Genomic DNA, 72,089 nt, shown 5'->3' with positions numbered 1-72,089 from the left:
GGACAAAGGAAGGAAGGAAGGAAGGAAGGAAGGAAGGAAGGAAGGAAGGAAGGAAGGAAAAGACAGCTCACAAACTATTTCAGAGGAGCAAGTCTCAGCACAGAAACAAAAGTACTATGAGAAGCCACAACAGCATGCTTCATAAGAAAAACTACTAATCCATCCCATATCTGTTTTTTAATAGGCACCAAAAAGCCACCACACTCAACAGGGACACAAGTAAACTACCAGAATCCTCTTTTCTCTCTTCCATCCTTGTCTTTCTAGGGGTGTCCCTAGTCATACCTCCACCAGTGTCCCAGCACATTTACATTCCTCTGTGATGTGCTATCATCTCCAGGGCCAGTTCCTGCCAGGACCCCATAACCATGTCACCAAACATGGTAAGTGTCTAGATACAATACCTGTACTGTCCAACCTCTCCCCATTCTACTACAGATGATCTTGTCATATCCAACGTCCAGGCTTTGCCCAGAAATCATATCCTCTGTCCAGATGCAGTTCAGTGAAATCCTACTGAACTTTCTTAACCCTGATATGCCTGTATCCCCACCTCATACCCAGACCTAGGCCACATTGTACTCTGAAGAACACAGAAATCAAAGAAATAATCATAAACTTCACCAAAGAATTCAAGGAATTTAAAGAAGACACACACACACACACACACACACACACACACACACACACAAAAAAAAAAAAAAAAAAAAACAGTTCAATGAACTTTACAAGAATAGTAACAAGCACCAAAGCGATGCCCAAGCAAACACAAATATACAGGTAAGTGACATGATGAAAAAACTTAAAGGTTTGAAAGCTGAATTCAATATACATGCAGAAATACCAAAGAGAATGTCAGTTGAAATGAATGGAATCAATGATAAAAGATTAAAGAGCAGAAGAAGCATAGCCAAATGACTCTATAAATGAAGCAAACAAAGCTCTACTTACTAAAAAAAGACTAAGAATGCAAACCAAAACAACAATAGCAACAAGAACATAAATGCAATCAATGCATACTTCTCAATAATAACTCTAAATATCAATGGCCTCAACTCTCCAATCAAAAGGCACAGGTTAGCAAATGCCTTAAGAAACAAAAATCGTATTTCTACTATCATGGATACTATTTTTTTTATTGAGCTGAGGATCAAACCCAGGGCCTTGCACTTGCTAGGCGACTGCTCTACCACTGAGCTAAATCCCCAACCCATGGATACTCTTATTTAAACATAATCTTCCTTGTTCCATTTGCGTGAAATCCTTTTTTCTATCCTTTCATTTAAAGGGATATTTATATATAAATATAGGAAGAAAGCAGGTATATTTTGTAGAATATTAGTTAAAGATACATTACTTTTTTTGTGCTGTGGAATATTTGCTTAATGATACACAGATGTGTTGCATTCTTCTATGCTGCATTTGTTTAACTCTATGTAGCTGTGTTACTCTGCCTGTCTAAAACACCTGCTTGGTCTAATAAAAAGCTGAATAGTTAGGCAGGAGAAAAGATAGACAGGGCTGCCAGGCAGACAGAATAAATAGAAGGAGAGAGAACAGGGAGGAGCAAGAAGGAAAAGGAGAAAGGACACCTGGGGGTCCACCACCCAGATACACAACAAGCCAAGGAGTAAGAAGTATAGAAAGATAAAAGCCCAGAGGCAAATGGTAGATGGGATAACTTTTAAAAAGCTGGCTAGAAATAAGCCAAGCTAAGGCTGAGCACTCATAAGTAAGAAGAAGCCTCTGTGTATTTATTTGGGAGCTGGGTGGTGGGCCCCCAAAGAACAAAGCAGAAAAAAAAAAACTACAGGCATTGTATACTGATAACTGACAGGACAGATGTCAACAATAGCAACAACAAAATGAGTGCAGTTAAAACTAATCAGAAGAGATAAATAATGACATTTCATTATAATGAAGGTAAAAATTAACCTATAAGAAATTACAATTTCTAAACATAAATGCACCAAACTCTAATTTACTTGATAACACAAAAATGCAATCCCAATAAAAAATTCCCATCTCAGAACTGCCATCTGGACCAGACCCTGCAATCTCCACACCCTGCCCCACACCCATCTGCCCGAGACCCCAGCCACTTCCTGAGACTCAGAGACCAGCTCCCAACTCCCATCCCCCCTGGAACTGCCATCTGGACCAGAGGTGAGTGCCTGGGGTTATAGTCAGACAGGCAACCACCCCTGAGTCCCACATCTAGGCACCATCCTGGGAGGACCTGCCCAACTTGTCCCCAGTTTCCGGCCAATTAGCAGGCCCTGTGGGAAGGCTCCCCTTTTCCAAGACTGCAGACAGACAATGAAGTCTCCACACTCTGCCCCCACACACATTTGCCCGAGACCCCAGCCACTTCCTGATACTCAGAGACCAGCCCTCAGCTCCCATCCACCCCGGAACTCCCATCTGGACCAGAGAGAGACCCTCCAGTGGACACTACAACCTCAATGCCTTGACCCACACCCATCTGCTGGAGACCCCTGCCACTTCCGGAGACGTAGAGACCAGTGTCCAGCATTCCATCCTGCCCCGGAGCTCCCATCTGGACCAGAGAGACCCCAGCTCCCATCCGCCCCACAACTCCTCTTTGGACCACAGCTTCCATCTTGTCCCGGAACTCCCATCTGGACAAGAGGAGCTCCCATTTGACCAAGATAAGGAGACCCCAGAGACTTCCTGAGACTCATAGTCCAGCCCAAAGCTCCTATCTGGCCAGCACTCTCATCTGGACCAGAGCTCCCATCTGGCCCAGAGCTTCCATATAGACCAGAGAGAGGCTCACTAAATCTGTCTGGACCAAGTACACTGATAAGACCAAGAACGAACCCACAAGGAGATGGGCAGAAGTACATACAACAAAATAAAGAGCAATATAGCATCACCAAAACCTAGCCCTTCTCCAAAGCTAGACCTGAATATCACAGAATGGAAGAAGAAGAAGAAAACAACCTTATAAGTAACATCATGAAGAGGCTATAGCCTTATATGGAAGAAATAAAAAATAAAGTGGAGGAACAGACAAACAAAAAATGGGAAGAATGCTATAAAAAACTAGAGGAAAGGACAATTAAAGCAGAAGAAAACAATAAATCCCTGAAAGAAAATCATGAAAAAGCAAGGGAAACAGTCCAAGACCTGAAGTGGGAAATAGAAAAAAATGAAAAAGACATTAGCAGAAGGAATGCTGGAAATGGAAAATCTGAGTAAACAAACAGGAACTTCAGATGCAAGTATAACCAACAGAATGCAAGAGATGGAAGAGAGGATCTCTGGTGTTGAAGATACGTTAGAACAAGTAGATTCGTCAGTCAAAGAAAACACTAAAACCAACAAAGTCATGACCCAAAATGTCCAAGAAATTTGGGACACCAGGAAAAGACCAAACCTACGAATAATAGAGATAGAGGAAGGAGAATACCAACTCAAAGGCATAGAAAGTATATTTAACAAGGTCATAGAAGAAAACTTTCCCAACTTAAAGAAGGAAATGCCTATGAAGACACAAGAAGCATAACAACAAACAATGAGGAACATATGTCATGGGGACATAACAACAGACAATTAGGAAATCCAGAGAATCATCAGGTCATACTTCAAAAACCTCTACTCCACAAAACTGGAATTTCTAAAAGAAATGGATAATTTTCTGGATAGGTACCACATACCTAAGTTAAATCAAGATCAGAGAAATCATTTAAATAGTCCAATAACACCTAAGGAAATAGAATCAGTCATTAAAAGTCTCCCAACAAAAAAAAAGCCTAGGACCAGATGGTTTCACTGCAAAATTCTACCACATCTTCAAAGAAGACTTAATACCAATAATCTTCAAATTTTCCACACAATAGAAGCAGAAGAAATATTATCAAACTCCTTCTATGAGGCTACAATTACCCTGATTCCTAAACCAAATGAAGATGCAACAAAGAAAGAAAACTACAGACCGATCTCGCTCATGAAGATTGATGCAAAAATACTCAATAAAATACTGGCGAACAGACTCCAAGAACACATCAAAACAATTATCCACCATGATCAAGTTGGCTTCATCCCAGGGATGCAAGGCTGGTTCAACATACGAAAGTCCATCAACGTAATACACCATATAAACAAACTCAAAGAAAAAAACCACGTGATCATCTCACTAGAAGCAGAACAGGCATTTGACAAAATCCAACACCCCTTCATGATAAAGGTCTTGGAGCGATCAGGAATATAGGGAACATACCTAAACATAATAAAGGCAATCTACAGCAAGCCAACAGCCAACATCAAATTAAATGGAGAGAAACTCAAAGCAATACCACTAAAATCAGGAACAAGGCAAGGCTGTCCCCTCTTCCATACTTATTCAATATAGTAATTGAAGTTCTAGCCAGAGCTATAAGACAACATAAGGAGATTAAGGGGATACAAATTGGAAAGGAAGAAGTCAAACTTTCCCTATTTGCAGCTGACATGATAGTATACATGAGTGACCCCAAAAATTCAACCAAGGAATTGATACAGCTAATAAAAACCTTCGGCAACATAGCAGGATACAAGATCAACTCAAAAAAATTAGTAGCCCTCCTATATACAATAGACAAACAGGCTGAGAAGGAAATCGGAGATCCATCTCCATTTACAATAGCCACAAAAGATATAAAACACCTTGGGTAATGCAAACTAAGCATGTGAAGGACCTATATGACAAGAACTTTAAGTCCCTGAAAAAAGAAATTGAAGAAGATGTCAGAAAATGGAAAGACCTCCCATGCTCATGGATAGGCAGCATTAACATAGTAAAAATGGTGATCTTACCAAAAGCAATCTACAGATTCAATGCAATCCCCATCAAATTACCAACACAATTCTTCACAGATCTGGAAAGAATAATACTCAACTTCATGTGGAAAAAACAAAAAACCCAGGATAAGCAAAAGAATCCTGTACAATAAAACAAACTCTGGAGGCATCACAATCCCCGACCTTAAGCTCTACTATAGGGTTACCATAATAAAAACAGTTTGGTACTGGCATAAAAACCGACATGTGGACCAATGGAATGGAATTGAAGACCCTGACATTAACCCGCACACCTATGAACATATGATTTTTGACAAAGAAGCCAAAAATGTACAATGGAAAAAAGAAAGCATCTTCAACAAATGGTGCTGGCATAACTGGATGTCAATGTGTAGAAGGCTGCAAATAGATCCATATCTGTCACCGTGCACAAAACTTAAGTCCAAGTGGATCAAAGACCTCAACATAAATTCAGTTACTCTGATCCTGATAGAAGAGGAAGTAGGAAGTAGTCTTGAACACATTGGCACTGGAGATCACTTTCTAAATATAACACCAGTAGCACAGACACTGAGAGAAACAATCAATCAATGGGACCTGCTGAAACTGAGAAGCTTTTGTAGAGCAAAGGACACGGTCAACAAGACAAAGCAACAGCCTATAGACTGGGAAAAGTTCTTCACCAACACTACATCTGACAGAGGGCTGATATCCATAATATATAAAGAATTCAAGAAATTAGACATCAAAATGCCCAACAGTCCGATTAAGAAATGGGCTATAGAACTAAACAGAGAATTCTCAACAGAGGAAGTTCAAATGGCTGAAACACATTTAAGGAATTGCTCAACATCCCTAATTATCTGGGAAATGCAAATCAAAACGAATCTGAGATACCACCTTACACCTGTCAGAATGGCTAAGATCAAAAACACAGAAGACAGCTTATGCTGGAGAGGATGTGGAGCAAGGAGAACTCTCCTACACTGCTGTTGGGAATGCAAGCTTGTACAGCCACTTTGGAAATCAATATGGTGGTTCCTTAGAAAATTGGGAATCCATCTCCCCCAAGACCCAGCTGTAGCACTCTTGGGCATACACCCAAGGAATGCTCAATCATGTTCATATCAGCACTGTTTGAAATAGTCAGAACCTGGAAACAACCTAGATGTCCTTCAACTGAAGAATGGATAAAGAAAGTATGGTACATATACACAATGGAGTACTACTCAGCAGAGAAAAACAAAGACATCATGAGGTTTGCAGGCAAATGGATGGATCTAGAAAAAATCATCTTGAGTGAGGTAACCCAGACTCAGAAGGACAAACATGGTATGTACTCACTCATAGGAGGATACTAGATGTAAAACAAAGTGGACTAGACTGCTACACAACTCCAGGGAGGCTACCTAGAAAAACGGGACCCTAGGAAAGTCACAGGGATCACCCAATGACATAGAAATGGATGAGAACTGCATGGACAGCCTGGACGACTGTGGGAGTAATGAAGGGCAAGGTTTGAGGGAAAGAAAGCTTAGGGGAGCAGGAGATCCCAGCTGGATCAAGAACATAAACGGAAAACAAGGAATAACAGACCATGATAAATGAAGACCACATGAGAACAGGAATAGGCAGAGTGCTGGGGAGGTCCCCTTAAATCCACAATGATACATCCTCTGTACACTGCTGGCAATGGTCGAGATAAAGCCTGATCTGACCTAGTCTGGTGATCAGATGGCCAAACACCCTACCAGTCGAGCTGGAACTCTCATCCAATAACTGATGGAAGTGGATACAGAGATCCTCAGCCAGGCCCCAGGTGGAGCCCCAAGTGTCCAATTGTCTAGAAAGAGGAGGGACTGTAAGAGCATGAATTGTTGAGACCAAGATTGGAAAAAGCACAGGGACAAATAGCCAAACGAATGGAAGCACATGAATTATGAACCAAAGGCTGTGGAGCCCCCAGCTGGATCAGGCCCTCTGGATAAGTGAGACAATTGAATAGCTTGAACTGTTTGGGAGGCATCCAGGCTGTGGGACCAGGACCTGTCCTTAGTGCATGAGCTGGCTGTTTGGAACCTTGGGCTTATACAGGGACACTTTGCTCAGCCTGGAAGGAGGGGACTGGACCTGCCTGTACTGAATCCACCAGGTTTAAATGAATTGCCCATGGAGTCTTGGCCCTGGAGGAGATGGGAATAGAGGGGAGGGGCTGGTGGTACGGTGGGGGTGGGGTCAGGAGGGGGGAGGACAGTGGAACCCATGGCTGATGTGTAAAATTAAAACACAAATATAATAATAAAAAAACATGGGAAAAAAGAGAAAAACAAAAAACAAAAAAACAAAAAACAAAAAAAATTCCCATCTCTTTATCACAGTAATAGGAAAAAAATCTTTAAAATTCATATGGAAACACAAAAGAACCCAGGTACCAAAACAACCCTGAGAAAAAAAGAACAATACTGGAGGAATGGTCATTCCCGATCTCAAAATGTATTATAGATTGTAGCATGAATCTTAAAGGTACTTATTAATAAAATAAAACCTGAGGGCAGTTATTGGGGTGAATGCTGGAAGTTCAGAGAAGCAGAACAAACCACAGCTTCCTCACCTCGCCAGTTCCTCAGCTGATCCTGTTTCCTCAGACTGGAAGCCTCTGAGTCCTTCTCCAAATGAATCTCAGCTTAACTCCTTCTCAAAAGCCTGAATGCTTAACAAGCCTAGTTCCTGGTTTTCATGCCCTATATACCTTTCTGCCCTCACTTCCTGGGATTAAAGGCTCACTTTCTGGGATTAAAGGCATGTGTCATCATGCCTGGCTGTTTCCAGTGTGGCTTTGAACTCACAGAGATCCAGACGGATTTCTGCCTCTGGAATGTTAGGATTAAAGGCATGATTGCCACCATTTTCTAGCCTCTGTATCTAGTGGCTGTTCTGTTCTCTGACCCCAGATAAGTTTATTACAGTGCACAATATTTTGGGGAACACAATACCACCACATTAGATCCATAGTAACAGAAAGAATATGAGGCTGGCACAAAAACATCCACACACATATACTCAGTGCTAATTGGACACGGTGGGTTATAAAAGAAAAGAAAGAAAAGAGTATGCATTTGGGAGGGTAATATGGGTGGGATATGGGAAAACTTGGAGTAAGGGTGAGCATGGTCAAAATGCATTGTATACATGTAGGTAATTTTCAAAAAATAGATAAAAGATAACTTTAAAATATAGAATCTGTACAGATGAAGAAAGAATGATACAATTGATCCAGTCTGAGCAACATTAGAACATTTATTTTTAAAAATTACAGAACGAGTCTGCACCAGGTTTTCTATGTATATATTATAGCTTTCAATTTAGCACTTTTATGGAACTCTTTAATGTATGAATGATTGAGTCTCTGATTCTTGTGCCTTCTCTTGAGGCTCTTTTTCTTCTGTTGGTTTGCCTTGTACACTTTGATGTTATGTTTTTTATTTTATCTTATAATATTTATTTTGTTATATTTTGTTGTTAAAATACACAGAAAAACTCAGAAAATAGTACAAAATTCAACAGCTATGCAAAATTTAGGTGATTAATATTTTAAGCTGAGAATGAATTGACTAAAAGAATATTTAAAAAAAAAATCTGATTGAAAATTTCCTCAGCTGACAAAGGAGCAAGAATGTTGATCCACAAAGCTGAACAAATCCCCAGTAGTGCACATGCCAAGCGATCCACTTTAAGGCACATAACAATTAAACTTTGAAACTGAAAACCATAAAATTATCTGAAAAGCATACTCATATGACCTCTAGAGGACCGTCATATAGAATGATATTGGATTTCTCATCTGAAATCACAGAAGGTTGAATAGAATGGGACAAAAATTGGCAAGTGCTGGAAAAAAAAAAAATTACCAACTCAGAATTCAATATACAATAAAAATAGTCTTCAAGAATGCAAAGAAAATAAAGACATTGTCAAGAGATACAGAATTTATTGCTAGTAAATGTACCTTTACAACTATCTGTAAGAATTTTGCACTGGCAAGACTTCTCACTGGGTAAAGGCATTTGGTACCAAGATTGATAGTTTGAATCTGATCCCTCAAACCCTACATAATGGAAGGAGAAAACTGGCTCCTGCAAGATATTCTCTGACTTGTGTATGTGCATGTTGTTTCACATGTACACATATGATTGCTCTCACCCAAAAGTGAATAAAATGTAATAAAGAAACTTTTAGAAAGTATGAAATTCATTTAGAAAGTATTGAAATACAGTATTATGACTCAAGAAACACTGAAGGATGAAAGTGTTTATTTTGGCTTACAGCTCCAACGGAATATAGTGTATCAGAGTAAAGGAAAACATGGCAACATACATGGGAAGAAACATGGTGGCAAGAAAGATGTCTTAGTTGCTGTTAAGAGACACCATGACCAAGACAGCTTTTATAAAAGAAATAATTTAATTGAGGGCTTGTTTATAGATTTAGAGGGTTAGTCCATGATCATCATAACAGGAAGCAGACAAACATGGCTCTGGAGCAGTAAGAAGATGAGAGCTTTATATCATGATCTGAAGTCAGCAAGCAGAGAGAAATAGAAACACATAGAGAAAGATGGACAGATACAGAGAGACATATACAGAGACAGACAGAGACACAGACACAGAGAAAGAGAGATAGAGAGGGACAGATAAATCTTTAATCTAGAACTTTTTTTCATTTTTCTTTATTAAGAAAATTTCTACTCCCTCCACATGCTATCCACAGACTCCCCCTCCTCCCTCCTCCCACCCCCCCAGCCCTCTTTCCCAAGCCACCCCACATCCCACATCCCCCAAATCGAGGTCTCCCATGGGGAGTCAGCAGAGCCCAGCACACTGAGCCTAGGCAGGTCCAAGCCCCTTCCCACTGTACCAAGGCTGCACAAGGCATCACACCACAGGCACTGGATTCCCAGAAGCCTGCCCATAGATCAGGAACAGATCCCAATCCCCCTGCCTGGGTACCCCCAAACAGTTCAAGCCAAACAACCATCTTCCCTATCCAGAGGACCTAGTCCAGTCCCATGGGGGCTCCAGAGCCACCAGTCCACAGTTCATGGGATTCCACCAGTGTGGCCGGTCATCTCTGCACGTCCTCCCATCATGATGTACAGCCACGCTGGAAATCAGTTTGGAGGTTTCTCAGAAAATTGGGAATAAGTCTTCCTCAAGACCTAGTTATACCACTATTGGGCATAACCCAAGGAATGCTCAATCTTACCACAAGGACACATGCTCAACTATGTTCTTATCAGCATTATTCATAATAGCAAGAACCTGGAAACAACCTAGATGCCCCTCAACTGAAGAATGGATAAAGAAAATATGACACATATACACAATGGAGTACTACTCAGCAGTAAAAAACAATACGAAATTTGCAGGCAAATGGATGGATCTAGAAGATATTATCTTGAGTGAGGTAACCCAGACTCAGAGGGACAAACATAGTATGTACTCACTCATAAGTGGATACTAAATGGGAGGGAAGGGATGGCCAGACTGCAACCCACAACTCCAGAGAGGCTAGCTAACAGGGAAAGACCCTAGGAGGGACACATGGATGATCCTGTGATGGAAAGGTTGGTGAAATCCACATGAGTGGACTTGGTCGGGGGTTTGCAGAGGGCGAGGAGTGGGGGATGAGAGCATGGGGAAATGGGAGGGTTGAGCTGGAACACGGACAGAGTGGGAAGGCAGAGAGGAGGATACCATGGTGGATGGGGACATTGTGGGAGTGGGAGGAAGCAGGATGCTGGGGAGGATCTCAGGAATCCACAAGGTTGACCCCACCTTGGTCTGCTGGCAGTGGTCCAGAGGGTGTCTTGACCAGTCTACTCTGGTGACCAGCCTAGCAAATAATCTGTCATCATAGAGCCTTTGTCCAGTGACAGATGGAGGCAGATCCACGGCCAGGTACTAGGCTAAGCTCCGGGAATCCAATGAATGAGAGAGAGGAGAGATACTTCAGGTGAGGGACATTGAGATCATAATCTAGAACTTTTAAGGTAGGAAGATGCACTTTTAATCTAGGCCACACCTTCTGCTGGCAGCCTATATAGAGGACATGGAAGAAGGAAGCTGTTTCTCTTTGCCTGCTTGCTCTTGCCCTTGCTGGCAAATCTATTCCTTCACTAGCATTAGAGCCTACTTCTTTAGGATTCTGGTTTATACTGAAGACCAGCTGAGACATATAGCCTCATTGATTGAACAACTTCTGGAATCTTAGAATTACAATGGTAAACAGATATTGTTGGACTAATTGGACCACAGAGCTCAAGTTGCAGAAAACCAAACTGAAGTCCTTCTTATAAGGCTGGATGAATTAAAATGAAAATTCAAGTCTCAGGCTCCGAAGGTGTTTATGGTTAAAGTAAGGGCATTGATAGGAAAAGAATGGGATCCTCCAGCCTCAGCAGAGGACTATGGCCACTCCCACCCCCATGAAATGCCTTTTCTGTGTTTGACTGAGAAATCTTTCATTATCTACTAAACAAGCAGTGATTTTTTGTGAAGAAAATGCCCAGCAAGACAATACTGACGTCCCTCAGGACACACCAATAGTTGTATCTAGACCCATAACTAGACTTACACATAAGCAGGCTTCTTGACAGAAGACAGAAAGTATAGTCTCTGAGAAGGGCTGATACACTATTAAAGAACGTATTAAAGCAGAAGTCTGGGAAATATGTGTGGGCATGTATTTTAAAGGTATGGAATAACAGTGAGAGGAACATAAAACTGGAGCAAGCTGAGTTTAGTGATACGGGCCCTCTGAGTGGAGATTCTATGTTTAATATGGAAGCTGGCACAGTTTTAAAATGTGTCAAAAGTTTGTTTGAATGGCTAAAAAAGCTGAAAGGAAGCCTTTATAGTTGCCTCTGGGCAAGGAAAATTATAAATCAAAAAGAGTATCACATCCCTGATGAAAATGCAAAGATTAGTGCCACTGACAAGGACTTGAAAGATGCAGGGGTGGTGGTTCCCACCACTGCTCCCTTTAACTCACCTATCTAGCCAGTTCAGAAAACAGATGGATCATGTTCACTCTCAAAAACTCAATCAAGTAGTGACTCAAATTGCAGATGCTGTACCAGATGTAGTGTCCTTGCTTGAGCATATTAACACATCTCTCGGTACATGGTATGCAGCTATTGATCTAGAAAATGCCTTTCTCTTGGTTCCTGTTCATAAGGACCACCAGAAGCAACTTGCTTTCATTTGGCAAGGTCAGCAGTATACCTTTACAGTTCTGCCTCAGGGATATATTAATGCTCCAGACTATGTCATAACTTAGTTGGAAGGGATCTTGATCATATATATCTTCCAGAAAACATCACACTGGGGCACTATATTAATGACATTATGCTGATTGGACCAAGTGAGCAGGAGGTAGCAACCACTGTGGACATGTTTGTAACACATATGTATATCAGAGGGTGAGAAATAAACCCAAACAAAATTCAAGAGCTTTCCACCTCACTGAAATTCTTAGGAGTCTAGTATGTGGGGTGAAGGATATGCTATTGCACTTGGCCCCTACTACCATCAAGAAAGAAATACAATATTTAATGGACCTATTTGGATTCAGAATAAAGCACATTCCTTACTTGAGTGTGTTATTCCAGCCCATATAAGTGACTCAGAAAGCTGCTAGCTTTGAGTGTGGCCTGGAGTAGGAGACAGGTCTTCAACAGATCCTGGATGCTATGCAAGATGCTATATCATTTGGACCATATGATTCAGCAGACCCAATAATACTTGATGTGGCAGTGGCAGATTGGGATGATGTTTGGAGCCTTTTGCAGGCCCCTATAGGTGAATTACAGAAAAGACTTTTGGAATTTTGAAGCAAGACTTCTGCAGCATCTGCAGACAACTGCCCTCCCCCCCACACACACTTTGAGAGACAGTGCTTTGAGACTGCTGTTGGGTCTCAGTGGAAACTGAACACTTGACAATGAGCAACCAAGTTACCATACAACCTGAGCTGCCCATCATGAGCTGGGTCCCATCTGACCCATCAAATCTTAAGGTGAGATGTGCACAGCAGCAATCCATTGTCAAATGGAACCAATCAAGCTCCATGAAAATGTTCCCCAAATACCTATGGTTTCTCTTCCATTACAATGCTTTCTGCTCCCAAACATATACCTATAGTATCATGATGTTTTCTCTGTGATGGGTTGACCAAGGAAGAGAGACTAGGGCCTGGTTTGCTCTTGGTTCTGCATGCTATGCAGGCAACACCCAGAAGTGGACAGCTGTAGCATTACAACCTCTTTCTGAAACAACACTGAAAGATATAGATGAAGGGAAATCTTCACTGTGGGCAGAACTTCAGACAGCACACATGCTCATAAATTTTGTTTAGAATGAAAAATGGCCAAGTGTATTATTGTTCACTGATTCAAGGGCCAATGGATTTGCTGAATGTTTAGGGCCTTGGAAAATGCATGGTTGAAAAATTGGTGAGAAAGACATCTGAGGGGAAAGAATGTGGATAGATCACTTTCAATAAACAAGGGATTCAAAGATACTTGTGTCTAATGTAAATGGCCATTAAAATGTGATTTTATCAAAGGAGGAATTCAATAATCAAGTAGATAATATGACCCTTTCTGTAGAACGTCAACCTCTTTCTCCACTCATTCCTACCATTGTCCAATGAACTCATGAACAGAGCAGTCATGGTGGTAGAAATGGAGCTTATTCATGGGTTCCACAACAAGGACTGACATCGCAAAGACTGGCCTGGCTACAGCTGCTGTTGAGTGCCAAATATACCAACAACAAAAACCAATACTATGCCCCAGATATGGCACCATTCCTTGGGGTGACCAGTCAGCAACCTGAAGGCAGGTTTACTAGATTGGACCACTTCCTAAGTGAAAAGCACAAAATATTGAACTTGCTGGAGAAGACATTTATTTTCTGCTTGTGGATTTGCCTTCCTGCATGTAAGCCTTCTGCCCAGACTACCTGCCATGGATTTACAGAATGCCTTATCCCCCATCATAGTATTCCACACAGAATTGCTTCTGACCAAGAAACTCACTTCATAGCCAGAGAAATGTGACAGTGGGTCCATGATCATGGGATCAGCTGGTCTTACAACATTTCCTACTATCCAGAAGCAGCTGGCTCAATAGAAAGATGGAATGGCCTTTAGAGAACACAGTACCAAGTAGGTGGCAGCAGCCTGGAGGGCTTGGGCAGGATTCTCCAGAAGGGACTTTATGCTTTGAGTCAGCACATAATATATGGTACAGTTTCTCCCATAGCCTGGATTCACAGGTAGAAGAATGAAGAGGTGAAAAGAGAATGGTTCCACTCACTATCACCCTTAAACTAGGAAAATTTTAGCTTCCTGTTCCCATGACCTTAAGGTCTTCTAGCCTAGAAGTTGGATTCCAAATTGATGGGAGCTCCTACTAGAAGACACAACAAATATTCCATTGAAGTGGAAGCAGATTTTTCCCTCTGGCCACTCTGGGCTTCTGATGCCCTTAAACCAATAGGCTAAGAAAACAATAACAGTGTTAGGAGCGGTGATTAATTCAGATTACCAAGGGGAAATTAGATTGCTTATCTATAGAGTTGGTAGTAAAGATTATGTCTGGAGAGTAGGAGATCCATTAGAATGTCTCTTGGTACCACCATGTCCTGTGATTAAAGTCAGAAACTGCAACAGCCTAATCCAGGCAGGATGACAAAAGGCACAGACCCTTCAGGAATGAAGGTATGGCTCACTCCTCCAGGAAAAGAGCCAAGACCTGCTGAGGTCCTTATTGAGAGTTGAAGAAATACAGAATGGGTAGTAAAGGAAGGTATTTATAAATACCATCTAAGGCTACACGACCAGTTGCAGAAATGAGGACTATAATTAACATAAGTATTTCCCTCAATTTTTTATTTTATAATTTTAATTTAATTTCACATATCAGCCATGGATTCCCCTGTCCTCCCCACTCCTGCACCCCACCCACCTTACCCCCAGCCCACCCAAATAGCACACCAGCGTCCTTGTTAGGGAATCAAACCTCAGTCTCCCGTGTGACAGGCAGGGAAACTCACAACTATACTAACAAGGAAGACATTCCCTCAAATTTTTAAAGAATGTGTTTATACAAATATGTGTGCTTTCTTTCCCCAATTTCTTTATCATATAATGCAGCATTAATTAAGAGAATATCAGTGATTATTTTATTTAAGTTTGAGAGGCCAGAAGAATGTCCCTCAAGGTACATTTCTATCTATTCTAAAATTTATAATGTGTTTGCAGTTATATAAGAGATAGTTATCAAGTTTGGCATAATTATGAACTGGTTAAATTACATTTGCTATTTTACATAGGATTGTTATATCATGTTAGGCATAATTATGACCTGGTCACTGTTTTCAATTGGAAATTAAGCATGGTATAAGTAAATATGTTTGTGTGTCAAGTTGGCAAGGGGTGGACTTGTGATGGCAATTCTTGGCTACATCTAGGGTTAACTAAAACCCAAGTGACTGGGTACACCTATGTAGAATTTTTCTTAATTAAATCGTTTATAATTAAAAGAAAAAAATTTAGTCTGAATCTTTTGAGGTGGAAAGATACACTTTTAATCTTGGCCACACTTTCTGCTGGCAGCCTATATAAAGGATACAGAAGAAGGGAGCTTTTGCTCTTTGTCTGCTTGCTCTTTCTCTCATGAGAAAATCCATTCCTTCATTGGTATTAGATTCTACTTATTTGGGATTCTGGTGTATACGGAAGACCATCTGAGACATCCAACCTATGGACTGAACAAATACTGGTTCTTGGACCTTGAATTGATAGATAGCCATTGCTGGATTAGCTAGATCACAGCCTATAAGCCATTCTAATAAACTCCCTTTACATGTATATATTCTTTCTATTAGTTCTGATCCTCTAGAGAACCCTGACTAATACACCTGGGAAACAGAAGTACATGTGAGAATATAGACATTAAGAATGTCACATAAACACTATGCTTTAATTGGTAAAACATTTCCCATGTTTGTGTAAAATGATACCAAGAATACCATATTTAGAGTTCCAGAATATGAGACAAGAGAAGGCAATAAAAATATATGGGAAACAAATGGTCAAGATCTCCCAAACATAATGAAAGATAATCAGTGCATACACACACAAAAAAACCCTTAAAACCTCCAAGTTGGATACACTCAAAGACATTCATACTTAGGTACAGCATAATAAAACTTTCAAACTAAACTAGAACTAAAAGACAATCACTTTTATTTACATGAAAAAATTGAAAGCAGCAGCATAAGTTGCATTGCTATATAAAAGACTAATAAACAGAATTTTAACTACATAAAAGACTAATAAACAATTTTATCCAACTACTTAAATAAATAAAATAATAGCATTAATGTAACAATAATAAACTGCCAATGGGTTACTTTATGTCACTAAGTAATTCATATGATTATTGTTGGTGTATATTATTGAAATTTAAATTATATTAACCCAAAATAATATGTTCAATTTAATGTTTAAAGATACCATTAAGAAAATGTCCTAAAATACATAATGAAAACATTAAAAACATAAAATGAGAAGTCTAGAGAGACGGTTCATGCTAACACATCCAGCTTTATGTACCTGAATTTGTATCAACAGAATCTACATAAATCTGGATGTGGTATTATGAATCTTTAATATCCATGATCCTGTGGTGAGATAGGAGATGGAGACATAAGAGTCCCAAGAAATTCCTAGGCCAGATAACCTGGTTTACAAAGTGCTGAACAACAGATACCTTGTATCAAACAGGGCAGTAAATGTTAAGTGAGGACCAACATCCAAGTTTGTCTGCTGATATATATACATACACACTGTGCCACGTGCATATCTGCATTCATGTACATGCATATGCACACACAGAGAAATATAAAAAATAAATAAAATGAAATTATACAATGAATATTTCTGCTTAACGTAAAATAAAGATACAATGGATGAATACAGGAATAAAAACACGAATGTTTGTAATTTATAAAAAATAATGTATGTATATTGATTTTATCAATAATTACATATGATCAATTTTTAATGTAACAAATTGCTATAAATGAAGTGACATACATAAAAAGGCTGTGTTGTTTTACTGGTGGCACAGTGGCTGCCCCTGAATCTACTGCTGTCTCAGTGGCTCCACAGTACTCTCCTTGCTTCTCAGGCCAAGACCAGACAGGACTTCTATATCCCTGCTGTAGGATATTGCTTTTGGACACTTGTTTAATAAAACACTGATTGGCCAGTAGCCAGGCAAGAAGTATAGGTGGGATAAACAGACAAGGAGAATTCTGGGAAGAAGAAGGCTGAGTCAGGAGATCCCAGCCCACCATCCAGGGAGCAGCATGTAATGGCACACAGGTAAAGCCATGGAACACGTGGCAACATATAGAAAAACAGAAATGGGCTGAGTTTAAGTGTAAGAGCTAGTCAGTAGTAAGCCTGAGCTAATGGCCAAGCAGTTTTAATTAATATAAGCCTCTGTGTGTTTACTTGAATCTGAGTGGCTGCAGACCAAGCAAGACACAGGAAAACTAGCTACACATCCCACTGCCTCTGCCACTGCTATCAATTGCAAGTTTTAACTAAGGCTCTACCATTCTATTTTATCAATAAACACCCAGGAGCCCAATGCTGCTGTGAAAACCTGCTAGCTCAAAGAGGTAGAAAAAGCATACAGCTGCTTCTTCCTTTGCCACCTTCCTGCAGCCATCCTAAACCAAAAAGGACAACCAAACTCAACATCCCTCCCCACTCTTTCCTGTGTGCCTCTCTATCCATCTCCCTAACTCCCTCCTAGTCTGGCTTTTTTTTTTTCTGTCAACTGGTTGCTTGCCCCAACTCTTGATCTATGGTTGATTTTATTTAATCTTTTTAAGGGGTATAATAGGGCTGAAATATGCCACAACTGGGAAGAAGTTTTTCCAGTAAATAACACAATCTCAGACTTCAAAGTATGATTAAAATATCCTGTAACAAGGCTACATTTATTATCTTATAAATCTTGTAAGTTACATTTTCAATATGCTTCTCACTAAGTTAAGACAAAAGTATAAAGGCCAAGTACAGTGTTATACACCTTTAACCACAGAGGTTTAAAGAGACAGAGGATACAGAGGCTCTGTGAGTTTGAGGCCAAGCTTGTCTATATAGCTAGTTTCAGGTCAGACAGGGCTACATAGTGAGACCCTGTCTCAATAAAAAATAAAAAGGACAAGCACTAATGCATTCTTTTGAGGATATTTTCAAGGAGAAACTATTCTCAAGGTCCTTCTACTTTCTAGATGCTAATCACACACCTTAACTAGTGGTACCATATTGCCATTTTCAAAACCAGTAAGAGCAATTTTTTTTTTGCCTTTATTACATACCCATATTTTTTCAGACTTACTAGCCTCAGGAAATAATTTCCATTTATAAAGCATTAGGCATCTCATTAACCCCATAATGGCTCCCTCTATCAAGATATCTCTTTCCTCTCTCTCTCTCTCTCTCTCTCTCTCTCTCTCTCTCTCTCTGATGCTAGGGAAATTCCCAGGAACCCATAAGAATGAACCCAGCTAAGACTCCAAGCAATAGTGGAGAGTGTCTCTGAACTGGGCTTCCCCTGTAAACAAATTGATGACTACCCTAATTGTCATCACAGAATCTTCATCCAGTAACTGATGGAAGCAGACATAGAGTTTCATAGCAAGCACCAGGCCAAGCTCCAGGAGTACAGTCAAAGAGAGAGAAGAGGGATTATATGAGCAAAGGGGTCAAGATCATGATGGGGAAACCCACAGAGACAGCTGACCCGTTCTAGTTAGAGCTCACTGACTATGGACTGACAGCTGGGGAACTTGCATGGGACCCATGTAAGCCTTCTAAATGTGAGTGATAGTTGTGTGGCATGGGCAGTATGTGGGGCCACTGGCAGTGGGACCAGGTTCTATCCCTAGTGCATGAACTGTTTTTGGAGCCCATTGTCTATGGGGCTTGGTCCTGCCTCAACTTGATATGCCAGACTTAAATCGACTCCCCATGGGAGGCCTTACCCTCTCTGAGGAGTGGATGGGGGGTGAGGGGAAGGTGGAAGGTGAGCAGGAAGAGGGGAAGGAGGAGAGGGAGGATGAACTGTGTTTGATATGTAAAATGGAAAAAAAAACTTTTAAATGAAAAAATAGAATGTAAAAACTAAAGCATTAGGTGATCCAAGTAGGCCTTCTTAAAAATAATATAAGGAATATGCCTTTCTCAATGTCTTTATCCCTAATGATATCCGCATCTTCCTTCAGATAAATTAGTTTTATGTTGACTTCCAGGAGATACAGGCCATCATGACTGGGAAGGTATGGTGGCAGGAGTTTAAAGCTCTGATCACACTATATCTACAGTCAGGAGGTAAAGAGAGTTGAATGCTAATGCTCAGCCTTATTTCTCCTTTTTATTCAACCCATTCAACCAAATGACACCATCCACAGTCAGGGAAAAGGGGATGTCTTCACATAACTTAATCTAGCTAATTCTTCATAAGCATGTCCAGTTAATCTAATATAGATAATTCCTCAAGCACATCCAGAGGCTTGTCTCCTTGGCGATTCTAGATACTGCTGAATACCCAATACTAGCATACTAACCACCACAATATGTGCATTAGTATTTACAGGGTCTAGAGTTTAGTATGTAAATTAAGGGGGCACTATAATCCCTACTTGTCATAAATACAAATAAATTAAATATTTTAATCCACACAATAATTGGCAAAATCCCATGGGCCAAAATATAGTATCTACAAGTTAAGAACATTAGGTTTAAAGACACAAATAGGTTGGCAGTGGAATAATGGGAAAAGATATAATAGTTACCAAAGAAACCCTGAAGTTAACAATAGGCTTTAAAGAAATAAAAAAGAGGTATATTAGAAAAGTCATTAACATTTTGAGTCATTCATGAGGAAGAGAAAAACATATATTCATTTAATAAACAATGCCAATGAGAGTAAATTTATTTTATAGCCAGAACTAAACAGAAATATACAATTGAAAAATAATATTGAATATTTCAACACTCCACTCTCAGTAAATGTTATAAATCTGTAACAAAACTGAAATGTAAAATATTTAACAATGCTCCAATCAATCTGACCTAATAGAATTTAGACTGTTCATTATTCTAGGAACAGAATACAAAATCTTTTTCTGTTCACATGAAACATTCTCCAGAGAAGACTGTGTTAAACCACAAAGCAAATATTAATGAATTATTTATGTAATGTTTTCATACATTTGATTTATTACTGAAATACATTTGTAATAGCCAAATAATCATCGTTGTGACAAAATACCTCAGTAAAGAAAGATGAAAGAGGAATAATTGATTTGGGCTGATGTGTTCAGAGGATTACACCCATGGTCACTTGAAAAGCCCAGCATTTGGGGCCTGAGAAAAGGCTCAAAGTGTTTGAGTAAATGGTGGACCAAAGCTGTTCACTTTATGATGGCCAAGAATAAAAAAAGGGGAAGAATGGTCTAGCAACAAATTATTACATTCAAAGACGCCCAAAGTGATCCACTTTCTCTACATAAGGCACACCTCTAAACAGCTGATTAACATATAAGTTCATTGTCTTAGTTGGTTTCTCAGTTGCTGTGATACTACATTGACCTAAAGTACATTGAGAAGGAAAGGGTTTATTTGGCTAATAGCATATAGTTTATCCTCAAGAGAAGCCAAGGCAAAACTCAAGACTTTGGAGAACAAGTTTTAACATATTTGTAATTTTCTATGTCCAAACCATATATATCATTCTGACTAGGGATCACTAGGGCCCATGTACATTTTACAGTGAAAAATTCATTCATTCCCTCTCTAATAATCCCATAGTTCTAATAGATTCCATATTGTTCAAAGTACCAAACGCTAAATCTTCTCTGGTACTCAAGGTAAATACTTATTTATAAGCCCCTTTTAAATTTAAAAAACTGGTTAAAACCATCCAATGCACAATTGCAAAGGATAAAAATTCCTATTAAAAATAGAATGAGGAAACAAAGAAAGAATGAGAAAGAATAGAATGAGGAAACAAAGCAAGACCATAATTCATTAGGGAAAATATTAAATGCTGTGGCTCAATATTCAGCATCCAAGTCACAATATGGGGCAATATGAGCTCCCAAAGCTTGAGTGGCCAGAATGACTTTGACATCTGCACTTGTCCTTTGTCTTAGGTTGACTGACTCCTTCACCTACCTTTAATGGCAGAAGTTTTATGTAACAGAATCTGTACCTTCCAAGACTCTCTAATACAGCATCAGCTTCATCTTCACAGAAAAAAAATGCCTCAACTATTCACGGGTTTCCTACTAGGACTCTTACAACACATTGCCTACCTTCCAAGTCCTTTCTTTGAAATCTTAGTGGAAACCTGAATAACTCCATCAAACTTGCATTCTATGTGCCTGAAATAGGCATCATATATCTGATGCCGAGGTCAGCCACCACATTGAGCAGCAACTGTTACTGTATAGTTAGACTAAAGCTGCAGTGTTTTCTGATAACCTTGATGACTGGAATGAATACACTGAAAGAAATTCTTGACAAAACAACTCTCTAGGTGGTTCTGTTTCAGCAATGAGTCCCGGCACTCTCTGCTTTGTATTTTGGCCCACATTGCATGAGACAAGGAAAATTGCTGAGATGTTCTTGAGACATCATTTTAAGGGTGATAACTTCTTCAGCATCCATACCTTTATTCACTCCAGTTTCACACTATTTTTCTTTCTGACCGATCTAAGAAGTTTACCAATATTTTCACCCCCAATTGATCCTGCCTGCTTGTATGTGCCTAAGTGTGGTACCATCTACTGTTACAAGGGTAGCATCTAGAGGTCCATATACTGAAGGAAAATGACTCTTTCATCTCATAGTATATCCATCAACTGCTCATACCTCCTCAGGAAAGAGTGAGATTCCTGAGCCACCACTCATCTACGCTGGGATTTTGCCTGGCTTGATCTTTGTACGTCTTGTTCATTCAGCATCAGCCATTGTAATTTCATGTGTGTAACTGTGCTGTCGTATCTGGCAAATTCTATCTCAATACAAATATCCACAACCACTGGTTCATAAAATCTTTCTACCTCCCTCTTCCATGATGATCTCTGAGACCTGGGGGAAGAGGATATGATACTAGTGTTTTATTTAGCATTAAGAACTCCACAGTTTCCTCATGTTGACTGCTTGTTGCCCTCTGTATTAGTCACCATCTACTACAGCAATAAACTTCTCTAACAAGGTTTGATAGATGCACTGATCCATGGATATGTTAGGTAGTTTGCTATCACCTTGACACCAACTAGGATCATCTGGGAAGAGGGAACATCAACTGAGAAAGTATCTCCACCAGATTATCTTTTAGGCAAGTATTTGAGGAATTTTATTGATTAATAACTAATGTACAAAAGTCCCATCCATTATAGACAGTGTCACCCCTGGGAAGGTAGTCCTAGAAGAGGTAAGAAAGGTAGCTGAACACATATCTAGGGAACAATCTTGTAGGGAGTGTTGTATCATGGTCTCTGCTTCAGTACATGCACCTAGCTTCTCACTCTGACTTCCTGTCCTGTATTCCCTCATTAGTGCATTGTGATCAGGACCTTTAAGCCAAAATAAACCATTTCTTCCCCAAATGCTTTTGGTCATTGTGTTTATCACAGTAATAGAAAGAAAACAAATGAGGTATAAATTTATTATAAAATAATAGTAATGTGTTTTCCCTTAGGGATTATGACTTAGACTTAGATATCCATGTGTTCTGGTCTAGTTAATGGTACTAGATATGGGATCCACATTGTGGAGTGAACTTTAAATCCAAGCAGAAAGGGGTTGGTTACTGCTGTAACATTCTTACTGTTATTGCAGCAGTGGCCATATCTTCCAGGCCAGGCATTATTGTAGCTTAGAGATGTAATAGTAAAAACATCATGCTACTGGCATTAAAATAGAAATATTAATCAATAGAATAGAATTGAGGACAGAGACATAAGCTCATGTGCTGGTTTGAATAGATGTGGCCCCAATAGATTTGTGTTTGAATGCATGGCACTATTAGGAAGTGTGGCTTTGTTGGAGTAGGTGTGGTTTTGTTGGAGGAAGTGTGTCATTGTGGACGTGGGCTTTGAGATGTCAAATATGCACAAGCCACACTCAATGTGACAGTCTACAATTTCTGCTGCCTCCAGATCAAGATATATAGAACTCTTGGCTCCTTCTCCAGCACCATGTCTGCCTGCACTCTGCCATGCTTCCTGCCATGATGATAATGGAATAAAACTCTGAAACTGGAAGCCAAACCCAATTAAATGTTTTCCTTTATGCCAGAGTCCATCTCTGGATAAAGGCAGGGTCTGACTGGGTGAATGCAAGAGTAGTAATGGAGAAATCAGACACTGGACACTTCTGAGTTTCATCTTACCAGAAATTGTCAGACAGGAAGCATATCTCGGTATGGCTTGTCCTATTGTGACAACTTGTATCTCTCACAGGCTTTGCAAAATCATTTCCTCACATACTTTAATCATCTATTACAAAGGCTTTTCTGGTACATACTTTCTCTAAAGTCTTCCATGATTACATAAGCATATCAAAATAAAAAAAAATGGGCAAACAGCAAATTTCATGAAAACCAAAATCTAACATTATGATAAAATCAATTATTTTAACTCAGTATCTTATTCCTTAAAATTTGTGTCATAAAGCCTTGTGGTTACAGAACAACTCTAAGTTTGACAAAGTTAACATTTCAGAAGTTATTTCCTACTACCTGTTATTCTAGTAATATACTATGAGGAATATTTGATCTTTCTATAGAAATCTAATTCCTCAGTGCCTTGTTTAAATTCTTTCTTTCTTTTTTCTTTTTTTTTTTTTTTTTTTTTTTTTTGGTTTTTAGAAACAGGGTTTCTCTGTGTAGCTTTGCGCCTTTCCTGGATCTCACTCTGTAGACCAGGCTGGCCTCGAAATTGTTTCTTTTATAACTAACATAAGACCACCATCCTTTCCCTTGGCTGCTGAAATACCATATTCTGCTCTTTATTCTTTCTACAATCAGAGAAGTCTTGATCTGACAAATCTGCTCAGGAAACTAGACAGTTCACTGAGCCAAGATGGTTCTCTTTGTGTCTCTGTCATAAACTCTTGTTTCAATATGGTCTCTATCTTAATCACAATCCTGCAAAGAGTAAAAGAACATCAAGTTTCCTAAAACTGCTTACTTTGCCTTCAGGATGGTACCAAGGCTTGTCATTAATATTATAATCAAAAATATTTTCCTTGTTCCTGCTAGTTAGGTCTGTGTTTCTGGGTCAAAACATGAAAACCTAATAATTCAGTTATAGTTTGTGAGCGTCTAAAACTTCCCTAAGTTTTCTTTTTTAATGATTAAGTCCAGATCCCATGTCTTGTGCTTTCTAATACCACTTAGGTAATAAATTTTATGGAAGACTCAATTTCTTGCAGAGCTAATTCTCCCAGGGAATCACTATGAGTTTTATTCTTAACATCGGCTTCTATAAGAATTGTTACTTTGTCCCAATTCTAGCCTTCAGTGAGGGGCCCTTAACAGCAAGAAATTCAAACACTAAACATGTCAAAGACATAGGGAAGAATTGTGCAGCAAATTCCATCAAGGACAGTGAAGGGTAAGTCCAAGTTGCCCAAGTACTGTGAAGTTTGTCAACCAGTGCCTTCAAGATGGTTGGCATACCCAGCTTTATAAGAGTTGTTGTGGTCATGGTGTCTCTTCACAGAATAAAACCCTAACTAAGACAGAAGTTTGGTACCATGGACTGGGCTATTGTTGTAATTGGCCTGAACCATGTTTTGTTTGGAGGAGTTCATACTTTGGTACTTTGGGTTAGGAAAGTAGCAGAATGCTTTAAGCTCTGTTTAATGGGCCATGCTAGTACAATCATGGAAGACAGTGGTGGTGAGGGTGATTTAAAATGTGAGGTCTTGGCTCAAGAAGTTTCAGAGGAAAAGAGATTTAGTATGTTTCCCAGGGGTCATTCTTATATTTTGGTGAAAATGACTGATTTTACCCTTATCCAAAGAGTCTGCCTGAGGCTAAAGCAAAGAGATTTAGATTAATTCCATTGGTAGAGGAAATCTCAAAACACCCTAGTATATACTCCATCCTGTGGTTATTAGTGGAAACTCTAATGAAGATCTATACTGAAGAGGAGCAAGGTGAGCAAGCAAAAATACAAAATGTACAAATTAAGGAGAAACAAGGCATCAAGAAATGGAATAAAACTAAGTCCTGTGTTCAAGGAGATCAGCATATTAAGAAATAAAATAAAGGAAGTGGTGACCTCAGGGAAAGACCTCACCCAGCTAAGCTTCCAACTTGTGAAAAGGAATTAAAGAACAATCTAAGTCCAGGTGTGGTGGTGCATGCCTTTAATTCCAGTACTCAGAAGGCAGAGGCTGATAGTTCTCTGAGTTTGAGGTTAACCTGGTCTACAGATCAAGTTTTAGGACATCCAAGCTTAGGCAATGAAGAAAATAATTAAAAACAGGAAGCTGGTGAAGATGTAATTGAACAAGAGAGCCGTCTTCCAGCCCCAACAAGCAGCAGAACTTGGTAGCTTTGGCCAAGTAGTTCTGACGTTAGTGTCAAGGATACAAGAAAGGTATTCTAGAATCTCTCTCCATGACTAAGGAAAGCTGCTGAAGCCAGCCAGGTATGTGCCAGGGATACTGCATAGAGGCAAAGAAAAGCTATTGTGTGAAGCTATGAAGGTTAAGGTTGGATTGCCTTGGAGACCCCAAGATGTTAGAGATGCCAGAGCCATGAGATACCTGTTAAGAAAAACTGATAATAGAGCATAGAGGCAACACAAGAGTAAGAAGTGTGTTGCAGTCAACAAAAAAAAAAAAGGAGTTGGAAATCTGAAGAGCATTTTGACATCATGTATGAAGATAGAGTTTCAGGTTTGCCCAACTGGTTTTTGGTCTTACTTTGGTGCAGTATTTCCTCACTCTCTTTCCTTTCCTCCATTTTGGAATGGTAATGTATATCCTGTGCCATTATATGTTGAAAGTATGTGATCTGTTTTTAATTTTGCTTTTATAGGGGATTACAGTTAAGAGATTACAGGAATCTCAGGAGAGACTATGAACTTTGGACTTTTAAATATTGTTGAGACTATTATAGACTATGGGGACATTTGAAGTTGGAATAAATGCAGTTTGCATTATGTTATGGCTACAAACCTATGGGGTCCAGGGAGTGGAATGTGGTGGTTTGAATAGGTATGACACTATTCAGAGGTGTAGCCTTTTTGGAGTATGTGTGGCCTTGTTGGAAAAAGTGTGTCACTATGGAGGTTGGATTTGAGATTCCATATATGCTCAAGCCACGTCCAGTGTGACAGTCTTCACTTAAGCTGCCTGCAGATCAAGATGTAGGATGTACAGCTCCTTCTCCAGTACCATGTCAGCCTGTACTCTGCCATGCCCCACCATGATGATAATGGAAATTAGACCCAAGTCTATTGCCTTGCCCAAAAATTAGATGCAAGAGGATCAAAGACCTCAACTCCAACCTGAAATACTCAAACTTCTAGAAGAAAAAATAAACAGTATCCTACAAGATACAGGTGTAGGAAAAGGACATTCTAAACAAGACTCTATTGCCCAGAAATTAGGGCCAATAATTGACAAATTGGCCCTCATTAAATTAAAATGGTTCTGTAAGCTAAGAAAACACTTGAGTTAAGAAGAAAGCCACAGAAAGAAAGTCTTTGCCAGCAGTATATCTGACAGGGGATTAATATACGGAATTTTCAAAGAACCCAATAACAAAAAGCCAAGGAAATAAATGACCCAATTAAAAATGAGCCAAGACCTCTATGTATATATTATGTAAATATTATATATTTCCAGTTTAGTGTTTTTATGGAATCCCTGAGTGAATGAATGTATGGGCCTCTGATTTTTATGGTTTCTCTTAGGCTCTTTTTCTTCCATTGGTTTGTCCAACTCTGAAGTGATAATTTTTGTTTTTATCTTGTTACATGTTTAAAAATTAATGAATGAATGAAAACCTAGTCACTTGGGTAAAGGTTAACAACTGAACTGTTGAGAGAAGGAAAATCAATTTTCCCCAGTAGAGTAACATTGGGATCATCAAATACTTCAGAACAGGCTTCATGTTTAGAAGTAACTTACCAACATATAATGGATTCCACAGTTTTTTGTATGTTTTTGTTTGGTTACTGCTTGGTGGTTTTGGGGGAAGTAGGCATAGTTTTATTGGTCTTGTTGTTTTATTGGGCTTTTGTTTCTTTTTTTTAGAGAAAGAACTTAAAGTTGGGTGGAGAGAGAGGGGGAGAGGACCTGGAAGGACTTTGGAGAGGGTAAAAATATAATATAATGAAAATATATTTAAAGTTAAAAATATAATATAAAGAAAATATATAAACAAAATGAGCTAGGAACCTAAACAGAGTTATCAACAGAAAGAACTAAAACTGGCTAAGAGACAATTCAAAAAGTGTTCATCATCCTCAGGAATTAGGGAAATGAGAATTAAAACAACTTTGGGATTTTTAGCCAGTCAGAATGGCTAAAATCAACAAAGATCCAATAAGAAATGCTATTAAAGTTGTGGGGTAAGAAGGAACCTCATTTACTGTTGGGAACAGAAATTGGTGCAACCACTCTAGAAATCAGTATAGAGAATCCTCAAAATCTAAAACAAATTTCCACATACTACTCCCATGGGACTAGCATGCTGGTGAATTTCTATGCCTACTTGATACAAGATAGGGTCATTTTGAAAGAAGTAACCTTAATTGACAAAATGCCTCTATAGAATTGGTAACTCTGGCTATTCTGCTTCTGCAATCTTTCAGCTTTAACCCTGATATCTGACTCTGGGTTTTGTTTTGTTTTTATTATTATTATAAGACCTTTTAAGATTTGTACTACAGATGTGAGTATTCATTACAGAATAATCACAGAAATCACGAAAGTATAGAGAGACTGTAAGTGGTCTAACAGGGAAGCTTGAAAGGTTAAGGGGTAAATAGCAGGGTACAGGAGATGTGAAGTGGGATAATATGAATGGAACAATGTGGAGAAGGAGGCTCCAACTATGGAGGAGAGACATCAATACAGAAGAGAAGGAAGAACATGGGGAAAATAACACCAACATTGTTAGATAAAGTCTCAAAAATTATATTATTTTATATTTACCTAAAATTAGACTATAGATATGTGGAAGTTATGCCACTTGGGCTAACAATGCTCTGCACAAGATCCATAGATTAACAAAAATATCAATACTCTTGTTGTTACAGCTCCACACAAGAACAATAGATTAAAACAAAACAACAACAACAAAAAAGAAACCTCCTTTAAAATGCTTGATTGTGGTAGCCCAAATGACTTTCAGAGATTAAAGGTTAGCCCCTAATTTTGAAGACACCACATACTTAGGACATAAAACTTGGATGATTAGAGCTTGACCTAACATGAAAGCCTCTTTCCTGTGGTCTAGTTTCCATAGCATCAGAAAATCCTATGTGAACTGCCAAGGGAAGGAAATAATTAATAGCCAAACCAATCTGCAATACCTATGAACCACAAGTATAAGCATTTTAATATAGCCATAAAGGTGCAAAAAGTATATCTTGTATGTTGGTGTTAAATGATGGCTCTCTAATTATACTTAAGGCCTACACACCAAGAGAGATAATACCCGATCCTAGAAACTTAATCAAATTCTTGGTGCTGATATAGTCTTGGATCTTTAAAAAAGAATCTACTACTGCCATTTTTGCTAGCATAATTCCTAACTACATTCTAAACCTTTTCTTTATATGCACAGAAAAGTGTAGCTACCACCCCTCATCAAACTTCCAACTTCCTTTTAGTGATTTTTTAAAATTTTATAATTTATTTAATTATTTGTGTTTAATTTTACACATCAGCCACGGATTCCTCTGTCATCCCTCCTCCTGCTCCCCTCCCCCACCCTCCTCCCAACCCACCTCCCATTCCCATTTCCTCCAGGGCAAGGACTCCCCTGGGGATTCAGCTCAGCCTGGGACATTCAGCTGAGGCAGGTCCAGTCCTCCTCCCTCCACCCAGGCTGAGCAAAGTGTCCTGGCATAGGCCCAAGGTTCCAAAAAGCCAGCTCATGTACTAAGGACAGGTCCCAGTCTCACTGCCTGGGTGCCTCCCAAACAGTTCAAGCCAATTGACTCTAGACTACTGGCAATGGTCGAGAGAAAGCCCAAACTGACCTACTCTGGTACCAAATGTAGGTACACCTAACTTAATAAAATTAATACTACTAGATCCAAAGTTATACATTGTACAAAACATAGTCACAGTTGGTGTCTTTAATACCCTACTCGCTAGTAGATAGGTCATCTGTACAGAAACTAATCATAAAGATTATAATTCTCCTCAGCATCCCATGAAACTTTCTCTAAAGTGAGCACAAAGCAAGTTTCTAAAAATACAGGAAAATTAAAATAGAAGACCACATTCTATCTGATGATCACAATAGAATAAATCTAGATGTTAATAGAATTCAAAACTATAGAAAGTATATAAACTCATGGAGACTGATCAACACACTATTCAATGGTAGTTGAGTCACTGAAGATATCAAGAAAAGAATTTTAAATTATCAGAATTCAATGAAAGTGAACAAGAAATATCAAAATCTCTAGGACACAATGAATGCAGCCCTAAAAGGAAAGCTTATAGCACTAAGTGTGTACACACCTCAAAAATTTCAAAATATTAACTTACTAATGTACCCAAAAGAACTGGGAGAGGAAGAACACTTAGAGGGAAATGTTTAAAAAGAAAAAAGGGGGAACTCCCACCTGGACCAGAGGTGAGTGCCTGGGGTCAATCCCAGAGAGGCCCACACCTAGGTCCCAGCCCTGGGCACCAGCCATTCTGGGGAAGACCTGCCTAACTGGGCACCAGCTTCTGGCCATAGGGCAGGACCCCCCATCCCCAACGGGAAGGATCCACCTCACCAAGACCCTCCAGTGAACCATACAACCTCCATGCCCTGCCCCCACACCCATCTGCCAGAGACCCCAGCCACTTCTGGAGACTTAGAAACCAGACCCCAGCTTCCATCCTGCCCCGGAACTCCCATCTGGACCAGAGAACTCCAATCTGGACATGAGGGCCTCACATCTGGAAAAGATCAGGAGACCCTAGGGACTTCCTCAGTCCAGGCACCTGCTCCCATCCGGCCAGAACTCTCATTTGGGCCAGAGCTCCCATCCGGCCCAGAGCTTCCATCTGGACCAGAGAGAGGCTCCCAAAATCTGTCAGCTCTGTCTGGACCAAGTGCACTGATAAGACCAAGAACGAACACAAGAGGAGATGGGCAGACTTCAAGGCAGAAGTACATACAACAAAATAAAGAGCAATACAGCATCACCAAAACCTAGCCCTCCTCCAACAGGTAGACCTGAACATCACAGAATGGAAAAAGCAGAAGAAAATAACCTTATAAGTAACAACATGAAGAGGCTAGAGCTTTATATAGAAGAAATCAAAAATAAAGTGGAGGAACAGACAAACAAAAAATGGGAAGAACACTATTAAAAAAAACAGAGGAAAGGACAAATAAAGCAGAAGAAAACAATAAGTCCCTGAAAGAATATCATGAAAAAGCAACAAAACAGATGAGGGAAACAGTCCAAGACCTGAAGAGGGAAATAGAAAAAATGAAGAAGACACTAGCAGAAGGAATGCTGGAAATAGAAAATCTGAGTAAACGAACAGAAACTTCAGAGGCAAGTATAACAAACAGAATGCAAGAGATGGAAGAGAGGATCTCTGGTATTGAAGATACGTTAGAAGAAATAGATTCATCAGTCAAAAAAAACCACGAAAACCAACAAAGTCATGACCCAAAATGTCTAAGAAATTTGGGACACCATGAAAAGACCAAACCTACGAATAATAGGGATAGAGGAAGGAGAAGAATACCAACTCAAAGGCACTGAAAATATATTTAACAAGATCACAGAAGAAAAGAAGGAAATGCCTATGAAGATACGAGAAGCCTATAGAACACCAAACAGATTAGACCCCCCAAAAAAGGCCCCTTGCCACATAATAATTAAAAAACTAAATGTACAGAATAAAGAAAGAATATTGAGAGCAGCAAAGGAAAAAGGCCAAGAGACTTATAAAGGCAAACCCATCAGAATAACACCCAAATTCTCAATGGAGACATAGAAAGCAGGAAGGACGTGGACACATATAATGCAGACACTAAGAGACCATGGATGCCAGCCTAGACTAATATACCCAGCAAAACTTTCAATCATCATAGATGGAGTGAACAAGACATGCCAAGACAAAGCCAGATTTAAACAATACTTATCCACAAACCCAGCCCTACAGAAAACACTAGAAGGAAAATTCCAACCTATGGAAGTCAGATACACCCTCGAAAACACAGGCAATAGATAACACCACAAAATAGTAAACCCCAAAGAAGACAAGTACAGATACACTACCACCAAAAAATAAAAATAATAACAGGAATGAACAATCACTGGTCATTAATATCCCTTAATATCAATGGACTTAATTCACCTATAAAAAGACACAGAATAACAGAATGGATATGAAAACAGGACCTATCTTTCTGCTGCATAAAAGGAACACACCTCAAATTCAAAGATAGACACTACCTAAGAATAAAAGGCTGGGAAAAGACTTTCCAATGAAATGGTCTTAAGAAGCAAGCTGGTGTAGCCATCTTACTATCCAGCAAAATTGACTTCAAACTAAAATCAATCAAAAGAGATCATGAAGGACATTACATACTCATTGCAGGAAAGATCCACCAGAATGAAGTTTCAATTCTGAACATTTATGCCCCAAACACAAGGGCACCCACATATGTAAAAGAAACATTACTACAGCTTAAATCACATATAAAACTCCACACATTAATAGTGGGAGGCTTCAACACCCCACTTTCACCTCGGGACAGATCTCCCAAATTGAAACTTAACAGAGAAATAATGGACTTAACTGACGTTATGACTTAAATAGAATTAATCGACATCTACAGAACATTCCAACCAAACAAAAAAAGAATATACCTTCTTCTCAGCACCCCATGGAACCTTCTCTAAAATGGACCACATACTTGCCCACAAAGCAAATCTCAACAGATACAAAACAATTGGAATAATCTCCTGTGTTCTATCAGACCACCATGGTTTAAAGTTAGATTTCAACAACAGAAAAAACTACAGAAATCCTACAATCTCATGGAAACAGAATAATGCTCAACTGATTCACCAATGGGTTAAGGAAGAAATAAAGAAAGAAATTAAAGACTTACTAGAGATCAATGAAAATGAATACACCACATACCCAAACTTATGGGACACTATGAAAGCAGTGCTAAGAGGGAAATTCATAGCACTGAACGCCCACATAAAGAAGCTGGAGAAATCTCATGCTAGTGACTTGACAGCACACCTGAAAGCCCTTGAACAGGAAGAAGCAAAGTCTCCCAGGAGGAACAGATGCCAGGAAATTATCAAATTGAGAGCTGAAATCAATAAAATAGAAATAAAGAGAACAATACAAAGATTAATGAAACAAAGAGTTGGTTCTTTGAAAAGATCAACAAGAGAGACAAGCCCTTATCCAAACAAACCAAAAGACAGAGAGAGAGCATCCAAATTACTTAACAAAATCAGAAATGAAAAGGGGGACATAACAACAGACAATGAGGAAATCCAGAGAATCATCAGGTCATACTTCAAAAACCTCTACTCCACAAAACTGGAAAATCTAAAAGAAATGGATAATTTTCTGGATAGGTATCACATACCTAAGTTAAATCAAGACCAGAGAAACCATTTAAATAGTCCAATAACACTTAAGGAAATAGAATCAGACATTAAAAGTCTCCCAAGCAAAAAAAGCCCTGGACCTCATGGTTTCACTGCAGAATTCTACCAGATCTTCAAAGAAGCCTTAATACCAATACTCTTTAAATTGTTTCACACAATAGAAGCAGAAGGTATATTACCAAACTCCTTCTATGAGGCTACAATTACCCTGATTCCTAAACCAAACAAAGATGCAACAAAGAAAGAGAACTACAGACCGATCTCCCTCATGAACATTGATGCAAAAATACTCAATAAAATTCTGGCAAACAGACTCCAAGAACCCATCAAAACAATTATGCACCATGATCAAGTAGGCTTCATCCCAGGGATGCAAGGCTGGTTCAACATAAGAAAGTCCGTCAATGTAATACACCATATAAACAAACTCAAAGAGAAAAACCACATGATCATCTCACTAGATGCAGAAAAGGCATTTGACAAAATCCAACACCCCTTCATGATAAAGGTCTTGGAGCGATCAGGAACACAGGGAACATACCTAAACATAATAAAGGCAATCCACAGCAAGCCAACAGCCAACATCAAATTAAATGGAGAGAAACTCAAAGCAATACCACTAAAATCAGGAACAAGGTAAGGCTGTCCCCTCTCCCCATACTTATTCAATATAGTACTTGAAGTTCTAGCCAGAACAATAAGACAACATAAGGAGATTAAGGGGATACAAATTGGAAAGGAAGAAGTCAAGCTTTCCCTATTTGCAGATGACATGATAGTATACATGAGTGACCCCAAAAATTCAACCAAGGAACTGATACAGCTAATAAAAACCTTCAGCAACATAGCAGGATACAAGATCAACTCAAAAAAATCAGTAGCCCTCCTATATACAATAGACAAACAGGCTGAGAATGAAATCAGAGATACATCACCCTTTACAATAGCCACAAATGATATAAAATACCTTGTGGTTACTCTAACTAAGCATGTGAAGGACACCAATATAATAAATAAAAAAAAAAGGAAAAAAGAAAAAAGGGAAAGAAGTCAAAAGAAAGGAAACATAAGGGATGGCTTAATGAAGATTAAGGATGTATGAAGGAGAATCATGAAACTACAATTTTAATAAGCTAATTAAACAAGTAACAGGCAAAGGAAGTTTGAACAGATGTACCCTACATCAAAAATGTCAGTGTCAGGCCTTCCTGTGATTTGTTGGTCAGAGAGGTTCCAGAGGCAGAGAGTCACACAACACAGGCTATTATGATTGGTCTTGGTGCCCACCTGTAGCTAAGATGCTAAAATCTGATTGTTAAAGACATCATTACTTTGGATGCAGGACATAGAGAAATGTCAACCTAACTAACCAACAACTAACAACTAACCCTGGGTACTGGGGAATAAAAAGCTTCAGTCATCTTACTCAGCACTGGATTCTTCATGATACAAATCCAACTTACCAATTGAGATGTACCCACTAGTGACACAGTGGCAAGACTATTTTTAAGGGTAGCCATCAAGTCTCTTGTTTGGATTTGAGGCCTGTTCCACAAGAAGGATTTTATGCCTGGTACTATAAGCACAATGAAAACCCAAGGTTAGATAAGTTATGCACTAAGAGGGGAATGTTTTAATGTGGTTTTTCCTTTCTAAATTGTTACAGTTATCAATCTCCATTCTAGATATTTATGTTTTCATCCATAGGTTTGTTCTTCTCTAAACTTTAGTTGGAGAAGCTTCTTGTTTCAATTGCTAGTGGTTATTGCACAGACTCATAACAGTTCAGAATACTGAGAATAACTGACTATGAGTGTTCAACTGGACAAAACATCTGCATTGACTCCATTCCCCAAGGCTCAGAGAACACCTTGGAAGAAGGATTGGAAAAGAATGTAACTAAGAATAAATGCTGTGGAGGTTATAAAAAGGAAGCCTCATTGGCTGTTGGTGGGAATGCAATTGGTACAGACACTCTGGAAATCAATATGGAAAACTCTAAATAAATAAATAAATCTATCATATAAAGCAGCTATGCTGTTCCTTGGAATGTTCACAAAGGACTTGACACCCTTCCCATCAGTATTTGACCAACAATGTTCACAGCTGCAGTATTCACAATAGCAAGGAAATGGGAAAAAATTCAAATTTTCTTCAACAGATAAATTGATAATGAAAGTGTTGTACATATACACAATTGAATGACATTCAGGTATAAAGAACAAAATTTGCAGGTAAATGGATGGACCAAAAAAATATTCTATTGAGTGAAGTAAACCAGACTCAGGAAGATACAATACTACATCTTCTCTCTTCTCAATGGTTCTTATCCCCAAAAGTTCAAATGTGGGTATACAACATGGAACAACTAAAGAAACCAGGAAAATATAAAGGGGCCAAAGGTAAGGAAGAGGGGAGGCATTAAGAGGGAAATTGAAAGATACAGATAGGAAGTGGTCAATGGAAGACCTGGGAGGGGATTCCAACTTGGGGGGTGGTGGAGGGAAGTCAATGTAGAAGGTTAAGTGTTTTTTTTTTTTTTTCCATCAGTTTAGCAGCTGCATCTAAATCTACTGATTTTTAACTACTCTCTGCAACTCACAGCCCCACAGGCAACACCACTCAGGCTGTGGCTTGGTGGGATTTCCACTTCTGCAGGCAACAGCTCTGCCACTGCAACCAAATGTAGTTTTTAACTAAATCTCTATCATTCTATTTACCAATAAAGGTTCAGGAGTCAGAGGTTGGGGTGAAAATCTACTAGCTCAGAGAGGCTGAGAAGTAACAAAATGACCTTCCTTTTGGGCTGGAGACAATGCAGCAAGAGATAATCTCTCCAGCCATCCAAACTAAAAAAAAAAAAAAAACCTAGAAACCCCAGGTCCCTCCCTTCTCCTTCCTATGCATTTTTTTTTATCAGTCTTCCTGGCCCCTCTGTACTCTCTATGGCTAATACCTGTCAATTAGTTGCTGGCTACAGCTCCTGCCCTAATGTTAATTTATTAACTTAGTCTTGGGTTTCACAGTGCAATCAAATATTCTGTAACAGAGAAGGAAGGATAAGGGAAAAAACACAAAGGGTTTTTGTTGTTGTTGTTTTGTTTTGTTTTGTTTTTTTAATAAAACCTCAAGGAATCATATTTACCTAAATTATACACAATCCATATATACTAATCAGGGTTCTCTAGAGTAACAGAACTTATAGAATGGATCTCTCTACATATACAGAGAGGGGATTTATTAGGATGACTTACAGGCTGTGGTGCAGCTAATCCAATAATGACTGACTATGAACAGAAAGACAACAATCCAGTAGTGGCTGAGTCCACAAGGCTAGATGTCTAAGGTGGTCTTCAGTATAAGCTGGAATCCTAAAGAAGTAGCTCTAGAGCTTCCATCCGCCCCAGAACTCCCATCTGGTCCAGAGGTGAGTGCCTGGGTTATAGTCAGAGAGGCAACTGTGCCTGGGTCCCACAATTGGACACAGACCACCCCGGGAGGACCTGATCAACTTGGCCCCAGTTTCCTGCCAAGTGGCAGGCCCTGCAGGAAGGCTCCCCTTTTCCAAGGCTGCAGGCAGACACTGTAGTCTCCATACCCTGCCCTCACACCCATTTGCCCAAAACCCCAGCCACTTCCTGAGACTCAGAAACCAGCCCCCAGCTTCTGTCCGCCCTGGGAACTCCCATCTGGACCAGAGGTGAGTGCCTGGGTTATAATCAGAGAGGCAACTGCCCTTGGGTCCCACTGCTGGACACAGCCCACTCCAGGAGGACCTGACCAACTTGGCCCCAGTTTCCTGCCAGGTGGCTGGCCCTGTGAGAAGGCTCCCCTTTTCCAAGACAGTAGGCAGACACTGCAGTCTCTACACCCTGCCCCCACAACCATCTGCTGGAGACTCCAGCCACTTCCTGAGAATCAGAGACCAGCCCCAAGCTTCCATCCTGCCCTGGGACTCCCATCTGGACCAGAGACCAGAGGAACTCCCATCTGGACAACAGGAGCTCCCATCTGGACAAAATAAGGAGACCCCAGGGACTTCCCCAGACTCAGAGTCCAGCCTCCCAGCTCCTATCCGGCCAGCACTCCCATCTGACCCAGAGCTTCCATCTGGACCAGAGAGACTCCCTAAATCTGTCAACTCTTTCTGGACCAAGTACACTGATAAGACCAAGAACGAACACAAGAGGAGATGGACAGACGTCAAGGCAGAAGTACATACAACAAAATAAAGAGCAATACAGCATCACCAAAACCTAGCCCTTCTCCAACAGCTAGACATGAACATCACGGAATGAAAGAAGAAGAAGAAAACAACCTTATAAGTAACATCATGAAGAGGCTAGAGCCTTATATAGAAGAAATCAAAAATAAAGTAGAGGAACAGACAAACAAAAAATGGGAAGAACGATATAAAATACTAGAGGAAAAGACAATTAAAGCAGAAGAAAAAAAAAAGTCCCTGAAAGAAAATCATGAAAAAGCAAGGGAGACAATCCAAGACCTGAAGAGGGAAACAGAAAAAATGAAGAGGACACTAGAAGAAGGTATGTTGGAAATAGAAACTCTGAGTAAACAAACAGAAACTTCAGAGGCATGTTTAACCAACACAATGCAAGAGATGGAAGGGAGGATCTCTGGTGTTGAAGATACAGTAGAAGAAATAGATTCATCAGTCAAAGAAAACACTAAAACCAACAAAGTCATGACCCAAAATGTCCAAGAAATTTGGGACACCATGAAAAGACCAAACCTACAAATAATAGGGATAGATGAAGGAGAAGAATACCAACTCAAAGGCACAGAAAAAATATTTAACAAGATCATATAAGAAAACTTTCCCACCTTAAAGAATGAAATGATATGAAGATACAAGAAGCCTATAGAACACGAAATAGACTAGACCCCCAAAAAACGTCCCCTCACCACATAATAATTAAACAACTAAACATACAGAATAAAGAAAGAATATTAAGGGCAGCAAAGGAAAAAGGCCAAGTGAGTTATAAAGGCAAACCCATCAGAACAACACCCGATTTCTCGATGGAGATTTTGAAAGTCAAAAGGACCTGGTCAGATATAATGCAGACACTAAGAGACCATGGATGCCAGCCTAGACTAATATACCCAGCAAAATTTTCAATCATCATAGTTGGAGTGAACAAGACCTTCCAAGACAAAACCAGATTTGAACAATACTTATGCACATACCCAGCCATACAGAAAGTACTAGAAGGAAAATTCCAACCTAAGGAAGGCAGATACACCCATGAAAACACAGGCAATAGATAACACCATAGCAGTAAACCCCAAAGAAGAGAAGTACACACACACTACCACCAAAAAAATAAAAACAGGAACAAACAATCAGTGGTCATTAATGTCCCTTAATATCAATGGACTTAATTCACCTATAAAAGGACACAGACTAACAGAATGGATACGAAAACAGGACCCATCTTTCTGCTGCATACAAGAAACACACCTCAAATTCAAAAAAAGACACCTCATAAGAATAAAAGGCTGGGAAAAGACGTTCCAATCAAATGGTATTAAGAAGCAAGCTGGTATAGCCATCCTAATATCCAGCAACATAGACTTCAAAGTACAATCAATCAAAAGAGATGAGGAAGGACATTACATACTCATCACAGGAAAGATCCACCAAAATGAAGTCTCAATTCTGAAGATTTATGCCCCAAACACAGGGGCACACACATATGTAAAAGAAACATTACTACAGCTTAAATCACATATAAAACCACAAACATTAATAGTGGGAGACTTCAACACCCCACATTCACCTCTGGACAGATCGGCCAAATTGAAACTTAACAAAGAAATAATGGACTTAACTGATGTTTATGACTTAAATAGAATTAATCGATATCTACAGAACATTCCAACCAAACAAAAAAAGAATATACCTTCTTCTCAGCACCCCATGGAACCTTCTCTAAAATGGACCACATACTTGGCCACAAAGCAAATCTCAACAGATACAAAACAATTGGAATAATCTCCTGTGTTCTATCAGACCACCATGGTTTAAAGTTAGATTTCAACAACAGAAAAAACTACAGAAATCCTACAATCTCATGGAAACAGAACAATGCTCAACTGAATAACCAATGGGTTAAGGAAGAAATAAGGAAAGAAATTAAAGACTTACTAGAGATCAATGAAAATGAATACACCACATACCCAAACTTATGGGACACTATGAAAGCAGTGCTAAGAGGGAAATTCATAGCACTAAACGCCCACATAAAGAAGCTGGAGAAATCTCACACTAGTGACTTGACAGCACACCTGAAAGCCCTTGAACAGGAAGAAGCAAAGTCTCCCAGGAGGAACAGATGCCAGGAAATTATCAAATTGAGAGCTGAAATCAATAAAATAGAAATAAAGAGAACAATACAAAGGATTAATGAAACAAAGAGTTGGTTCTTTGAGAAGATCAACAAGAGAGACAAGCCCTTATCCAAACCAACCAAAAGTCAGAGAGAGAGAGCATCGAAATTAACAAAATCAGAAATGAAAAGGGGGACATAACAACAGACAATGAAGAAATCCAGAGAATCATCAGGTCATACTTCAAAAACCTCTACTCCACAAAACTGGAAAATCTAAAAGAAATGGATAATTTTCTGGATAGGTATCACATACCTAAGTTAAATCAAGACCAGAGAAACCATTTAAATAGTCCAATAACACTTAAGGAAATAGAATCAGACATTAAAAGTCTCCCAAGCAAAAAAAGCCCTGGACCTCATGGTTTCACTGCAGAATTCTACCAGATCTTCAAAGAAGCCTTAATACCAATACTCTTTAAATTGTTTCACACAATAGAAGCAGAAGGTATATTACCAAACTCCTTCTATGAGGCTACAATTACCCTGATTCCTAAACCAAACAAAGATGCAACAAAGAAAGAGAACTACAGACCGATCTCCCTCATGAACATTGATGCAAAAATACTCAATAAAATTCTGGCAAACAGACTCCAAGAACCCATCAAAACAATTATGCACCATGATCAAGTAGGCTTCATCCCAGGGATGCAAGGCTGGTTCAACATAAGAAAGTCCGTCAATGTAATACACCATATAAACAAACTCAAAAAGAAAAACCACATGATCACCTCACTAGATGCAGAAAAGGCATTTGACAAAATCCAACACCCCTTCATGATAAAGGTCTTGGAGCGATCAGGAACACAGGGAACATACCTAAACATAATAAAGGCAATCTACAGCAAGCCAACAGCCAACATCAAATTAAATGGAGAGAAACTCAAAGCAATACCACTAAAATCAGGAACAAGGTAAGGCTGTCCCCTCTCCCCATACTTATTCAATATAGTACTTGAAGTTCTAGCCAGATCTATAAGACAACATAAGGAGATTAAGGGGATACAAATTGGAAAGGAAGAAGTCAAGCTTTCCCTATTTGCAGATGACATGATAGTATACATGAGTGACCCCAAAAATTCAACCAAGGAACTGATACAGCTAATAAAATCCTTCATCAACATTGCAGGATACAAGATCAACTCAAAAAAAAAATCAGTAGCCCTCCTATATACAATAGACAAATAGGCTGAGAAGGAAATCAGAGATACATCACCCTTTACAATAGCCACAAAAGATATAAAATACCTTGGGGTTACGCTAACTAAGCATGGGAAGGACCTATATGACAAGAACTTTAAGTCCCTGAAAAAAGTAATTGAAGAAGATGTCAGAAAATGGAAAGATCTCCCATGCTCATGGATAGGCAGGATTAACATAGTAAAAATGGCGATCTTACCAAAAGCAATCTACAGATTCAACGCAATTCCCATCAAATTACCAACACAATTCTTCACAGATCTGGAAAGAATAATACTCAACATCATATGGAAAAAGAAAAAAAAAAACCAGGATAGCCTAAAGAATCCTGTACAATAAAACAACCTCTGGAGGCATCACATCACAATCCCCGACCTTAAGCTCTACTATAGAGCTACTGTAATAAAAACAGCTTGGTACTGGCATAAAAGCCAACATGTGGACCAATGGAATCGAACTGAAGACCCTGACATTAACCTGCACACCTATGAACATATAATTTTTGACAAAATCCTAAAATGTACAATGGAAAAAAGAAAGCATCTTCAACAAATGGTGCTGGCATACTGGATGTCAATGTGTAGAAGGCTGCAAATAGATCCATATCTGTCACCGTGCACAAAACTTAAGTCCAAGTGGATCAAAGACCTCAACATAAATCCAGTTACTCTGAACCTGATAGAAGAGAAAGTAGGAAGTACTCTTGAATGCATTGGCACCGGAGATCACTTTCTAAATATAACACCAGTAGCACAGACACTGAAAGAAACAATCAATCAATGGGACCTGTTGAAACTGAGAAGCTTTTGTAGAGCAAAGGACATGGTCAACAAGACAAAGCCACAGCCTACAGAATGGGAAAAGGTCTTCACCCACCCCACATCTGACAGAGGGCTGATATCCATAATATATAAAGAATCCAAGAAATTAGACATCAAAATGCCCAACAGTCCGATTAAGAAATGGGCTATAGAACTAAACAGAGAAATCTCCACAGAGGAAGTTCAAATGGCTGAAACACATTTAAGGAATTGCTCAACATCCCTAATTATCTGGGAAATGCAAATCAAAATGACTCTGAGATACCACCTTACACCTGTCAGAGTGGCTAAGATCAAAAACACAGAAGACAGCTTATGCTGGAGAGGATGTGGAACAAGGGGAACTCTCCTCCACTGCTGGTGGAAATGCAAGCTTGTACAGCCACTTTGGAAATCAATATGGCGCTTCCTTAGAAAATTGGGAATCCATCTACCCCAAGACTCAGCTGTAGCACTCTTGTGCATATATCCAAGGAATGCTCAATCATACCACAAGGGCATTTGCTCAGCTATGTTTGTATCAGCTTTGTTTGTAATATCCAGAACCTGGAAACAACCTAGATGTCCCTCAACTGAAGAATGGATAAAGAAAATATGGTACATATACACAATGGAGTACTACTCAGCAGAGAAAAACAATGACATCATGAGGTTTGCAGGCAAATGGATGGATCTAGAAAAAATCATCCTGAGTGAGTCAACCCAGACTCAGAAGGACGAACATGGTATGTACTCTCTCATAGGAGGATATTAGATGTAAAACAAAGATGACTAGACTACTACACAACTCCAGGGAGGCTACCTAGAAAATGGGACCCTAGGAAAGACACAGGGATCACCCAATGACAGAGAAATGGATGAGATCTACATGAACAACTGTAGTGGATAGCCATCCCAGCATTGGCCTGGAAGTTCCAACCCCCATTGAGGCTTCAGTAATGATCACGCCCACAAGGCGGGGCAGAGAAAGAGGAGGGAGCAGAAGACCGAAGAGCAAGAGCAGGTGGCTCTCTTGGTTCTGGGACGCTGGACGCTGGAGGTAGACCGAGCAGAGTTCTCCAGAGAACACTGCCTGACTGCCCTATACCTTTGCCAGACCCTGCAACCTACCCCTTCATTTGTAAGTTACCCCACAAAATAAACCTCCCTTTTAACTACGTGGAGTGGCCTTAATAATTTCACCAATAAACAACCTGGATGACTGTGGGAGTAATGAATGGTAAGATCTGAGGGAAAGAGAGCTTAGGGGAGCAGGAGATCCCAGCTGGATCAAGAACAGAAAGGGAGAATGAGGAATAATAGACCATGATAAATGAAGACCACATGAGAACAGGAATAGGCAGAGTGTTGGAGAGGTCCCCAAAAATCCACAATGATACATTCTCTATAGATTGCTGGCAATTGTCGAGAGAAAGCCTGATCTGACCTAGTCTGACCTCATGGATCCAGACTAGAGGTAGATCATTCTACTTCATGATAAGCAAAAATTCCTCACAAATGTGCCCTCCATTTTTTGATTTTAGCTAATCCAGATGTAATCAAGTTGACAACCAAGATCAGCCATCACAATGTGTGTGTGTGTGTTTGTGTGTGTGTGTGTGTATGTATGTGTGTGTGTGTGTGTGTGTGTGTGTGTGTGTGTGTGTGTGTGTATGTGTATGAGTGAATGAATGAATGTTATGCCACTAGGGCTGACTCTGGAAAAGAACACTAGTACCAGGCACAAGAAACCTCTTTTATAATGAATGGACAGGGTAGTCACTCATTGTTAAAACAATATAGACTATTTATGCAGCATTTGATTGCTTCTTAGGGGTTGAGGGTTTGCCCCTATTGTTGAAGAAAGAACACACTTAGGGCACAGGACTCAGACTATCCCAACTGGATCTAACCTGGAAACCCATTTCCTGAGGACTAGCTTCCAAGGTTCCAGAAAGTATTATGGATGCTGCCAAGGGAGGGAAGCTGTTGAAGAGTGCTACCCTGATACAACATGTCTAGCATGATAAGATACATGTAAACATGTAATAAGTGGCATTCACAAGTTGGTGGTAACCAATAGCTGTTTGATTGGCTTAATGCCATGGAACAGTAGTGAAATTATAGTTGGTATGGGAAACGTAACTAGCTTCCTGGCCCAGTAAAATTGTGGACATTAGAAGAGAATCTAATAATGTCACTTTGCTAAACCAGCATAATTTGTTACTACATTCTAAATTGTACCCTTATACCCATAGAAAAATGTAGATACTATATCTCATCATAAAAGCTTCTGTTATAGCAAATGGAGACCCTCACAGATAACCAAAACAAGACACAGTGCAGAAATTATGGATCATGGGAAGCCCAGCCCCAATAGGTACATCACAGCTCCTGCATCTATGGTTCAGTGAACACTGTGGGAAAGGGAGAGGAAAGGTTGTAGGAGCCAAACTATCAGGAAGCCTTCTATGGATCTGTCTTTCTGAGAAACAGCTGTATAAACATGACCAGATAATGTTAGGGAGGCAAAAAGTTTTAGTGTTCCATCTGTAGACAAAGAATCCAAGCAACTAATGATGGTTGGAAGGAGAATTAGTCTTTCCCAGGGATGTCCATTGCACATATAAACTCACAGTAACCATGGTCATCTTATTAAGCTAATTAAAAATTCTATGATGGTGAAAGGAGGAGGTTCTTATGCTGTAACCCTAGGTGAAGAGCTATTGGCATTTGTATGTACCCTACATTCAGAGAGTTATCTTTCTATGAGGGGTAATGATTGGCGGGTAGCCTATATCCTAATGGATAGTCTCACAGTGACACATATATTAGCAGCACAGATCGAATTCAGTAGCCTATTTTTTCCCCAAAACCAGACCTGAAGCAGGAAAGGAGTTGTACTGGGGAGAACAGCAAGGGAGAGATGGAAGAAGGAAGAGGCAACATGATTAAGATGCATTGTATATGTCTATGAAAATGTCAACAAATATTTTTTTAAAGAATAACACATAATATGTTTATTAGCAAAACAACATCAAAGTTGTTCATGTCTTCTAATAGAGATGAAGGAACTCTAGAAATGGAACATTTAAAGGAAACATTTCAAGTGGAAATATGGAAATTATATGTCCTAAGAATTGAAATTATATTTAGTAGCACATGAAATAAACATTAAAGACAAATTGTTTTGTGTGAAAGTTTTACTGAAAATCAGTGTTTTCTCTGAAATAGGATTATGTCAGATCATCCAGTGAAACTCAATAAAAAGTACTTCTTAGAGACCCTACTGTTAACTGAACAGGTTATTGCCTACTGATCCTATCATGGACCCATCCTCATTCTTATTGATATACCAGGCCTTTGAGAAATGAGCCTTGAAATAGGGATATGCAATGTACAAATACACATTCATTTTAATTGCTAAAACTGTACATCAAGTTGGGTTTATTGCACATGTCTTTCAATCAAGTCCTGGAATAGGAAGACTGTGCACTGAACTGTAGAGAAAAACTCATTATTGATAAGACTGAACAGATCATTCTTTGCTTCACCAAATGGTAATCTTAACTCTGACAGACATACTTTTTAATGTGCCAGGAGGAATCTATAATTTAATAAAATATCATCTACCTTATCGGAGTCATTACATGATAAAACCCACTTCAGAGAGCAAAGCTTCTCTTGTATAATTTGATAGATTTTCTACGAGTGTCAGGTCCCAGGAAATGGTTTTATTTCTATGTCAGCCAAAGCATGTATGTTTGGGATGACAGGTTTATGCTTGTGGAGTGAAAGAAGAAGTGTTTTCCTAGTTATACATATCAGAAAAATGTATACATATATCTTACTGCATATTTCTCTAGAACTCATATTAACTTATCTAAACATTATTTCAAATTATTGCTACTATGAAAATAGAGATGATAGATTGCATGAAATAGGCTTTGGGGTCATTTAAATGTGCGGAATTAAGTGTCAGTGATTTACAACTAAGCAGAATCTCATAGTTAATATATTCTTACTGGAAGAATGAGAAATTATATGTAGCATATATTCTGTACCTTTAAAATTATAGTAAAAATGGCACAATCTTTTTCTAACTTGAAAGGAGTACAAAATATCCTCAAACCTGGTATAATATCTTCATCAATTAATTGTCTAACTCATATATAAATTTACTTTTCCAGAGACAACACAATGTTCTGTCAGTGTGTTATCTCTTCCTTCTTTAAGACACAAGTCACAAATATGCCTTTTTTCATCTCAACACACTGGTGCTATCTTAACCCCTGAAGAATTCTACTACTTTCTTTCTTTAAACATTTGACTGTAGTTATCCTGATTATGCTTTGATTATTTTTCAATATAAATATTCCAATTTTTCACCTAAGTTTTAAATCAAAATTTTAAATTTCTTATGCCACCATTCTCTGCATATACTGCAAATTATCCTTCTTAGTCTTGAAAAGTGAAAATGTAATTTGAATTTTATCCCATGTCTTTTTTTTGCAACCAAGAAACAGAAGATAATAGCTTTAGGAAAATGCATGGAATATCACTGTGATTCCATGTACTGGTGGTGAAAATCATAGTGAAATAAACACTTTACTACTTTTCATTAATCATTAATTGTGTGCAGGACATTCTTGAAAACTGGTAAGTAGCTAAAGGACAACAGTTTATGAAGCTAATCTTTTTTATCTGCACATTACCACATGCATCACATTTAAAAAAGACTGATAGATTATCTTTAAATGGAACAATTATGCTTGCATAATGTTTCAAACCTCATTCAAACCTACAGGTGTTTATTGATTCACTGAATGCTGAATACAGCACAAAATGCTATGTGGTATGTACAAGTACCCATTGTTTCATCTCAAATGGAAATTATTCGCCAATATATTGGATAGACACATGTCCAGGTTCATCCAAGACATTGTTTGTTTATGCCATTTGTCCCATCTGAATAGAACACATAATAACTGAAAGTGTTCTAGTTTGGGCAATAAGTTATATGGCAACCTTACTTATGCAGAAGACATTTGGCAAGAAAAAAAAACTCAGTATAACAAAATACAGTGCTTAAATGTTGAAAGAATCCCCAGGGGATACTTTTAATTTTTTTTTCCGATGCAAGCACATAAGGGTCCTTTTATTCAGGTTCAACCTGGGCCACTGCAAGGCCGATGGAAGGAAATGTGGCAGAAGCCACAAGCCCAAGTGTAGAGAGTTTTCATAGGGGAAACCCACAAGCCAGGAATTGGCAACTTGGGATTGGGTAGAAGGGATATGGGTCAAGGTGATTTTTTGAAACTATTGGTCCAGACATTGGGCGTGAAACTATATTTGAAACCATTGGGTTAGACTTATGGCAGGGAACCACAACCCACTGAACAGGATTGTCTGGACTGCTCAGCAGGATTATCTAGATACCTTCAAGGGCCATAAACAGCAGACAGGATGTCTGCAGGAGGATACTGCTCTGTATCCACTCGAGTTGTCATGAGGTCCTTCCTGGAACTGAGTACAACAGGTGGTCTAAGATGGTGGTCTTTTCCCTAATTTTCTAGAGGAAGTAAGTGAAGCAGAACTTAATGAGTCATTCACCAGATGCTTCCCCCCTACACCTAGACACACAGTTGAAGTCTATTACTCAGCTTTCCTTGAAGTCAGCTGTAATCATATGATTTGGTTTGTGACAAATATAGAGCCACAGATAACAAGAAATTGTGCTAATTCCCAATGTGATTCATAAAATCCAGTCACACAAAGTTATGGTCTTGTTTCCGTTCTCATCTACTGGCTGAGCAAATGACACTCTTACAATCAAGAGAAGAATAAGCTTAAATGGGGAGATTACAAGGGCTCCAAATTGGTTTCAATAAGAAAGTATTATATTTCACTATTGTTTTTTTATAGAATTTTACTTCAAATGATGTTTTTTTCTAAAAAGCAAGAGTTTTGAATTATTATTAGTGCTAAACCAGGTGAAGAATGAAAGAAGCTAGGAATAGCTCTTCTCTGTGACATGATTGCACAAAGAAGTTGAGCATTTCCTAACACCTTGATAGCACTAGAATAAATTCAAAAAATAAAAGTAGAAGGAAATAAAATAAACTACCACTGGCCAAGGGAGAATTAACTTCTATAGTCAAAACTTCATACTCTAGTAGCACCATATCAGTTACATTTTAAACTACTTGTTCTATGTTCTGGCATCCATTTCACATTGGAACTAATATTATGTGTGCTCCATTTATTTTAAGGTATGATTGAGAGGCAAGTGACTGTATATATTAACTTTCTATGCTCCTATATGATATACTATTACTGTATTTGGACATAAAGGCTCATCCCTACATCGAGTAGGTAATTAAAAGAGAAAACTATTATCTAAAGAGAATCCATAGAAAAGAATTACCACTTGAATTGCCAATATGGCATAAGTATAACTGAGATATCTTTATTATTATTATTATGTTTTAATTTTATACATCAGCCATGGGTTCCCCTGTCCTCCCCCATCTGGCCCCACCTCCACCTTCCCCCCAGTCCCTCCCCTCCATTCCCATGTCCTCCAGGACCAAGACACCCCTGAGGATTCATTTAAACCTGGTGGATTCAGTACAGGCAGGTCCTGACCCCTCCTTCCAGACTGAGCAAAGTGTCCCTGTGTAAGCCCAAGGTTCCAAACAGCCAGCTCATGCACTAAGGACAGGTCCTGGTCCCACAGGCTGGGTGCCTCCCACACAGATCAAGCTATTAAATTGTCTCACTTATCCAGAGGGCCTTATCTAGCTGGGGGCTCCACAGCCGTTGGTTCATAATTCATGTGCTTCCATTCGATTGGCTATTTGTCCCTTGCTTTTTGCAATCTTGGATTCAACAATTCATGCTCTTGCAGTCCCTCCTCTTTCTCGACAGTTGGACACCTGGAGCTCCACCTGGGGCCTGGCTGAGGATCTCTGCATCCACTTCCATCAGTTATTGGATGAGAGTTCCAAGACGACTGTCAGGGTGTTTAGTCATCTGATCACCAGACTAGGTCAGATCAGGCTTTCTCTCAACCATTGCCAGCAGTCTACGGAGGATATATCATTGTGGATTTCTGGGGACCTCTCGATCACTCTGCCTATTCCTATTCTCATGTGGTCTTCATTTATCATGGTCTATTATTCCTCATTCTCCCTTTCTGTTCTTGATCCAGCTGGGATCTCCTGCTCCCCTAAGCTTTCTTTCCCTCAAATCTTGCCCTTCATTACTCCCACTGTCGTCCAGGTTGTTCATGTAGATCTCATCCATTTCTCTGTCATTGGGTGATCCCTGTGTCTTTCCTAGGGTCCCGCTTTCTAGGTAGCCTCCCTGGAGTTGTGTAGCAGTCTAGTCATCTTTGTTTTACATCTAGTATCCTCCAAAGAGTGAGCACATACCATGTTTGTCCTTCTGAGTCTGGGTTACCTCACTCAGGATGATTTTTTCTAGATCCATCCATTTGCCTGCAAACCTCATATACACAATGGAGTGCTACTCAGCAGAGAGATATTTTAAAACACTTAAATAAAACCTTTAAATGCAAGTATGATTAATGTCACAGAATAAGATTTTCTGTGCTTTTGAGGCAGTAGTGTATCATGTAAGCGATCTCAGGAGCCCTTCACTGGGTTTAACTGGTAAATAGAAAGTGCACTTGCTCTTTCTATAAGACAGTAGACATGCATCACTAGTTATCATTTCTAAATACATCACCATGAATAGAATACAAAAAATAAAATATGTGTTTTGGTCAAATAATTGCTGAATTGCTATCCTTTCAAATTCTCAAAGGGGAAAAAGACCTTCATTAAAGAAAAATGACCTACCCATGTGTCCTAAATTCCCACTCTGCAGATAGTGGGATCTAATTACCCCTGCAACTTCTCTCTTTGTGTTTATCCAACATTTTTACCACATGCTATCAGATCATTTAAAAATAGACAATTCAAAATAAAAACTGCAAAATGCTTTAGACATTCCTATACATCATGCAGAAAAATTTTGATATTGAATTTGAAAAAAAGGCCAAAACTAGAATCTTCTGTTAGATATTATAGCCACAGACATTAAATTACTGGATAGTAAATGCGCTTACATGACAAAAATATTATTAATTTTTATTTTTGATCTTAAACACATAAATTTACTTTTCTCCAGGAAACCTGAGTTGACCTTGTTCACTGCACACACAAAAAAGAAAGAAAAATCCTTCTCTGATAGGATCTCAGAATTATGCTAATATATGGGTATGGTGATACCTATGTCGCACTATAAATAATAAAGTTTTTTTTGTTTTTCAAAATGATCTTCTCTACCTCCCCAACTATCAAACTTCTTGTTTTTTGTTTCTTTTTCTCTCAAACAAAACAAAAACAAAAAAGACAAAAAAATTCCAAACTATAACAAAGAAAGCACACTACAAACATGGAGGCTGATTTGTATTGGTCCGCTACTCCTGAGCAGGAAGCCTGCCCTGGAGTGTGGTCCATGTACCTAGTGTCACTCGTTTGGAAAAAAATTGATTTTCCCTCACCTGACAAGTATCAGTTGCTTCTTAGTTAGGGGTGGTACCTTTGGCCACTTTCCCTTTGTTCTGCAGGGAATTGTGTAGCTTGAGATTGTTGTAACACTCAGTCTCTGTGAGTGCACATGTGTATCATTCTTGTAATGTCAGGGACATGCTATTTCTTTGATGTTAGGGATGATTGCTAGCTCTAACAGTCTTTCTATCTTCTCTTCTGCATTATCTCTGCACTTGAGCAGAAGAGTTTGATAAAGAAATCTTACTTAGGACTGCATGTTCCAAGGCTTCTCATTCTCTGCACATTGTCCAGTTGCGGGTCTCTGTGTTAATTACCATCTTTTGCAAAAAGAAGCTTCTCTGATGAGGGCTGAGTGATGCACTGATCTAAGAGTGTAGTGATATGTCCTCTGGAGTCCTTCCTTTGCTCTGTTCGTTTGGCAAAATAATATTAGCAGGTTTTCCCCTTTGGCTTCATGATCTATCTATTCTCAGGTTCTTAGCCTCATTAACAGGATCAGATGTGGGTTGTATCTCACAATGTGGGCCTCAAATCCCTCCAAAAAAATGACTGTTTTTCCCCATGACATTTGCACTGCAATCACACTACTGTATCTTACAGGCAGGTCACTGTTTTAAGTTGCAGGGTTTGTAGCTGGGTGAGAATGAAGATTACTTTTCTCCTCCATTAGCAAGTATAGAACCTTCAAACACTATGAATGCTAGTCGGTAGAGGTAAAGTCTTTAGTTAAGCACCAGTTCAACTTCTCTATGCTCAATGGCATAAATAAATGGCATCTTCAGCACCAGGGTTTTAAATCTAGTTATGGAGAGTAACTAAGAGTTGTGGCAATAGCCTGTGATGTTTGCAGGTAGTCTATCCTACCCTTTTAGCCGACAATTCAACAAGATGTAACCAATTCCAGGTATTTGTGGTTTTACCTGATAGCATATAATGTCTAGGTGTAGCTTTATTTCCTCCATTAATTAATTACATTTAAATTCATCTTATATATTTTAGGAAGCTTCTAGAGTAGTAGATTTCCATAGTTTCAAAAGGCCTTTATGGTTAGTTGTCCCTCCTCATATTTCTTCCTTTAACCTGCCCTGCTATTCCTGTCCCCATTTAACCATTCTGTTCTACTTTCCACTTTATCACTTTATAACACCATATTCTACTTCCTTTTCCATAAAAGATCTCCTTCTCCCCCTGGTCCCTTACATGCTACCTAACCTCGGTGGATAATTTAAATATACAAATGACAAATATACTGAGAAAGAAATTAAGGAAGCAGTACCTTTCATAATAGCTTTAAAATGTTGGGATAACTCTAGTTAGGCAAGTGAGAGGCTTGCATAAAAATTAAACTTTATAATACTGAAACAAGAAATTAAAAACACCAGATTTGCAAAGGCATCCCATGCTCATGGATTAGTAGGATTGCAAAAGTTGTCATCCTTTCAAAACACAGTCTATATATTCAGTGCCATGTCCCAAGTAGTGTATTAACAACTCTTAATGGTCAGCATGCCCAATCCTCGGGCCAAAGCTGCTGCGGTTATTATTCAAATTCTATATAATGCATAATACAATGCTCACATTTATATCTTTATAAAATTTGTCTATAAGTCTAATCTTGGCACTCTGTTATTCTTTGGCCATATGACATCACAGTGGCTCTGTATGTGATAACTTTTCTAAGAAAGGGAGGTCCTGAGCTAATTCTTTTATTCTTCCCCTCCATACTTTGCTTATCAGTATGTCTCTATAGAGCAGAGGTATATGTCACATAATTGCATGAGTGAATAGAAGAGACTTGTAATCTGATCTGTGGACAACTCCTCTAGCCCAATGATTCTTGTTGACCTTTTAAGTTTACTTTTTTTTAATTATCTTGTTCCTGAGTAAGTACAGGGACAGATGTTTCAAGAATGTCTCATAGCCTCATGAAGAGACCTCTGACTTCTTTATATGTCACAACCTCCAAGGTATAAGGAAGACCTTCAATTAAATAAGGATATCTCCCTAAAAGAGGCAGGGGTAGTATGTTTAGGACTGTTCTGGGGAAATTTAGAAGCAGTATTCCTGGGAGAAGGCACAAATGATTCATAAAAAAATTTTCATCAATCCAATATCTCTAAATTGTACAGATATTAAAAGTCCCTCAAGTATGCAACAGGTGGAGATGAAAACCCAAGGTAGCACTGCAGTTATCATGTGGCTCAGCTTTGCTGGATCTTTGTCAAGCAGCTGTGCTTACTTTATGACTTCTGTCATTCCATTTAGATATGGCTGTGCTACCTGTCTATGGACATCCCCATTCTCTTAGTACCCCACACCTCATCCCTAATCCCCACACCTCCTTGTCACCTTCTCTTAGCCCTCAACTTGGGCAAATACCTCCTTCTAGATGAGAGACCATGCTGGCTGCCAGAAGTTCAGCCCCCAACTCTGGTGGAGAATCCTTGCTCAATAAAACAGGCCGCACAAGCCAGAAGACCAGAGAGGAAACAAAAACCAAGGAACAAAACACACATCCAACAGAGAAAACTCAGAAATCAGCATCTAGACCTATAACCACTGTGGTGGTATTGTGTTCCCTGAAATATTGTACAGGCTATTAATAAACTTAGCTGGGGTCAGAGAACAGGACGGCTACAATATTAAACATGAGGATAGGCAGTGGTAGCACACGCCTTTAATCCTAGCATTCCAGAGACAGGAATCCCTTTGGATCTCTGTGAGTTCAAGGCCACATTGGATACAGCCAAGCATGGTGAAACATGCCTTAAATCCCAGGCAGGGAGTGATGATAGAAAGTAGAAAGATATATAAGGCATGATGACCAGAAACTAGAAGCATTTGGCTGGTTAAGCATTTGGCTGGTAAAGCTTTTAGGCTTTGGAACAGCAATTCAGCTGAGATTCATTCCAGATGAGGACACAGAGGTTTCCAGTCTGAGGAAATAGGATCAGCTGAGGAACTGGCAATGTGAGGTAGCTGTGGCTTGTTCTGTTTCTCTGAACTTCCAGCGTTCATCCCAATAACTGGCCTTAGGTTTGATTTTTATTAATAAAACTCTTTTAAGATTCCTGCTACAAACCACCCCAAACCCAGATGCCTAGATGCCAGCATAAGAATACAATCAACATCAACCAGGGCAATATGTTACCACCAAAGCTTAGCCATTCTACTACAGCAAGTTCTGAACATTCAAACACAGCTGATGCACAATAAAGCAATGTTAAAACCAACTTTATGGAGATGATAGAGGTCCTTAAAGTATAAAAGCATAAACCCCTTAAAGAATTCAAAGAAAAGAAAAACAAAAAATTGAAGGAAATGAATAAATTCCTTCATGAAAGCCAAGAAACTTAAGAAAAATCAAAGAGTTGAAAGAAATGAATAAAATTCTTCAAGACCTGAAAAGGGAAATAGAAGAAAAAAAAACACAAATTGAGGGAATTCTGGAAATCAAAATCTAGGTAAGCATACAGGAACTATAAAAGCAAGTTTTACCAACAGAATGTAAGAGATGGAAGAAAGAATCTATGTGTAGAAGACATGATAGAAGAAATTGATACATAGATCAGAGAAAATGTTAAATCTAAAAAACTCCTGCCAGAAAATAACCAGGAAATCTGGGGCAAAACCTAAGAATAATAGGAATAGAAGGGATCAAAGGCCCTAAAAGTATTTTCAGCACAAACATAGAACATTTTCCTAACCTAAAGAAGGAGATGCTTCTAATGGTACAAGCAAAACTTTTAATCACCATAGATGGAAAAAATAAGATATTCCATGATAGTCAAATGTAAACAATATGTATCTACAAATATAGTTTATTTGTGTGTGTGTATGTGTATATATATAGTACAGAAGGTACTAGAAGAAAAAGTCCAACCAAAAAGGGCTAACTACACACGTGAAAACACAGGAAACAATTTTACATCAGAAAAAACAAAAGAAGAGATGTACACACACACACACACACACACACAAAATCAATACCAACAACAACAAAATAACAGGAATTAACAATCAATGGACTCAATTTCTCAATTCTAAAACACAGACTAGTAGAGTGGATGTGAAAACAGGATCCATTCTTCTGCAGCATTCAAGAAAAAACACACCTCAACATCAAAGATGGACATTACTTCAGAATAAAGGTTGGAAAAATGTTTTATAAGCAAATGTACCTAAGAAGCAAGATGGTTGTTTTAGTATCAAACAAAATAGACTTCAAACCAAAATTAATTAAAAGGGGTGGGGAAGGATATTTCATACACATCAAAGGAAAAATCCTCCAAGATAATGTTTCAATTCTTAACATCTATGTCCAAAAGGCAAGGACACCCATGTTTATAAAGAAAACACTATTTAAATTAACTCACACATAGATCCTCACATATTGATAGTGGGAGACTTCAATACCCCACTCTCACCAATGGACAGGTCATCCAGACAGAAACTAAACAGACAAATACTGGAGCTAAAAGATGTTGTAAACCAAAGGAACCTAAAAGATATTTACAGAATATTTCACCCAAACACAAAAAGAATATGCCTTCCTCTCAGCAGCTCATAGAACTTTCTCCAAAACTGATGACATATTGAGTCAAAAAACGAGTCTCAACAGATACAAGAAAATTGAAATAATCTCCTGCATCCTTTCAGACTACCACAGATTAAAGCTGGGTTTCAACAACAGAAAAAACAGAAAGTCTAAAAACTCATGGAAACTGGTTCAAGACAAAAATAAAGAAAGAAATTTAAGACTCTCTTGAATTCAATGAAAATGAATGCACAACATACCTAAACTTGTGGGACACAATGAAAAAACAAAGGTGCACTAAGAGGAAAATTCATAATACTATATGTCTACATTAAAAAATAATCTCACAATAGTAACTTAACACAACACCTGAAAGCTCTAGAACATAAAAAAGTAAGCACACCCAAGATGGGGAGATGACAGGAAATAAACTGAGGGTTGAAATCAATACAATAGAAACAATAAGAGCAATGCAGAGAATCACTGAAACAAAGAGTTGGTTCTTTGAGACAATAAACAAGATAGACAAACCCTTATTCAAACTAACTAGAAGACAAGGGAGAATGTCCTAACTAAGAAAATCAGAAAGTAGAAGGGGACATAGCAAGAGAAACTGAGGAAATCCAAAGAATCATTTAGGTAGTGCTTTAAATATCTATACTCCACAAAATTGGAAGATCTCAAAGAAATAGATAATTTTCTCAATAGATACCACTTACCCGCATTAAATAAAAATAGGACAGTTTCAAAAGATCTATAGCCCTAAAGAAATAGAAGCAGTCATTAAAAGTCTCCCAATCAAATAAATCCAGGGCCAGACAGTTTTAGTGCAGAATTTTATGAGATTTTCAATGAAGATCTAACCCCAATACTCCTCTAATTATTCCACAAAACAGAAACAGAAGGAACATTGCCAAATTCTTTTTATGAGGCCATAGTCACCTTGATAGCCAAACCTTACAAAGATTCAACAAAGAAATAGAATATCAGGCCAATTTCCCTTATGAACATATATGCAAAAATACTCAATAAAATACTTACAAACCTAATCTAAGAACACATCAAAACAATCATCTATCATGAGTAAGTGAGCTTCATCCTAGAGATGCAGGGATGGTTCAATATATAAACAAACTGAAAGAAAAAATACATGATCATAGCATTAGATGCCACAAAAGTCTTTGGCAAATCCAACATCCCCTTCTGATTAAAGTCTTGGAGATATTAGGAATAAGGAAAATACCTAAACATAAAAAAGGCAATTTACAGCAACCCTAAAGCTAACACTAAATTACATGGAGAGAAACTCAAAGCAATTCCACTAAAATAAGAAACACAACAAGACTGTCAACTCTCTCCAAACATATGCAATATAGCACTTGAAGTTTTAGCAAGAGCAATGAGACAATTGATGGAAATAAAGGGAATACAAACTGGAAAGGAAGAAGTCAAAGTATCATTATTGATAGATGATATGATGGTATACATAAGCAACCCAAAAATTCTACCAGGGAACTTCTACAGCTGATACATACTTTTAGCAAAGTGGCTGAATAACAGTTTGACTCAAAAAAAAAAATCAGACAGCCCTTCTATATACAAATGAGAAACAGACTAAGAATGAAATCAGGGAAACAACACCCTTCACAATGGCCACAAATAATATAAAATATCTTGGTGAAACTCTAACCAAGCAAGTGAAAGACCTATATGACAAGAACATTAGTCCTTGAAGAAAGAAATTGAAAAAGATATCAGATGATACAAAGATCTCCCATGCTCATGGATTGTAAGATTAACATAGTAAAAATGGTCATCTTACCAAAAGCAATCTACAGATTCAATGCAATCAGCATCAAAATTATTTACACAATTCTTTTACAGACCCTCAAAGAATTAATACTCAACTTAATATGGAAAAATAAAAAGCCTAGAATAGCTAAAACAGTCCTGTACAATAAAAGGACTTCTGGGGACATTACCATCCCTGATTTCAAGCTGTACTATAGATATGTCATAATAAAAACTTCAAGGTATTGGCATAAAAACAGATATATTGATCAATGGAATTGAACTGAAGACCCAGATATAAATCTACAAACCTCTGAATGCCTAATTTTTAATTAAGAAAAAAACAGAAACACACAACAGAAAAAAAAATATTTTCAACAAAGGGTGCTGGTCTAACTGGATGTCAACATGTAGAAGAATACAAATAGATCCATATCTGTCACCCTGCACAAAACTTAAATCCAAATGGATTAAAGACTTCAACATTAAACCAGACACACTGAACCTGCTAGAAGAGAAAGTAGGGAATACTATTGAATGCATGAGCACAGAAGACAAGTTTCTGAACAGAACACCAATGGTGCTGGCACTAAGATCAACAATTAATAAATGGGACCTCATGAAACTGAAAAGCAAAGGACACTGTCAATAGGACAAAATGGCAGCCCACAGAAAGATTTTCACCAACTCTACATCCAAAAAAAGGCTAATGTCCAAAATATATAAAGAACTAAAGGAACTAGACATCAACAAATTAAAAACTCTAATTAAAAAGTGGGGTACAGATCTAAACACACAATTCTCAATATAGGAATCCCAAATGGTTGCAAAACACTTAAAGAAATTTTCAACATTCTTAGACAACAGGGAAATGCAAATAAAAACTACTTTGAGATTCCATCTTACACCTATCAGAATGGCTAAAAAACAATAGCATACATGACAGCTCATGCTGGTGAGAATGTGGGACAAGAGGAACACACCTCCATTGCTGATGGGAATACAGCCACTATGAAAATAAACATGACAATTCTGCAGAAAACTGGTAATTAATTTGCCTCAAGACCCAACTGTACACTACTCAAAGGATGCTCCATCTCACCACAAGCACACTTGCTCAGTTATGTTCATAGAGCCTTTATTAATAATAGCCACAAACTGAAAACAACCTAGATTCCTCTCAACCACTGAATGGCTAAAGAAGATGTGTTAATTTATATGATGAAGTATTACTCAGCTGCTAAAAAAAATCACATCATGAAATTTGAAGTCAAATGGATGGAACTAGAAAAAAAAAATCATCCAGAGTAAGCCAATCCGAATTCAGAAAGACAAACGTGGTATGTACTCTCTTGTAAGTGGATATTAGCTGTTAAGTAAATGATAATCATTCTACAATCCACAGACTCAAAAAGGCTAAGTAATAAGGATGACTCTGGTGGGGGCGGGGGGGAATGCATGAAACTCCCTTGGAAGGAGAAATAGAATAGATTTTTACAAGTAGACTGGGGTGTGTTGGGGATGGCAATAGGAGGGATCAGATGGGGTGGAGGGATGTAGTTAGAGAGTAAAGGGAGAGATGACTAGAATTGGAGGGCATTTGGGGGCAATGAGGAAACCTAGTAGAAATTATCTGGAATCTGTAAGGGTGGCCCTAGTGAGGACTCCTAGTAATGGAGGATATGATACCTGAAACATCCATCTTTTATAGTCAGGCAAGGCTTCCAGTGGTGGGACTGGGACATCAACCCATCCACAAAACCTTCCACCTATAAACTGTCCTGTGTGCAAGATGTGCTGGGGCAATGGAGATTCAGAACTTGTGGGAGTGGCCAATCAATGATTAGTCTAATTTGATACAGACCCCACAAGAGGGAGCCTATGTACTAGAATGCTTGGATGACCAGGAACAGGAGGCTGGATAGCCCAGAGACCAAGGCAAGAATCAAATGCCACTGGCCAAAAATAAATAATAGATTAATTAAATGACTCCTAATGATACTCAGCTATATTCACAGATCAGTGCCTAGTCCAGTTGCATAAGAGAGGCTGCCTCTAGCAGCTTATGAGAATGTATGCAGAGATCCACAGCCAATAATTAGGTGGAGAGAGAACCCAGGTTGGAGGTCTCCATTGGGTCCCTCCCCTCCTAGCTCCATGGACCCCTGGGGAAGACAGGGAGGAGGAATAGTGGAAGCAGAGAAGATGAAGACATGGGGAGATCATGGCTTGTGGAATCAGCTAAGCAGAGTTCATAGGGGCTCACAGACACTGAAAGAACGATCACAGAGCCTACATGGTTTGGTGCTAGGTCCTACACATATATGTTATGCTTTTTGGCTTGGTGTTTGGAGGGATTCCTGTCAGTGAAAGTAGATGTATCTCTGACTCTTTTGCCTGCTCTAGAGTCTCTTTTCCTCCTATTGGGTTACCTTGTCCAGCCTTGATGTGAGGGTTTGTGCCTGGTCTTATTGTATCTTGCTATATACTGTGTTTGGTTGGTGTCCCTGGGATGCCTGCTCTTTTCTTGGGGCAGACAGAGTTGGGGGAGGCAGTGGATCTTGTAGAGAGGTGACATGGGGAGAACTTGGAGAAATGGAAGGAGGGGAAGCTGTGATTAGGATGCATTACATGACAAAAAATAATCTTTTTAAAAGAGAGAGAACAATGTAACAATCAACCTCACTTGCCTTGAATTTCCCATTTAATCAGCTTTTGCAACCTAAGCTAATACATAGTTACAAATTTACCTTATTTGCTCTTCCATACCTTGACCCAGAACAATTCATGTGTACATTGCTGAAAGCAACAAATATAGAGGTTAATCAACCTTCCAAAATCCACCAGAAAGGTGGAATGCAACATTTATGGATAAATAATGAGATTCAAAGTACTGTTTGTTGTCTGCATCAGATGGGATCAGTTAGAGCCAATGACTTAATCCCTTGTAAAACTCTGTTACAGATTTCTGTAAAGTACCACATTCCTTCCCCCACTTGATGCTTTCTGTTCTATGTTATAAAGACTGAGCAAAGGCCTTTATTAGGTACAGAAATATACACAGTCACATACAGATTAAGACACAGATACAAGGACATCCACAAGACAGCCTTCAGGCTGGCACAGATTCAGACTCATACAACAAACAGATGGACGACAGAAAACAGGGAGCATGAAGTAGTCAGATTGGACTCATTCAACAGTTAAATAACTCCAAGAGGAAGTGTTTTTCTTTTTTTCCCTGATAGTATACCAATGCTAAGCTATTGGTGACTTGGAATTAATCACTAGTGTGTTTAATCCATATATTTCATAACTATAATACAGTCATGGTTGTGCTATTGTGAACTTAATGAGCAAATTTACTGGTAGAATCTGTACCTTTTTATGTAAAGTCATTTAACTTCTAAAACTTTTCCATAATCTAATACAGTACTAACTCATTAATAAAGCAGATTCATCAAATAAAATGTTTCCAGTCTAGAAATGCCTATTCCTGACACATTTTCTTTGGGTAAAAGAACACACACACACACACACACACACACACACACACACACACACACATACCACACACACACACACACACATATGTATGTACATATATTTAAGTTTCTAAAAACATGTTTATTGGTAAACATTGTTCATACTCTTTACATACTCTTAGAAACTTGTTAGAAGCTTTCCAAATTTGACAGATCTGCTCTCTGCATCCATTTTGTTATATTTTAAACTCTTTTCTGACCCAGTTCTTCAGAAAACCCACCTGGTCCCAGCTTTCACATTGGTCTATCTGTGATATCTCAGCTATCTCTAGGGCACTACAGATCAGTAGATATGCACCATCATTACAGGGGAGATGGGTTGAGTCCATTCCCCACATCGATCTGCACATGAGAGCTGCAGAATATATATTTTAATATATACATACAAAGGACTAGTAGACAAGTAAAACAACATTTTTGATAAAATTATCATTTTCTCATTTTATAAATTTTAAAAAAGAAAAGAAAAATTACTATTCACCACAGTAGTTATTGATACAAATCACTCTTGATGCATATCCCTGGGCTTATAAATATGTATATGCATGACTATGACTATACATAAATAAACAAGCATAGCTCTGTAAAAACAAATTATCACAGTGTAAAGCTACTGAGAATGAGGAAATGGTCACATGAGACACTGTAAAATTTGAGAAGTGATGATGTATATTCTTAGATAATGTCACTCTCTATTGCACTATGAACAAATAAAGTTTGTGCTATTTCATGTGAAGGCAAGTGAACAAGCCAACTTAACATTATTTTGAATTATATGTGGGTATATGTGCCTTCTCATACAATCAACAAATACTGTAATTCTTTTCTTTATTACTTTGTTATCCCCTAGTCATAAAATAAGAGGCAACAATAAACATTCTCACTAATGAATATTAAGAGATGAATATTAAGGTGTCCACCCTCATTCCCAAATTTCACTCCATCCTAGTATCTTCCTCAGTACAAAGAAAATCAAAAATTAAAAAATTAAAAATCCTGCTCTTTTGAGACTTGAAATAATCCTGATGTTCTGGAATGGATATGTTGGAGAAATCATTTGACTTGATATTTACCAATTCTGTCTTATAAATTAAGCTATGAAGACAGAAACATAATTTGGGGTTATTATGAAGTATGTCTCCCACAGAAATATGGAAAACTAAGAATGAATTACCTCCTTTTCCCCCTCAGTTTCTCCCAAGTATGCTCATTCTACTTATTGGTAGTAGCTCAGCTTAAGATTACTGATATTCTCATTTTCTGTCCTAGTAACATTCATTTTAATGGAAGACTGCTGACTCCCTGAAAAATGAAAATAAAATCACTTCAAGTTTCTACAAAGCTTTCTATGACCTGTCAATTAGACCTGCCATTCTAGGCATTTCTTATATAGGAGCCAAGTAGAATTAGAATGTCAGTTCTGGTAGCTGAATCTGTCTCTGTGAAATGCTTCAATCTCTCAGTACTGAACTCTGTTCAATGTACACTATCAGACTATGACCAAATGGTAATTTCCAAGATCTTTTTGCTTCAAATATATTATCTCTAGAATCCCCTCTCAGAATTCTTTTTAAATGTGAAGGAGATTAGATACATGCAACAGAAATATCAACTTGTACGATGGTCCATAGTACCACATGTATTTTATTAGTACAATTTTAAACCTACAAGTCCAATGAAATAAACAGATAAGTATCATTTAGAACAATTTAAATTTTAATACTCTCTATCAAATTAAGACACGTATGTAAAGACGATGTCATAATTGCTGAATGGCTACTAACAGCCACAGCAGAGCAGAATAACTATCAATTACTAAAACATTTTTAAATGTGAGCATAAGTTTTACTCATATTTGAAGACATTTATTCAAGTTGAGCCACTAAAAACTTATGCCAGTAGAAAATTAATCCATACAAATGATATATTTTTATTTATCAGTGAAGACTACTCTACTAATTCTTCTTATAAAATTCACAGGCTAACCACAACATAAAAGATCTCCAAAAATCAAAGGTTAACTTTTGTCTCATAGGTGATTTTAATATGACTATTTTAATTTTAGATTCTGCTATATATTAAAAATTAACATAGGACTTTCCCACCAGGTTTCCATTCAGTTGCACTAAGGCTTATTAATTGTACTGAGACTTTTAAGGACAAATAGAAATGGTTAAATAATAAATAGATGCGATTTAAATAATGGAATAGATGCAACTCTTTCAATCATCCTGCAGGCCAGAATTCACCTTCTCTGAATTTAATTATCCCTTAGCCGCAAGAGGCCATTTTGTTCAGATTGAAAATATGACCATTGGTTATATGTATTCAAGTGTAACAGTCTACATTTTGTAATATTTTCATAAATCTCTTGCTCAAGTACAGATTTGTGTTGGAAGGATATGTGACATGGGACATAAGACTATAAAATACTTGACTTTTGAGATGTAACTGTGTTTATTTATCCAATTGAAATATGCCTGCATTAACTGATGTTGAAGTCTGCCTATTCAGAGACAGGAAAGGAAAATTCTGTATTCCTCTCTTCAAGTTCCTAAGTTTTTAGAGTAGAATAAATCATAGCTGCCCGTATGTGTTAGCTATGATTAAAAAGCTATTTCAAATAAATGAAATGGCTCAAACTTAACTCCTCATGAAAGGAATAGCTCTACTGTAAACTGGACTAACTTTGGAAAGAATGAAAATTAAATAACAGCACCAGAGAGCTTGAGCTCCCTCTCACACTGGTAGGTAGTTGTGATGTCTTTCAGAAACCAGAGCTGACCATTTTATCTCTGCATCTAGATAGCCAAGTCCAGCTTACACAAGTTTCCTTAGAAATCGCTTCTCTGAACTTTTCCTTTGTAGCACCCTTTGTGCAAATTGCACTCATTTGGCAATGTCATGTTACACAGGTAACATAATAATAATCCTCCTCGTGCTTGCCTAAGGTCTATGTTTTGAATTTGTTTTGTAGAAGCATCTTGAAGGAACTGATGAGATTTCACTGTGGTCTCTTCATTTTGTCTTGTTCATTTCTGAAACTTCTCAAGCTGTCGGCCAATGAAATGAAATATAATTCCTGACATACAAACAAAGGGGGTTCCAAAAGCAGCAAACATGAAAGACCATCCATACTTGACATCAATGAGGACATTTTCTGGAACACACCTATTGCTCCTTTCTATAGATATATATTTTGGAAAATCAACAGCATATTCCTTCCATAGTACAAACAGGCAGAGGATCAGGCTGAACAGGGCCCCTATGAAAGAAAAGCAAATAAATACATTTGAGCAGTAAAAGTGGCAGAATCTTAAACTCATTTCCTATACAATAAATTATTACAAATAAATTTTTATTTTACATACAAGAAACACATATTACATTATGTTATCTATACTTTGAAATTTAAAAAACACAGGCTAAAGAACTATTTTTTTAACCTCTGTACACTAGCATTTTAGTACTCCACAACTATTTCAAATTGAACTGTTTTCCATATTCTACAAGAGGTAATATATTTTTATGTACTCTTATTGTTACTCCAAGCTGCCCAAATGCATGTAAAGTATTCAGTGTTTACTTTTTTCAATATTTTTTTTATTTTTTTTGGAATTAAAATATAATTACAACATTTTTCTCGTCTCCCTCCCAACCCTTGCCATGTCCTTCTACTACTCCATCTCAAATTCATGGCCTCTTTTCCTTTGATTGCCATTGCTACATATACATACATATATGTACATAAATATATAAATACAACCTGTTTGTGTCATGTAAGCACTCGAAAAACAGGTTCCCATGGCTGAGGAGATGATTTAGTGGATAAAGCACATACTCGTGGTGCAGTGTGAGGACTTGAGCTTGAATGCCCAAAGCCCACATAAAACTGGCTACAGTAGCATGCACCTGTAATCCCATTGATCTTATAGCAAGATGGAGGCCAAGAGCAGAGAGTGACTTAAGTGAAGTATATGGCACAACTATCCCTGCATACACAGCAGCACAAACAAGGTGGAAGGTGAGGAGCAGCCTTCAGGCTGTTCTCTGACCTCTACACATGCACTTACAAAGTGTGCACCTGTACTTTCACATACAAACACACATGAATATAAAAGCACACACACACACACACACACACACACACACACACACACACACACATCATATACACAAAATAGAAGGAAATTTCAGCCTCCCTTTCATTTTTACCTTTTGTATTAAGTGAGTTTCTATTATATCTACCTAATTACATTGATCAGACTGTCATCATTACTTATTACAGTATATTTCAAAACTTTCAAAGGTAATTTGTAGGTATTTATACCCCAAACCATACTTCTTAAAGCATTGAATTTGTTAGCTTGATTAAATAATTTTATATTACAGTCATACAATTTTAATAAGGGATATACATAAAACACTAAATACTGTACAAAACATGAAGCATATTAGTGCTATTAATTTTACAATAAAAAGAATACTATCTAAACTCATGAGATTTTGGAAAGCGTTTTAATTTTTTATTGTATTTTTTAAATCTTATAATTTAATTTAATTTTACATATCAGCCACGGATTCACCTGTCCTCCCTTATCCTGCCCCCCACCCTCTCCCCAGCCCACCCCCCCCCATTCCCACCTCCTCCAGGGCAAGAACTCCCCTGGGGATTCAGCTCAGCCTGGTAGATTCAGTAGAGGCAGGTCCAGTCCACTCCTCCCTTCACCCAGGCTAAGCAAAGTGTCCCTGCATAGGCCCCAGGTTCCAAACAGCCAGCTCATGTACTAAAGTCAGGTCCTGGTCCCACTGCCTGGATGCCTCCCAAACAGTTCAACCTAATCAACTGTCTTACTTATCCAGAGGGCCTGATCCAGTTGGGGGCTCCTCAGCTATTGTTTCATAGTTCATGGGTTTCCACTAGTTTGGCGATTTATCCCTGTGCTTTTTCCAATCATGGTCTCAACAATTCTCAATCATACAATCCCTCTTATTTCTCACTGATTGGACTCCTGGAGCTCCACCTGGGGCCTGGCCGTGGATCTCTGCATCTGCTTCCATCAGTCATTGGATGAGAGTTCTAGCACAACTGTTAGGGTGTTTGGCCATCCAGATCACCAGATAGGTCAGGTCGGGCTTTCTCTTGACCATTGCCAGTAGTCTATTCTCTGGAAAAGCAGCCAGCACTCTTAACCACTGAGCCATCTCAAGTCCCAAAACAAAGGAAAGCATTTTCAAAATTAAATAATATGTAAAAAGATACTGGATGTTTAACTACCTGGGATACTGCATATACTAAACATTTCATCAATGGCATTTGTCTTTGCTATCACAATTAAGTGTATATATTGCACCACAAAAATGTAACTACACATTTAATGAAATCACATGTAAAATATCATATGAAATCCTGTACTTCATAAGCAGTTTTGAATTATACCTAAGAAACACTTGAAAAATTTACTACAATTCTACAATCTGACAAAAATCCCTTGCCTTTCTAAACATTGGATACTTATATGTGATTGTTTTGCTATATCATAGCTCTTTAATAATATTTCTTTGAAGGCTTCATGGTAAAGTTATAAAAAATAAATTTAATTTCCTTTTAATATCAACTCATGTCCAATTTAGTATGAATTTGCTATTTTCCAGTTTATTCAAAATCTAAATCCATGAGAAGCAAAGGTCATTTTTCTTATTTAGTAAGTGAAGATACTAGGCTTGGGGATACAATTCAGTCCTTAAAATCACATCCTGCTTCTGTAGAGGACTCAAGTTTAGTTCTTGGCACCCACGTTGGACAGCACACAACTGCATATTAACTACAGCTCCAGAGGATCTGAAGCACTGGAGACTTTCAGGAAATAGAAAAGAATTTGGGGAGATAAGATAGTGAAGGCTAAATAATAGTGTTACCAGAATGAGTATGATGAAAATATGTTACATGCATGTATGAAAATATGAATGTAAACCTGTCATTTGGTATAAGTAGTGTACACTAGGAAAAATTCACATATAGTAACAATTTTACATAATTCTATCACACTAAATTTTATACTGCATCCTATGAACATAGCACTTAGAATGGATAGGGCAGAAATCATGATCTTGGTTATGCAATAAATGGAAATCTTATGAGTTATTATTTAAATGAATTAAATATCCAGAAGTTTTATGACAGACCATTATAAGTTCTTGTATCATGAAACTTATTACTCATTTCCATCACAAGAACTAAGAACTTTGCATTTACCCAAAATGCTCTAATAAAAAAATACTACTGTTTTTTATAGTTTATAGTCAGAAGAAAGCATTTGCATATGAAAGTCCAGAAACTAAAGTATTAAATGCTATCTTCCCTAAAACATATATATTAATTATAGCATTGGCTGTTAGTTTAAATTAAATGTAACAAATAAGCAATTTACATTTATATACACTTTTGTACTTAAAGTACCAATTAATCGGCCATAAACAAATTGCTGCAGCCATAAATTAATAGCCACATATTCTTCAGGAAATACAATACATCCATAATAATGTAATTAAACTTTTATTGCTCATGTAACTTTAAATTAAATTAATTGGATGGCAAGTGAACCTCATTAAACATCCTTCTTGCAATTAATTCATGTTTTATTAACATACAATACTAACCTGAATATACCTAAATGAAAGACTAGTCCTTTGGGGCATGTGACAAATACATAGTATTAAAATGGTTTGGGAACTTAGGAAGAAACTCTGTCTTTCTCTAGTATTTAGACAGTATTTTAAGAAGAAATTCAATTATCACATTATATATTCATTTATATGTTATAGAAACTGACAGCTCTTGGGTGAATCCCAATGGTGTAGAAAGAAATCAAATGACTTCCTCCATTATTGATGAGATCACAACTACTTATCAAATATGAGAAGGAAGGGTGAATACATTTTACTAACAGAAGAGGTTTCTTTTCCACAGTATCATTTTTGTCATTCAGTGTTTTCTTCAAATGGTTCAGATTGTCAATGGGAGGGTCTTTGTATATATAATGCTGAGAACATGTAGTTCAGGAAAAGGTTAGGTGATTACTAAGAGGGTATGAGATTCATTTGCCCTTTTACAAGGCCAAGTAAAAGTCCCCCAAACAAGCACACCAAAGAATGGTAAACAAAACTCTATATCACCCCCAGCTAGCAACACAGTTTGTAGAATGATGTTCCTTCAGATGCATTAATAAACACATACATTCTGACACCTTTCACAATACCCAGCTAAACTAAGCTGATTCTCAACCCATTTAAATATAATGCACATTTTAATATGTGATATGTATCTTAACAGTTACATTTATGCTAATCAGCTATGCTACATTTAAAACTATAAACTAACACAACACACAAACACACATATATATTAGTTAGGTATATCATGTGCAAATATTTCCCCATTGTATAGGTTGCTTTTTCATTTAATTAACTACTCTATTTTCTATAAAGAAGATAAATAAATCAGTTTTTTAAATGGACAAAATGTCTGAAATTTTCCAGGTTTTCAGAAAAATGTATTTATTCCAAATACACATATGATTGATCAAACAGTTTAGTGTCACTGATAATCAAGTGATAACACCAGTTGTGGAAATAAAAAATACAAGATGTTATTTCAAACCTACAACAATTATCTTTAAAACAGCACATTAAAATTTGCCAAATGGATGGAGAAAAGTAAGCATTTGTATACTATTGGTTGGAATTAAGTTAATGAGGTCATTATTTAGAAAATTATTGAATCTATGATATAACAAATAGAACTACAGCCTACGAGTTCCTATTTTGAGTATATAAAAAATGTAATGGAGCCAGTTCCCTATGGAGATACCAGCATTCCCATTTTCATTTAATCCTTTTCACAACAGCCAAGACACAGAAACAACCTTAGTATATACCCTTATATGAATAAATAAATAAATAAATAAAAGTGCTTATATTACAGCTCTGAAGGAAAAGGTATCCTTGTAGTTAGAAATCAAGGAATATCTATAGCTCCTACACATTTGGAAAAAAATATTGCCTTTTCTCTATCAGATGATAATCATCATGGTGAAAAATTGGTTGGCTAGCTGGGTGGGGTGACACACACTTTTAATTCCAGCACTTGAGAGGAAGAGGCAGGCAAATCTTTGTGAGATCAAGGCCAGCCTAGTCTACAAAGTAAGTTCTAGGACAGCCAGAGCTACACACATAAACCTTGTCTTGAAACAAACAAACACCAACAACAAAAATAATTAGTTGTCTATAGATACTTAAGTTCATTTCTAGGCTCTCCATTTGTTACTTTGTGTCTATATTTATATCAATGACAGAATAGTTTGATTGCTGCAAGATTGTAACATATGTTTGAATCAGTGTTAAGAAGATACATTTTTTTTCTATTTTTTAATTGAAAAGAGTTTTTCATACAATATATTCTGACTACGGTTTCCCTTCCCTCAACTCCTCCAAGATCTATCCCACCTACCCTTCAAATCCATACTTTTTTCTGAGAATACAAATATTTAACCTGATTTTGAGACCATACAACCTATAAATTTATCAAAATATCATCTTACTATATTGATTTAAATAATACTTAAGTATTCATTAAAGTGCCTGTCCCTGGTGCTTGAGCTGGCTTTTGGGAACCTATTCCCCATGCTGGGTTGACATACTTCCAAAGTATAGTGGCACAGAATATATATTACTATTCCAAAATGTAGGGAAGGGAGCATGATGAGGAAATACTGGGCCAATGGAAGAATAAAACCAGATGGGCAAACTCCAACCTCTGCATCTTCACATCTGATGTCAAAATGCTCTTCAGATCTCCAACTCCTTTCAGTTCTGTTGATTGCAACACAGTTATTTCTCCTGGGCTGGTTCCACTTCCTGATATCAGCTTTCCTCAGCAGGTATCCCAAGGCTCTGATATCTCTAACTTCTTGGGGTCTCCAAGGCAATCTAGTCTTCAACTTCATAGCTTCACACAATGACTCTCTAGGCCTCCATTCAAGGACACCCCTGACACATGACTGGCTTCATTGACTTTCCTTAGTCACTCCTTTCTTTCATCCTTGACTCTAAAGCCAGAACCATGTAGCTAAAGCTGCCAAGTTCTGCTGTTTGCTGGGGTTGGAACATGGCCCCTTCATTCAGTTATATCTTCTCCAGTTTTCTGTTTTCCTTCACTGCCTAAACTTAGCTATCCTGAATCTCAATCTATAGATCAGGCTGGCCTCAAACTCAGAGATAAGCCAACCTCTGCCTTCCCAGTGCTGGGGTAAAAGGCCTGCACCACCACACCCAGATAAAAGCTTTTCTTTACTTCTTTTTCACAAGTTGGAAATTTACCTGGGTGGGATCTTGCCATGAGGTCATCACTCTTTATTCCATTTTAAAAATGTTTATCTCCTTTAAAACAGGACTGAGCTCCATTCTACTTCCTGGTGTTCCTTTTCTCCTCAAATTTTACATTTTGTAATTTACCCTGCTCAGCTTGCTCCTTTTCATTATACAACTTCATTAGAGTTACCACTAATAACCACACAACAGAGTCTATACTGAACTGTTCACTTTAGCCTTGGGTAGACTCTTCTGATAAGGGAAAAAAGCAGCCACTTTCTTCACCAAATTATCACAAGAAAAAATCTCTAGGCAACATTAAAATTAAAATTCTTCTTCTCTGAAACATCTTGATCCAGGCCCCCACAGTTTAAATCACCCTGAGCACCACTGTCTTCCATGTTCCTACTAGTATTTCCCATTAAGCAGTACTTAAAACATTCAACTGCTTTTCTAATCCACAGTCCCAAGATCCATGATCCCTCAAATGAAAACACAATCAGGCCTATCACAGCAATATCTCAGCCCCTGGTACCAACTTCTCTCTTAGAGTTTCTATTGCTCTAAAGAGACACCATGCATGGCAACTCTTATAAAAGAAAACATTTAATGGGGTAGCTTGCAATTTAGAGGTTCAGTCCATTATCATTATGATGGGATATAGCAGCATGCAGGCAGACAAGGTGCTAGAGAAGAAGCTGATATGCAGGCAACAGGAAGTGGTCTGTCTCACTGGGCATGGCTTGAGGATTTATGAGACCTTAAAGTCTGCCTCCACAGTGACACACTTCCTCCAACAAGACCACACTAGCCCCACCAAGGTCACACCTTGCATTAGTGCCGCTCCCTTGGGGGATCATTTTCTTTCAAACCACCACAAATAGTGCCCAAATAATATTGAGACTGTAGGTATCCTTTTAATATGTTTTATTTATTTTGAAAATATACCCACATATTAGTAACTTTCTCATTGTTGGGCGCAAATATCTGAAAAGAAGTATGTTGTAAGTGGAAACATTGTTTTGGTTCATGTTCTATTAGTTCAGTCTCCTATGGTGGGGAAATTTTGGAAGCAGGAGCATATAGTTGGAAGATTTCCTGTGTCCCAGTCTGCTGGCAGTAGGGACAAATCTCTCTCAGTCATGTCCCCCAAGAAAACACACAAAGGCTTATATAAATTATAACTGCATGGCCATGGCTCAAGCTTTTGCTAGCTAGTTCTTATATCTTAATTTAGCCTATAATTACTAATCTATGTATCATCATATGTTCTGTGGCTTTACCTGCATTCCATTACATGTAGCTCCTGGCACAGCTCACTGGTGTCTCGTGACTCTGCCCTTCCTCTTGCCAGCATTCTCCTATTTGTTTGTCCCGCCTATACTTCCTGCCTGGCTACTGGCCAATCAGCATTTTAGTAAATCAATTTACCAGAGCATTATCCCACAGCAGGAGTTTGAGTTTGCTGCTTGGAATCTAAGTGAACCTGGGAGCAGAAAGAGGGGAATTCTGGTATCCAGCTGCTTTTCTGCCTGTAAGGATTCTGTATATGCGCAGCTCGGCACCTTATTACATCAGCATCAGGCAACTGCATCCCAGCCTAAAAGCCAGCTTCATCTCTGGAGCCTCTCTGTAGTCTGGCTTCTCCTGTCCCTCTTCTCTCTAATAAAGCCCATTCTAACTCTGGTAACCATGGCTTGTGATTCCTCTGCTCTCTACTGTCGCGGATGCCACAGTAATGCAATCCAGTGCCAGACACCAGCACAGCCACGGTAGTCAATCTGGTGCCGACCAAACCAGTGCCAACCAAACCAGCGCTGCCGACTACCCTTACATTGGTGCTATTCAGACTCAGAGGGAATGGAGGGAATCACCAAGGGCTTGCGACACGGCAGTGTCTGTGATTGCCACCACCTGCCCCAACCATAAGCATGCGCATCCCCTGCCCTCGAGCATCCGCAGGACTAGCACACCACTTCTACCGCTGCCGCTACTGCCATGTTTGCCGCCATGTTTCTTCACTGCACAGGAGTCCTGACTGACCTATATTCTTTGCAATGGACACCCTGGGGGTTGTCCTCCTGACAAGGGGAGGGGGGTCAATGCTGTCTTGGTCCTCTTGCAGTGCATGCTCTAGCCCTTATCCATATCATGACTGCGTTCTGGGCCCTGGGATTGGAGTCTGATCCTGGTTTGTTATTTTAATTTTTTATTTTTATCTTGGCTGCAGCCATAGGACAAAGGGACGGATACCACTTAAATTGGCAGGTAATAGTAAATCTGGCCGCATAACAGCTTCACGGGAACTTCTGCCAGCAAACGGGCAAATAAAAAATGTTACTTTATCCTCAAGCTTTCTGCTAAAGCTCTGAACCCTTCTCCCTCCCCATTTCTGATGTTTTCTTTTTTTCTGCCACAAGATACTGCAGGCGAGGGACATTGAGATCATAATGGGAGGACTTACAGAGATGACCGGCCACACTAGTGGAAGCCCATGAACTGTGGACTGGTGGCTGTGGAGCCCCCATGGGACTAGACTAGGCCCTCTGGATATGGTAGATGGTTGTTTGGCTTGAACCATTTGGGGGTCACCTAGGCAAGGTGATCGGGATCTGTCCCTGGTCTATGGACAGGCTTCTGGAACCCAGTGCCTGTGGTATGACACCTTGCACAGCCTTGGTGCAGTGGGAAGGGTCTTGGACCTGCCTAGGCTCAGTGTGCTGGACTCTGCTGACTCCCCATGGGAGACCTCGATTTGGTGGATGTGGGGATGTGGGGTGGCTTGGGAAAGAGGGCTGGGGGGGTAGGAGGAGGGGGGATCTGTGAGCGGTATGTGGAGTGAGTAGAAAATTTCTTAATAAAGAAAAATGAAAAAAAATTATGTAACGAGCCACCGTTGCTAGTGGTTCAAGGCTGATGAAGGCTGAAAACCAACATCAGTTATATGGAAAATAATGGCATATTGACAAGGATGAAAATCATTGGAATAAAGGAAAGATTTTCAAATGAAAGAAAAAAGTTACTTTATCCCCAAGCTTT

Source organism: Onychomys torridus, chromosome X, assembly GCF_903995425.1.
Source record: "Onychomys torridus chromosome X, mOncTor1.1, whole genome shotgun sequence".
Classification (NCBI taxonomy): Eukaryota; Metazoa; Chordata; class Mammalia; order Rodentia; family Cricetidae; genus Onychomys; species Onychomys torridus.
Note: the sequence above shows the minus strand (reverse complement) of the source record.